Raw genomic sequence first — 72089 nt, forward strand, 5'->3', positions numbered from 1 at the left:
GCTTGTTTCCAATTACAATCTGAATGTGCCATATTCGCGTCGAATTTAACATTTGTGATCGGATTTCGAACAGAACATATTCGCTTATCACTACTAGAGATCATGGGGGAGTTACTTACAACTTCAGTGAGATCATTTGTTTCTCATTCCTTTACCCAACATGAAGTGGGCTTACAAATGTGTTCATTTATTTTGGAAACTTTTGGCAGTATTAAAAAACTTACGGGAAATGCCAGAATTAGTTTAGAGGCACATCGAGGGTAATGTACAGGGGTGAAGCTATAAGGGTTCACAGGTACCACAAGTAACTTTTTTAGAATGAAAGAAGGTTATGCAAGCTGAGCTTTTATGCACATTCTAACAACAGACAAATTTCAGAACCCCAACTGACAACCTAATAATCAAGGGGGGGTCTCTCTGCTTCCATTTGCATCAGTTAAGCTATGGATCCATTTTGGACATGAATTTCATTAGTCTGTCCCTAAAAATGTAACAGACAAATGGACCAGGGACGTTGTTAGGCTCAGAAAAGATGAGGGGCACAAACCCCAATACATACCACTTAAAAAATATATACCATCACTGATATAAGTGATAGCTCTTTAATCACAGATAATGTAGTAGATGTTACCTGCAGTGCTACGTAATAGCACAGAGAACGCAATAATAACTCTACAGATACAGAACATGTAGATATTAAATGCAGTCCCATGTAACCAGGGGTGGATTAAGAGTAGCAAGGGCCCCGGGCAGTTTAGAAAGCGCGGGCCCCCCACCCCCACACACACCTGATGTATCACATGTCACATAATCCCCTGTGATAGATCATGTGATAGTTCAGGTGAGATTAATTTGGCACAATATTAATTATAATAATTTTTTTAGGCTGTGTGCCCACTATCCCGCTGCAGAAACGCTTAAAAAACGCTTGGTAGAAGGTCTGCCATATTCCCCAATGATAATCCGCATGTGCTGTGCACATGCTGCGGAAATTTCCGCTGCGTATTATCATTGCGGAAAAATCCACAGCACTACCAATTATTTTGCGGAAGCGCTGCGTTTTCGCCGCCATTGACTTGCATTGGAACGCATGGAATCCGCATCACTGCATCTGTACATGCGGATTCCATGCGTTTTAATGTGCGGATGGTACCCGGGTTTGAAGAAGAGGAGACTCTATTCCGGACCCGGGTACCATAGAACCTGTAAAAAAAAGAATAAAATAAAAAATAAATATCATACTTAACGTTCTCATGGCCCCCGGTGTCTTTATCCGATGCGTCCTGGCTTGCCGGCAGCTCACGATGGTCTGAAAAGGGCCTGCCGTGACGCCTTTTAGTCATGTGACGGGTCACGCGACCGCTGACGTTGGCAGGCCATCAGAAGGGAATTATATATTTATATTTTACCATTCTTTTAAGGTCACACTATATAAATCCATGCTGGTTGCATGGATTTATATAGTGTGACCAAGTTGTCAAGCACTTTCCAAGTGACGCTGAAATCACTTAGAAAGCGCTTGTCAACCCGCATGCGGAAATGCATGTGAAGAACGCTTCACTTCCGCTTGTCCCTGGCAGGAAAAAATGCATGTACAATCTGCATGTGTTTTTTCTGCCAGGGAGATGCAGAAACGCTCAAAAAAAATCCGGAGCATTTCTGCATCGTGGGCACATAGCCTTACATTAATTGTATGACTCAATATTGAGCACACATAGCCATCTATACACTTCGGGAGGCCGCACAGCGCCATCTATACACAGCAGGAGGCCGCACGGTGCTATCAATACACAGCAGGAGGCCGCACATAGCCATCTATACACAGCGGGAGGCCACACGTAGCCATCAATACACAGCAGGAGGCCGCACGTAGCCATCTATACACAGCAGGAGGCCGCACGTAGCCATCTATACACAGCAGGAGGCCGCACGTAGCCATCTATACACAGCAGGAGGCCACACGTAGCCATCTATGCACAGCAGGAGGCCGCACGTAGCCATCTATACACAGCAGGAGACCACACGGTGCCATCTATATACAGCGAGTGGCCACACGTAGCCATCTATATACAGCGGGAGGTCGCACGTAGCCATCTATACACAGCGGGAGGCCGCACGGCGCCATCTACACACAGCAGGAGGCCACATGTAGCCATCTATACACAGAGGGAGACCGCACGTAGCCATCTATACACAGCGGGAGGCCGCACATAGCCATCTATATACAGCGGGAGGCCGCACGTAGCCATCTATACACAGCGAGAGGCCGCATGTAGTCATCTATACACAGCGAGAGGCCGCATGTAGCCATCTATACACAGCGGGAGGCCACACGTAGCCATCTATACACAGCAGGAGGCCACACGTATCCATCTATATACAGCGGGAGGCCGCACGTAGCAATCTATATACAGCAGGATGCCGCATGTAGCCATCTACACACAGCGGGAGGCCACACGGTGCCATCTATACACAGCGGGAGGCCGCACGTAGCCATCTATACACAGCGGGAGGCCGCACGTAGCCATCTATACACAGCAGGAGGCCGCACGGCGCCATCTGCACACAGCAGGAGGCCACATGTAGCCATCTATACACAGAGGGAGACCGCACGTAGCCATCTATACACAGCGAGAGGCCGCATGTAGCCATCTATACACAGCGGGAGGCCACACGTAGCCATCTATACACAGCAGGAGGCCGCACGTATCCATCTATATACAGCGGGAGGCCGCACGTAGCAATCTATATACAGCAGGATGCCGCATGTAGCCATCTACACACAGCGGGAGGCTGCACGGTGCCATCTATACACAGCGGGAGGCCACACGTAGCCTTCTATACACAGCAGGAGGCCGTACGGCGCCATCTACACACAGCGGGAGGCCGCACGGCGCCCCCCCAGAGACAGTGGGAGGCCGCACACAGTCATGCACACACAAACATATACAGACATATACACACACGCATAAACACATTTGAAACACAAAAATACATATAAACAGACATCACACAGTGATATCTGCCTGCACACACACACACACTCACTCACACTCACACACACACACACACTCACTCAATCACACATACACACACACACTCTCACACATACACACTCTCTCACACACACACACTCTCTCACACACACACTCTCTCACACACACTCTATCACACAGACACACACAGGCACACACACACTCACCATCCCCCGGCTTGGCTCCAGTCCTCCTGCTCCTCTCCGGCGCAGCACTGCAGGCCCTGCGCGCACTCCGTGACGTCACAGCTAGGAGACAGGGCCGCGTCTCCTAGCAGTGACGCAGCCGGGCCAGCACAGGGAAGTTAAAAGCTGCAGTGCTGGCCCGGCCGGAGAAGAAGCAGCGTCCGTGCGCCGCTGCTGGGGGAGCGGTCCGGGGGCCCCCCCGCCACTGTCTGCCAGTATGTGCCGCACATATAATGAGGGCAATCTGGCCATAGACACCCTGGTGTCCCGGGCCCCCTGGAGGCCCGAGGCCCCGGGCGGTAGCCCAGATTGCCCTCATTATAATCCGCCTATGCATGTAACACTACAGATAACACGGTAATAATTCTCTATGGCTTCAACTATCACAATTTTTTTTATCGAATATGGCATGCTGGACACACACACACAACACTACTGCCTTCCGCACAGGGTACCATACGACTGGTAGGAAGTATGCAGTGGACCTTATTCATTTCTTACACTGCTCTGCTACAATAAAAGCTGAGCACTGTTTGCTTTGGGCAAAAAAGACAGTTGTACTTAAAGAGATTTTTCCACAAACAAAGTACATTTTAATCAACAGATCTTGGAATAAAAATAAGTTCCACAATTGGACATGTTAGGAAAATGTTCCTGTGCTGAGATAATTTTATAAATGTGCCCCTGCTGTGTACTTTGTAATGGCTGTGTCTCACCGTGCAGGAACATGGTTTGAACATACCACAGCTTCTGTATCAAAGTCAAGGACACAATATATTATGTTACTGTACATTATATATCGTGAAGGGGTTATACATAAACAAATGTCAACAAGCCTCAATCAACTTAAAGCGGTGTTCTCAAGTTGTCTCTTGAGCAACTCACAGCTCTGCAGTCTCCTTATTTCCTGTTTTCTGGCAGGGCAGACTCTCCTCCTTGGGTGACAGTTAAAGCTCAGCACAAGTTCTGCTGTAACATATGCAATTATGAATGGTTTGTTTTGGAACCTACACTGCTATCACATAGAGTTAATAAGGCATTTCAATATGCAAACAGCTCGGGATGGCTAGAGCCCAGAGCCATGATTAGGAGACATGCTCTTAAAGCGGCCGATGCTGGGGGCTGGTAATTTCGCAAGGTACATAACAGCAGCTTGTCAGGAGTTGAGAGGGAGGTCACCAACTAACTGCTGTATAGAAATCAATAGTCTGGAGAGAGGTGACTTTGTTCAGTGTTAACTTCTCTCCTGGAATGTAACTACCGGCACTCTTGGCCAGGGTGTGCTCAAGCATTAGTTCCATGGAAAGCAGCTGCCGACTATGAGAGATAAAAGCTGTCATTGCAAGAGTGACAGCAGATAGAAAAAGCAAGTCAATTTAATACATTTTCTTATTTTCATGTTGTCTAACTGATTAAAGAAATGTAATAACTTGAGATTACCCCTTTAAGCAACATTATAAAGAAGAGTAGGCTAAAATTCCTGCAGAATGATGTGAGAGACTGATAAAGCGGTTCTGCTCCTCCCCCTGCCAGGGACTTTTGCAGTGACTCATGCAGGGAAAAGAGACATCCTTTTTCTACATAAAGCTTAGAAGGATTCAGCTAGTTTGCTTTTAATCATGTGATGTCATAGACCTAAGGGATAAGAAAATAATTAACTGGGCAGAAGGGCAAAATGAGCAATTGTAAGTACACAGTGCAATATAATATGGTGATTGCAATATATTAAGTGGATACAAATTTTGATGGGAAGAGTGCTTCTTTAAGAATAACCAGAACTTCCCACATAATAGGGAGCAGTTACAAAAGGCACCTGTCACTTATGAATATCTGGTAAATAAACAAAAAAGACAGCCTCACCGTGTCCTCTTAGTATAGCTCAATCCGTTTTGCATTGCTGTGGGTCTCCAACCAATAGCCGTGACTTAAGGCTTCACATAAGAAAAATAAATTTGGTGAGTCCCAAGAATAATTAAAATCCTCAATTTATTAGAAAATAATTAAAAGATCATACAGGTTGGGGATACATCTCAACGCGTTTCTGGCAAAAGCCCTTATTCGCTGAGATACAGATTCCTTATGATACATGGTATAAAAGCAAATGGCAACCAACCATTGATCAATAAACACATATGTTAGCAATCAATCACATTTGAGAATAATCAGCATAATCACAAGGCTAAATCCAAGAAAGCCAGAGAAAAAGAAAGAAAAAAAAACAAAAAAAAAAACGACATTCAATTCTCTGAGATCTAATATAGATAAAGGGTATCATTCCTATAGTTCATGCCATTGGGGTATTTTGTATCCAGTTTAATAATCCAAAATAACTCTCTTAGGAGGAGTTTTTTCCTCCAATCCCCTCCTCTAATAGGAATGTCCACTTTTTCTAACCCATAGAAAGAAAAATTATTCAATTCCCCTTTATGTCTCTCTACAAAATGTTTGCAAGCTCCTGAATAGGATGCATTTTTATTTTTGATGTTGGTAACATGTTCTGCCATCCTTTTCTTTAATTTGCGTATTGTGCAGCCAATGTATTTAATTTTACATTCTTTGCAAAATATGCAATACACAACATAGTTAGTATTGCAATTAATAAATCTTTTTATATCATTGGCTGCATCAATTTTTTGAGTTTGCAATGTATATTGGCATATCGTACATTTGGAACATGCACATTTAAAAAAACCTTTACAACTGAGCCAGATTTTTTTATCACTTTTTTGTGGCATGTATAGACCTGGGGAAAGAGTAGCACCTAATGATCTCCCTTTTCTCGGCACACAAACTAATCCATTTTCCAGGATTTTGTTTAACACTAGGACTACTGGACTTGTGACCCCGTCTAGAACTACTGAAAGGAGTCATTTTGACTCCTTGCTTGTTTTCGTTTATTTTTAGAGTTTCATTTGTGGTTATTTATTAATAATTATATTTTTTGTAATGTATTATTATTGTGAGATCCAACAGTAATGCTTTTGATTGTTTTTTTTCTGCTTTTCTTATTTTTCTACAGAAAATAACAATAATTATAATAGACGTTTTTCAAACATTTTTTTTTATTCAAGTGCACACATATAAACAACAACTGAAGAACAAAAAGCAGAGAAAATGTAGGTGGAGGAGCATAAAAATGAAAATATGGCGCAGAATTCACCTTCTAAACATTTGGTGTTTCGCATTTTAGGCATTGCCTTTGATTTATGGCAGTACATTGCCCACACAAAGACTTACCACAAGTCTTACAATTTCCGACAGATCTATTTTTCTTGCACTTTTCTTTGATCTGGCAAAATTTTGTTTGAACCATCACTTCTGAGCATGTAGAAACTTGGGACGTGGAACCCTTTTCCCTATCTGTGACATAAGGACCACTCAACTCTCTCACAAGCGTTTGCAAAAATGCCTTGCGTGACATTTTTTGGTGGGTAATCTCCTTGAATATTATCCATGCATTTATACCCGCAAAGTCTAAGGCATTTTCAAATGCATGAACAGGCCATCTCCTTGTGCATGTTCGTGTGGTATATTTTCGTGCCATCTGATCCACTACATCTACTCCATATTTTGTTTCATTGTAAAACTTTACCGTTTCTGGAGTTTTTTTAGCGGAATCAGACGCAACAACAACATCTGGATGGACGGAACTCAAAATGACAACATTTTTGTTGGGCTTTCCTTGATATACTGTAAGTGTAAAATTGTCTTCATTTCTAAACACTTTAGTGTTGTACAATTCCTCTTTCATGGATTTTATTTCTTTAGGCACTTCTCGCCTTATCTTGTTCAGTGTTCCCACGATGGTTGTTCCTTTGCTTTTTAGCTGTTTAGCTAATTTTACTGAAGTAAAATAATTATCGGTTGTAACATTGCGACCTTTTTTCAAAAACGGGTCCAATAACTTCATTACCACATGGTCAGCTAAACGGTCCTCAGCATGGCGTGTGTCATCTTTGCCTAGATAAGGGAAGCCATTTGCCAGATATTTGCTCCTCTTATCAACAGCTAGCCAATATTTGTGGCCATATTTATCTGGTTTGGAAGGCATGTACTGCGTGAATGGACACCTAGTTTTGCTTTGGAAAAGTTGCTCATCCACCGTTATGTATGGGCCAGGTTTGTAACACGCAATACAATTTTCAATAAACCTGTCCCACACAGTAGAAAATAGAGCAAACTTGTCCGTTTGCAGTCTCTCCGATCGAGTAGATTTCTCATCAAATCTGAGAAACCTCATAATTTCAACAAAGCGGTCCCTAGACATTGTCGCTTTGCAAAACGGTATTCCCCAGTCATTACACCAAATACTGCTAATCGAGTGACGGTTCGTGCCAGATATTCCACGAGCATAGAATATCGCAATGAATGCATCTAGCTCCTCATCAGATAGAGTAAACTGTAAATTATTGTTCCTGCATGCTTCTGCAAGCGTACAGTTCTTTATATGTGTCAATATATATGAATCAAAAAATAAACGCCATGCGCTCAAAGGACTATCGATAATGATATTTCTTCTGGCGTATCCTGTAGGGCCAGGTGCTTCTCGAAGAATATTTTGGCTGTCACGCCTACCAGGCAAGTGTTCTCCAGTTTCAACAGGTTTCCATTGAATACCATCCGCTGAAACTAGTATTCCTTCAGATTCGCCTTCTCTGGTGTTTGTTGTTGCATTACCTTCACCGCCATCGTTATCTGTTGTTCTTTCATTTCTGGGACGTTTTGCTGATTTTTTCTGTCCACGACCAGGAGGATGGTCACGAGGCAACATAACTGCATGAGCCCGATCCCCAGTTGATGTGCTTGGAATATCTGTAAAAAAGTTGATGAATATTTAGAATTTTTGTTTTGTAAGGGTCCGTGCACACTGGCTGGATTAGCGGCGGAATATCCGACCGGATATTCTCACCACAATCCGGCCCGTACCTGCCCGCTCAGGTACAGAGCAGAGTTTCATACCTGAAGCTCCGCTCCGAACCCCGGGCTGGAGCCGCTGTCTGGGACGGAGCCGTGCTCGCGCGTAAGCAAGCGCTGCTCTGTCCCTGACAGCGGCTCCAGCCCGGGGTTCGGAGCGGAGCTTCAGGCATGAGCGGGCAGGTACGGCCTGTATTGCGGCAAGAATATCCAGATGGCTATTCAGCCAGAATTCTGCTAGTGTGCACAGGCCCTAACTCAGTGTGTGGAAGAACAAATAAATACACATAACTACTTACCTTCTGGATTTGTTCCTTCTGAGTCTTCAGATTCACTTGATATGTTCTGAGGAATGAAATCTTCATCACTGTCAGAATCAAATACATATTCCTGCAATTCGGATTCCGATTCATCCTCCGGTATGGATTGCAAAGTAGCCAGAATATCCTGAGGCTTTATCAAACGTCTTCTCTCCATATTCCTCACAAATTCCATAATTCTATATAGTTCCCTGCTGAAAAATAGAAATGAAATGAAAACTAAAAGAAATAATAACTGTTCTGCCACCTTCAAAAGTAGGTGGGCTGAATCAGTTGACAGACAGCTAAATTATTTCATAACAATTCATACCTGTATGAGTCTTCAGAGCTCGTATGTCTGCGTCTGTTCTCTTTGTCTCTTCAGCTGAACTGAAAGTAAAGTTACTATCCAGAATACTGTCTCCTGCTAGGACCTTAGAAAAACACCACCCTTCATTAGCATAAGATAAGAGCCTAGAGTAAACAAGCTATTTTGTTCAGCATTACACAGTAATACAAGCAGGTAAAACACAAGGAAATGTGAAAAGTTGACATGTAAATTGAACTACATCTATATGAACATCAGGGTAAATAAGACAGAGTGAAAAAATTATGCACAAAACTTTATAGCAACATTTAGTGACAAAAGGACCTCAAAATATAGTAGGGAGTCAAAATGACTCCCTTCAGTAGTTCTTGGTAAATTTTGAAAAAAACGTGCAAATTTTTCACCAAAATTATTTATTCTCACAAAATCTTTTTTCACATCATATTTGAGGAAAAGTCACCGAGTTTCAAGCCGGAATTCTGAAAAATGTAGTCACAGAAGAGAAATAAAAAACGAAAGAAGTCAAAATGACTCCATCAGTAGTTCTAGTGTTAAATCTCGATCCTGAAATAATATAGGGACATATCTGTTTACAATATTTTTTATTTCCTGAAATTGGCAGCTATACGGGGTACTGAAGATGGTTTTTTTGTCCATATTGTTTGGTTTTTTTGTTATTAGTTTCTGGCTGTTATTAATACCATCATCTCTGTTATTTAAATGAGTGTTTCTTGCAATAACTTTTTTTAATGCTGAATCAATATGTTTTTTCTTATACCCCCTTTCCATTAATCTAGATGTTGCTACCTTTGCTTGTTCATTAAATAGTGTGATATCAGAGCTATTCCTATAAATTCTATTTAATTCCCCATAGGGGATTGAATTCACAGTATGGGCGGGGTGGCAGCTGTCTGCTCTAAGTGTAGTGTTCCCACTGACAGGTTTTCTATAGTTGCGATAATTAACCCTTTGTTGTTTTACATCCCCCATGAGATGCAAATCCAAAAAGCTAATTTTATCCTACGGTTCAGTATAAGTAAATTTTAGATTTACATCATTAGCATTGATATAAGATAAAAAGTATGGAATTTTTTCCACTTCTCCTACCCATATTAACAAAACATCGTCCAAATATCTAACATATAGTTCAATGTCATTTTTGAAAGGATTTGTATCTGTAAAAATAGTACTTTCTTCCCACCATGATACAAAAAGTATGGCTAAGGATGGGGAGAAACATGAGCCCATTGGGCAACCTTTGATTTGGAAATAATATTCTTCATTGAACATAAAAAAATTATGCTCCAGAAGATATTCAATACTCCGAATAATCATTTCTTTTGTTTCATCCGTATAGCCACTATATTTTTGTAGATGGTGGAACACAGCAGTTAATGCCAGATTATGTGGAATAGATGAAAACAAATTTACCACATCACAAGACAGAAATGTAGTTATTTCAGACCATTTTACATTTTTCATATAATCAATCACTGATGACGTGTCTTTTAAATAACCCGGTGTTCTGGGAATTAATGGCTGTAGATAAAATTCTACCCACCGACTTAAATTTTCGTTCAAAGAAGAAATACTCGATATGATGGGGCGTAAAGGTGTAGGAAATTCTAGTTTGTGGGTTTTAGGGAGCCCATGAAAAATTGGTGTCATCGGATTATCAGGTATTATATTATAACTCATTTTTTCAGTAAACACCCCCATTTTAACTCCATCTTCAACCAATTTACTCAAGATTTTCCTGCATGATTCTGTAGGATTAAATTGTATCCTTTTATACGTCTCATTATCATCCAGGATATCATAAACACATTTTTCATAGAGTTTCTTATCCATAACAACAATACAGCCTGCTTTGTCAGATTTTTTAATCACCAGGTCATCTCTCTTTGATAAGCTGGTGATTGCTTTTTTCTCATCTATGGTTAAATTATTTTTTTTATTTGATACACTCTGTTTAATTTTTTGAGAAAGTTCTATCAAATCTCTTTCAATTAAAGACTGAAAAGTTTAAATGCATTCAGCCTTAGAATCTTTTGGATAGAAAGATGGATTCAAAATATGAAAATCCTTAGTATCAACATGTATAAGATCAACATCACCTGATTCACCTTTTAAATCCTCCAAAGCAAGCCGTGCACATTGTTCATCAAACGTCAATTGTGCAAGGGTTTCACAATTATCCTCCTCCTTATACAATTCCCCAGGGACATTGAGATCATTATAAAAATGCTTTTTTACTGTCAATAATCTGGCTGGTTTATTTATATCTAGAATAGTTTGAAATAAATCAAAATCCTGATTTGGAACAAAATTTGTCCCTTTACTTAAGATACTGATCTCATGTTCAGAGAGAATTGTAGGGGTAAGCACGATAACACTGGACCATAGGTTGTCTACTTTTTCTTGCCCCTCGTATTGAAACTTGGAGGATCTGGATTTCCTCCTCCTCCTCCTCCTCGGCCGCTTCTCCTGTCGTTTTTTGAAGCAGGATTACTACAGTCTCCTCCTGTTCCATCTTCTGAGCTCTCTGCATATACATCTGAAAAACCTTCCTCAGATGAAAAAGTTATATTTCTGGATGGAGTTTTGTCATCTGGATTATTCTTCAGGATAGATTTTAAGTCAGTTTTATCCCTCAGTTTTTTTGGATATTGGGAAACAGACCTTATGTTCCTTTTCCACTCATAAACTTTATCATGTTTGTAATCCAAACAGTCTCTTTGGAACTTTTTCTTTTTTATTGTCATGATGTTATTTTCAATTTTGTCCAAATTTTCCTTCATTTTATGATGTAACAATTCATACTCCTGAGTTTTATTAAAACTCATAAGTGAGGATTTTATCTGTGCAATGTCCAAATTAATTTGTTGTAATTTTTTCTCTTCCTCTGAGATAATCAACTTCATGAGGTCATTTGAGCATTGTGATAAAATGTCATTCCATTGTGTAAGAAACATATCAGAGAAAATATAAGTGGGTACCTTTTTGATTCTGAGTCCTCTTGGTATCATCAATTTTTCCACATACGTGCTCAAGGTATTGCGATCCCACCATGTTCTCAACTCTTGATGAGAGATTTTTTCCAGCTTATGCATTAACTCTTTCAGGCTCGGGTCGGTGTTCCTTTCTGAATCACCAAATACTTCTTGTAGTTTATCCTGCCGTGACTCCATAGAGGAGGAGATGATAATCCTTCTCAGCAGTTTAGAATGGTAGAATGAGAAAAATAGTGGATTTGCTTGTCAAAATATAATAAATCCAAACGGAATTCTTCAATCCATTGCATAATCTATGCCAGGTACACGGGGCAAAATCGGTCAAACCATAAGGTAAATAAACAAAAAAGACAGCCTCACCGTGTCCTCTTAGTATAGCTCAATCCGTTTTGCAATGCTGTGGGTCTCCAACCAATAGCTGTGACTTAAGGCTTCACATAACAAAAATAAATTTGGTGAGTCCCAAGAATAATTAAAATCCTCAATTTATTAGAACATAATTAAAAGATCATACAGGCTGGGGATACATCTCAACGCGTTTCTGGCAAAAGCCCTTATTCACTGAGATACAGATTCCTTATGATACATGGTATAAAAACAAATGGTAACCAACCACTGATCAATAAACACATATGTTAGCAATTAATCACATTTGAGAATAATCAGCATAATCACAAGGCTAAATCCAAGAAAGCCAGAGAAAAAGAAAGAGAGAAAAAAAAAAAAAAACGACATTCAATTCTCTGAGATCTAATATAGATAAAGGGTATCATTCCTATAGTTCATGCCATTGGGGTATTTTGTATCCAGTTTAATAATCCAAAATAACTCTCTTAGGAGGAATTTATTTTTCTTATGAATATCTGCCCTGCGTTACACAGAGAACCCACTGATTTGAATGGAGCTGACTAATACTTCATTTCTCTTTTTGTTGCTGTACGGCACCTGAACTCTTAAAGGGAATCTGTCAACAAGTTTTTGCTAAGTAATGTGACAGCATCATCATGTAGGGAGAAAGATGTCACGGGTGTATCAGAAGTGACAGACAGTCGCCCTGCAGTTGGTTGCAGGAGATCTCTTCATTTGGCATTACAGACACCTTCTTAGAGGCTGTCTCTCTAGGACCCAGTTATTACCTTTCTCTTTCTAATTAAAACCCTGGCCTGGGTGTATAAATACCTGCTTTCTGCTAGAGGGAGGTGCAATCACCCCTTGTGAAGGCTCGGAGCAAGTGCATTACTTCTTCCTCTCTGGAGCTATGAGGACGGGTGTTCATCTCTCTGAAGTCGACTAAAAGCTAAGCTATTTTTCCTTGTTTGTTACCCCTTGTTGTCTTTAGTTGTCAGTGGGGATCGACTAGCGCTCATCCCCCTCCCTTCCCTAGCCAAGGCCAAATACCAGGGAAAGACAGGGCGAGGTTCATGTGCGGCGATTGATGAAGAACCAATATAGGGACGTTGCTGTGACCACCTGCCTGTCCAGTGACTCCTGCTCGCTCACCTGGGAGTGCTCATCAGCTGCCTGTCTACTAGCCTACCTGGAGGCTCTGCCGTCACGTGCTGTGACCACCCGCCTGTCCAGAGACTTCTGCCCGCTCACCTGGGAGCGCTCATCTGCCGCCTGTCTGTTGGTCTTCCTGGAGGCTCCGCCGTCACATGCTGTGACCACCCGTTCATCCAGAGACTCTCGCCTGCTCACCTGGGAGCTCACGTCTATCATCAGCCGCCACAGGTCGTACCAACCCTTTACCTAGAGACTGCCCCGGTCACTTGCCGTGACCATCTGCCCGTTCATCCAGAGACTGCCCCGGTCACTTGCCGTGACCATCTGCCCGTTCATCCAGAGACTGCCCCGGTCACTTGCCGTGACCTCCAGCCCGTTCACTCAGAGACTGTCCCGGTCACCTGCTGTGACCATCAGCCCGTTCATCCAGAGACTGTCCCGGTCACTTGCCGTGACCTCCAGCCTGTTCACTCAGAGACTGTCCCGGTCACCTGCTGTGACCTCCTGCCCGTCTTCCCTGGTCGCCACCCGCTCCCTTACAAGGACTGCCACCTTGTATAGTAGCTCAGAGGTTCCGCCTCCCAGACCCGTTACAGTTTTGCTCGGGCCATGGAACCCGGTGGCACCCAAGCTCCCTCGCTCTCGGACCTGTGTCATGAACTGTCCCGTCAAAGGTCCCAACAGGAGTCCATCCTGGGTCACCTGCGGAATGTCAATACTCGCCTGGACACTCTGACTGCTCCACCAGCAACCTCCGCCAGTGCCATGTCTCGCAGTCCGGCAGCTCCGCTGCCCACTAATACCATGGCATCCTACCCCGGCTTTCTGCACCTCCTCGCTTCGGAGGCGACTCCGCCCAGGCTCGGGGCTTCATAAATCAGTGCACCCTGCATTTTGAACTATTGTCCTACCAGTTTAACTCCGACCGGGCCAAGATTGCATTCATCATGTCCCATCTCACCGGGGAGGCCCTGGCCTGGCTAAATCCTCTATGGGAGAGAGGAGACCCCCTGGTGTCCAACTTGCCTGCTTTTCTCACGGCTTTCCGGAAAGTCTTCGACGAACCCGGACGGAAGACCTCATCCGCATCATCACTGCTACGCCTCCGTCAGGGAAGTCTCACCGTGGGCCAATATGCCATACGGTTCCGTACCCTTGCCTCGGAGCTGGCCTGGGATAACGACGCTCTGGTATCCGTCTTCTGGGAGGGTCTGTCCGGCCGTATTAAAGATGAACTTGCCGGTCGGGACATTCCTACCACTCTCGATGACCTAATAACTCTTGCCACCCGGATTGACCTACGGTTCCAGGAGCATGCCAAAGAAGTCACCCGTGAGAGGAGGTTACCACGTCTAGCTCCTACTTTTCAGAAACCCGTCACTCCCTCCGTCTCTACCCAGGTACACTCTCCTGAGCCTATGCAGGTCGACCAGACCAAGATGGTCAAAACCCGTCAGGACTTACGCCGTGCCGAGGGGAGCTGCTTCTACTGTGGCAGTAAGGAGCACTGGATCCGTGCCTGCCCGGAGAGGTCGGGAAACGCCTGTGTCTAGGTTCGCTCAGAGAGGTCGACCTAGACAAGAATAAATCCTCTCCATCTCTGCTGTTGTCAGTCTCAATCGTCTGCGGGGAGAACCGTTATTTCGAACTAGCCCAACTTGACTCTGGAGCAGCCGGAAATCTCATTTCACAGTCCCTGGTAGAGAAATACCGCATCCCCACCAAACCTCTGGCTGTACCCTTGTCTGTTGCTGCCGTGGATGGGGGTCTCTTACCACGCCCCATCCAACTCATCACCGAATCCATTACTCTGCAGGTGGGAATGCTGCATTCTGAGAGTATCTCCTTTCATGTTCTGCCTGGACTCTCTCACGCCCTCTTGCTAGGCCTACCTTGGCTCCAGAGACATGCACCCGTGCTTGACTGGCAGACCGGAGAAGTCCTTCGCTGGGGACAGGACTGCCATAAGACCTGTCTGGTTCCCGTCCATCCCGTCCGTTCTTCTCCTACCCCAGCTAATCTACCCGGACTTCCGATTCCTTATTGGTCTTATGCTGATGTCTTTAATAAAAAGGAAGCAGAGACACTACCCCCTCATAGACCATACGACTGCCCTATCGACCTGTTACCTGGTACTACTCCTTCCCGTGGGCGTATTTATCCATTATCCGCTGCTGAGACCCGGTCGATGTCTGAATATATTGAGGAGAATCTGGCCAGGGGATTCATCCGGAAATCTACCTCCCCGGCGGGAGCAGGCTTCTTTTTCGTCAAAAAGAAGGACGGCTCTCTCCGTCCCTGTATAGACTATAGAGGCCTTAACCAGATCACGGTGAAGAATAAGTACCCCCTTCCGCTCATTCCGGAGTTATTTGATCGTCTGAGGGGGGCTAGAATCTTCACCAAACTGGACCTCCGTGGGGCGTACAACCTGGTTCGTATCCGTCAGGGGGATGAATGGAAGACGGCATTCAACACCCGGGACGGCCACTATGAATATCTGGTAATGCCCTTTGGTCTCTGTAACGCTCCTGCCGTCTTTCAAGAGTTGGTTAACGACATCTTCCGGGACCTTCTCTACTCCTGCGTAGTGGTGTACCTGGACGACATCTTGGTCTTCTCTCCGGATCTCCAGACTCACCGGAGGGACGTTCGTCAGGTCCTGCTCAGGCTCAGGCAGAATCACCTCTTCGCTAAATACGAGAAGTGCCTCTTTGAGCAGACCTCGCTTCCGTTTTTGGGCTACATTATTTCTCAGACCGGCCTACGAATGGATCCAGAGAAACTGTCTGCCATCGAGAAATGGCCTCGACCGGAGGGGTTGAAGGCCATTCAGCGATTCCTGGGCTTCGCCAACTACTACCGCCTCTTCATACCACACTTCTCTTCCCGGACTGCCCCAATTTCCGCGCTCACCCGTAAGGGTACTAATCCCAAAGAGTGTCCGCCCGAAGCAGAGGAGGCCTTTCTTTCCCTAAAACAGGCCTTCTCTTCCGCCCTGGTGCTGCATCGCCCGGACGGCAACAAGCAGTTCTTCCTGGAAGTTGACGCCTCCTCCTCTGGAGCCGGAGCGGTACTTACTCAAAAATCATCTTCCGGGAGAATGGTAACTTGTGGCTTCTTCTCCAAACTCTTCTCCTCTTCTGAGCGCAACTATTCCATAGGAGACCGAGAGTTATTGGCCATCAAGCTGGCATTGGAGGAGTGGCGTTACCTACTCGAGGGGGCTCTCCACCTGGTAATAATTTACACTGACCACAAGAACTTGGCTTACCTCCAGCATGCCCAGAGACTTAACCCGCGCCAAGCCCGGTGGTCCTTGTTTTTTGCTCGCTTTGATTTTGTTCTTCATTTTCGCCCGGCTGACAAAAACGTCAAAGCAGATGCCTTGTCCCGATCCTTTCTGGTGTCCGATCTCGAGGAAGAACCTAAACATATCATCGATCCCGCCAGAGTAATGCAGGTGGCTCCCGTGAGTCTAAATCGTCTCCCTCCCGGTAAGACGTTCGTATCAGTACCTGATCGGGAGAAGATCCTACACTGGGGTCACTCGTCTAAACTAGCTGGCCACGCCGGTCAGAAAAAGACCCTCCAGCTTATTGCCCGGCACTACTGGTGGCCTACCCTGCACAAGGACGTAATAGACTTTGTTTCTGCCTGTGTGTCCTGCGCCCGCAACAAAGTCCCGAGACATCTGCCAGCCGGTCACCTTCTTCCGCTTCCTGTGCCTGCTACCCCCTGGCAGCATATTGCTATGGACTTCATAACTGATCTCCCCGTCTCTGCCGGTTGTACGGTCATTTGGGTGGTCGCTGACCGCTTTTCCAAGATGGCTCACTTTATTCCCCTGCCAGGCCTCCCGTCTGCACCCGAGCTGGCTAAAGACTTTATCCGCCACATCTTCCGTCTTCATGGCCTGCCCCTCCACATCGTGTCGGATCGTGGGGTACAGTTCACCTCACGTTTCTGGAGAGCCATTTGTAAACTGCTAGATGTCACCCTGGACTTCTCTTCCGCTTACCACCCACAGTCCAATGGTCAAGTGGAGCGGATCAATCAGAACCTGACCAGTTACCTCCGGCACTTCGTTAATGCCCACCATTCAGACTGGGTGGATCTCCTACCTTGGGCCGAGTTCTCCTATAACAATCACGAGTGCGAATCCTCCTCCAAATCCCCGTTTTTTGTAGTCTTCGGTCAGCATCCTCGGATTCCTTTTCCTGTCTCCACCTCTGTGGACAACCCGGCTGTGGAATCTCTCGTTAGCAAATTTTCCTCCATTTGGGAGAGTACCCGATCCGCACTCCTTCAGTCGTCCGAACGGATGAAAAGACACGCTGACAAAAAACGCCTGGATCCTCCACAATTTCGTCCTGGAGATAAAGTCTGGCTCTCATCTAAATATGTCCGACTCAAGATACCTTCTTACAAGTTAGGGCCTCGGTTCATCGGTCCTCTGGAGGTCATTAGTCAGATCAACCCGGTGGCCTATAAATTGAAACTCCCGGCCAACTTACGGATCCCTAACTCCTTCCATGTATCTCTCCTCGAACCTGTGGTACTTAACTCTTTTTCCAAGTCTACAGGTACGCCTCCTGCTCCGGTTTCTGCTGAGGACGAGTTTGAGGTAGAGAACATTCTTGCCACCAAAAGGGTAAGAGGAAAGACCTTTTTTCTAGTAGATTGGAAGGGGTTTGGTCCTGAGGAGAGAACGTGGGAGCCCCGGGAGAACATCCATGCCCCTCTTATCCTAGCTAAATTTCTGTCTGGCCTAAAAAAGGGGGGGCCTAAAGGGGGGGGTACTGTAGCGCCGGCGTCCCTGCCCTCTGCTAGGCAGGGACGCTGTTCCCCTCACCTCTCTGCTCCGTGCCCGGCGTCCTCCTCCCGCTCTGCTGGCAGCGCGCGCTCCTTCCCGGCCATTGTGCTTAGGGTGCGCGCGCGCGCTCTCCCTCCCTCTTAAAGGGGCCGCGCGCGCGCCGTCCTAAGGAGTCCCCGGCCAATGGCCGGAGGACTTCACCATATATAAGGCACCTCCTCCAAAATGGAGGTGCCCGAGCAATGTTGTTGCACTGTTCACTACTCTGCTTCAGCCCTCAGGTCCCGTTGCCAGTTACCTGCCAGTTACCTGCCAGTTACCTGCCAGATTCCTGCCTGATTATCTGCTACCTGCCTGCTAGTCTGAGGTCCGACGGTCTGCCTTACTTCTCCTGTCAGTCTGTCTAAGGACCAGCCTGCCCGCTCACCTGGGAGCGCACATCAGCCACCTGCCTGCTTGCCCGAGGTCCGACGGTCTGCCTTCCAACTCCCGTCAGTCTGTCTATGGACCAGCTTGCCCGCTCACCTGGGAGCACACACCTGCTACCTGCCTGCTAGTCTACCTGGAGGCTCCGCCGTCACGTGCTGTGACCACCTGCCTGTCCAGTGACTCCTGCTCGCTCACCTGGGAGCGCTCATCAGCTGCCTGTCTACTAGCCTACCTGGAGGCTCTGCCGTCACGTGCTGTGACCACCCGTCTGTCCAGAGACTTCTGCCCGCTCACCTGGGAGCGCTCATCTGCCGCCTGTCTGTTGGTCTTCCTGGAGGCTCCGCCGTCACATGCTGTGACCACCCGTTCATCCAGAGACTCTCGCCTGCTCACCTGGGAGCTCACGTCTATCATCAGCCGTCGTACCAACCCTTTACCTAGAGACTGCCCCGGTCACTTGCCGTGACCATCTGCCCGTTCATCCAGAGACTGCCCCGGTCACTTGCCGTGACCTCCAGCCCGTTCACTCAGAGACTGTCCCGGTCACCTGCTGTGACCATCAGCCCGTTCATCCAGAGACTGTCCCGGTCACTTGCCGTGTCCTCCAGCCCGTTCACTCAGAGACTGTCCCGGTCACCTGCTGTGACCTCCTGCCCGTCTTCCCTGGTCGCCACCCGCTCCCTTACAAGGACTGCCCCCTTGTATAGTAGCTCAGAGGTTCCGCCTCCCAGACCCGTTACATAGACAACCAAGAAGAGGTTGGAATGGACATCTCTACATGGACACAAGCCCCATTTGGATTAATATATAGACTCCTACCGACATTAGGTAAAATCCACTATCCTAGACACAAACAGGAGACAACCATCCAACATCAATGGCCAGGAGAAAAGGGCCATATCTCTGCAGAATTCAGTTCTAGGGCCTTAGTAGGACAAAATGAGAGCCCTCTAGAAAGTACAGCAAGTTCCACTGTGTTGGCTTTAAAAGTGAGAGATTGATGACACAGTTAGATGCTTTTGTGTCTGGAATGGAGTATTTGTCCAAGTTGTCAGGTTTTGGCTTTGTTTTGCAACTGTATCGAGTCCTGAATTGAGGCGCAGTCTATGTACTTTCTTTTCCTTGTTATAAATCCGAAGGATCCGTCGTTTGTAGTAGTAATGTTGTACATTTTGCTCTGTGCTTTCTGTAAGTTCATTCCACAGTGTTTCAAATTCTCTTTGGACTTTACTCTTAATGCAGTAGAAGACATGCAAAATATGGTTTCTTAGTCTCTCAAAAGTCCTGTGACACAAGACTTTGTCATTTTATATCATTTGTCAAATTTACTTTCAGCTGCATGTCATCTAATGTAGTGTACTTAATTATATGTACCAACTGTCTCACCAAGGGTCTGTAAGTGGGTGAGACAGGGGAAAAGCTTAGAAAAAGGATGAATTCTCATCACCATGCAATAAAAGAAAAGAGAATAGATCTACTTGTGGTCAAACATTTTTGTAGCCCTGATCACAGCATCATGGACATGAAATTGCTGGTACTGAAAGGTAACTTCCTATTCCAAAGAGATAGAAGACTCTGGAAGTACAAACGTATGATGCCTTTTGACACTCGCAGAGTAGGAATGAATGTGTCCCATTGACTTATGTCTTACTACATCAATTAAGGATTGTGCTCCTCAAACCATTTGGGGGCATCACAACCCTTGGACCTGACCTCAATCAGAGAACAATAAGACTTTCACACTCCTTATCTCTGACCTGCTCCAATATTTACTGCCACAACTGTGTTTCCTCTTCCCATATTGATAGTTCTGCTTGCCGTCACTTGTCTTATTTACTGCATTATCCCTGTGTCCTGTTGTATATAAATGTGTGACTCTTCAGATTTATACTTTGCCTGATGAAAAGACCTGAGTAGTCTCCAAAGCTTGAATACTTATTACCATCTTTTCAGTTAGCCATTGAAATATATCAACCCCTGAGGACTCTCAAATTTTGTCTATCTACTGGCTAACACAGTGCGAAAATATATTTTTCCTGTATCATTTAAGGCACATTTACACCCACTGATAATCCTACAGATTCTAACGTTAACGACTCGTCGTGAATGATAATTATGTAATGTGAATGGGTTCAGGAACTGAACGATACGCCTAAAAATGCTCGTTCATCATTCGAAAATTGTGTAATGTAAATGGAGATTATGGGTTCGCTCATCGATGAGACCGATATAAAGGAAGAGAGGAAATTCAAATCCTAAATAAGTCCGGCTTTCAGCGATCATTGGACCGTGTTCCCAGGCAATTGTTCAGTAGCAGTTGGAGCATTCGAACAAGGACATATTTGTGTCATATTGTTCACTGTTATTATTGCAAAAAGTGTGAAATTATAGAAGAATTTTTCCTAACTCGACTACATTTTGTTTGTGCAGAATCAAAGGAAATGTTTGTACAATTCTTTATGAATTTATGTATTCTCTTATGGGATATGAATGTTGAAGACCTCTACATTTTCGATTATCTGTCTGTGTGAGCACAGTGCACGATGTTTGATGTTACAAGGTATTCAACCCCTTTTTTTTATGATTCCCGTCCTGTATAAATACTTGTCTGAGATCGTTTGCTCATTGTGAGATACGGTCACATCATTCATCGTTTAAATGATTAAGCTAACCTTTACTGTCCAGTCTTTCCATAGACTACAGCTTATAGCTGAAGAACCAGCAGGGGGACACTCCACGCTCTGTATCCTGTAAAGGGCGGCCTGCCTTACAAGTAAGGATTGTATGACAAGGAAGCAAAAAAACTGAGCATGACATGTAACCGCCAATAAGAAGACTTGTTGTAAACATCTGATAATGAGGAGACCTGCTCAACACATGCATAATTCTTAGAGCAATATCATAGAAATATCATGTTCCACCTGTGACAGTAAGTGATCTATCTGTAACTTGATGCACGTACTTTGACATCACATGACAATTACGCTGCCAAAAATGTGCTCAAGCAGGTGAATCTGGCCCAGCAAGCAATTTTTTTCTTTTTCTTTCAAGGATTTTTTTTTTAAACTCTTAAGAATTATCCATTTTTTCATTTTTTTTTAATTAAATCTAAACGATTGACTGGTGGACTTGGTTCTCTTTTATTCCATAGGATAACAATGATCTACTAATTGTGGACCTTGAATCACAGACCAAATGATATTTACAGACAGCAGCTAATTAATCACACTGTCAACCGAAGCATTCAGCGTAACATACTTCTGCTATGGTCTCTGAGATCTTATCATACTCTGTGTCACCTGGCTTTAGAAAAAAGAACAGAAAACTTTCCATTCTGAATGGTATGTGTACAAAATGTCCTTACACATTCTACACAAGCTTTACATTACAGCTTGGAGATCCATGACTTTTACTGCCCTTTTTAAACAGATAGAGATCAGAGATTTAAAATAACCAAGGTGCTCCATACAGTATTTCACTTCGGGCAATGCACTTGTATGTTTTCGCTAAGGAAAATTTATATGTACTGCCCTGGAAGGTCACTAGTTCACATGGCTCATTGGCTGCTCTTAAAGTAGCTCTACAATGGTATACTTTTGACACATCATACAAAGAGAGCAATCACTGGAGAAGGACATCATGGTCGGAAGAATAGAAGGAACAAGGCAAAGATTAACACCAGCAACCTGATGGCTTCATACTATCAAGATAACGGTGGAGAAGACCCTGGTGGACCTACACACGTGGTCAAAATTGTTGGTACCCCTCGTTTAATGAAAGAAAAATGCACAATAGTCACAGAAATAACTTGAATCTGACAAAAGTAATAATAAATTAAAAATCTTTGAAAATGAACAAATGAAAGTCAGACATTGCTTTTCATCCCTGCTTCCACAGAATTAAAAAAAAAATTAAATTCATGAAATAGGCCTGGACAGAAATGATGGTACTCTTAACTTAATATTTTGTTGAACAACCTTTTGAGGCAATCACTGCAATTAAACGATTTCTGTAACTGTCAATGAGACTTCTGCACCTCTCGACAGGTATTTTGGCCCACTCCTCATGAGCAAACTGCTCAAGTTGTCTCGTGTTTGAAGGTTGCCTTTTCCAGACGGCATGTTTCAGCTCTTTCCAAAGATGCTCAATAGGATTTAGGTCAGGGCTCATAGAAGGCCACTTCAGAATAGTCCAATGTTTTCCTCTTAGCCATTCTTGGGTGTTTTTAGCTGTGTGTTTTGGGTCATTATCCTGTTGCAAGACCCATGACCTGCGACTGAGACCAAACTTTCTAAGGCTGTGTGCCCACTATGCGTTTTTTAAGCATCTCCGCTGCAGAAACGCTTAAAAAACACATGGTAGAAGGTCTGCCATGTTCCCCAATGATAATCCGCATGTGCTGTGTACATGCTGTGGAAATTTCCGCTGCGGATTATCATTGCGGAAAAATCCACAGCACTACCAATTATTTTGCGTAATCGCGGCGTTTGACTTGCATTGAGTCCCATAATATCCGCATCACTGCATCTGTACATGCGGATATTAAGCGATTCAATGTGCGGATGCTACCTGGGTCTGGAGAAGAGGAGACTCTCCTACAGACCCGGGTACCATAGTACCTGTAAAAAAATAAGAATTAAAATAAAAAATATACATTATACTTACCTTCTGATGGCCCCCGGTCTCCATAGCCATCCGTTCTGGCTTGCCGGCAGCTCGCAATGGTCTAAATGGACCTGCCATGGCGTAATTTAGTCATGTGACGGGTCACGCGACCACTGACGTCAGCGGTCGGTCGACCCATCACATGGCTAAATGACGTCATGGCAGGTCCTTTTACACAACCGCGAGACACCGGGAAGACCGGACACATCGGATACGGAGACCGGGGGCCATCAGAAGGTAAGTATAATATTTATTTTTTATTTTTTACCATTCTTTTACAGTCACATTATATAAATCCATGCCGGTTGCAAGCACTTTCCAAGTGATGCTAAAATCGCTTGGAAAGCGCTTGACAACCCACATGCGAAATCGCATGATCAAAACGCTTCAATTACGCTTGTCCCTGTCAGGAAAAACGCATGTAAAATCCACATGCGTTTTTTCTGACAGGGAGATGCAGAAACACTCAGGAAAAATCCAGAGCATTTCTGCATCGTGGGCACTTAGCCTAACACAGGGCAGCATATTTCTCTCTAGAATCCCTTGATAGTCTTGAGATCTCATTGCGCCCTGCACAGATTCAAGACACCCTGGGCCAGATGCAGCAAAGCAGTCCCAGAACATAGCAGAGCCTCCATGTTTCACAGTAGGGACAGTGTTCTTTTCTTGATATGCTTCATTTTTCCGTCTGTGAACATAGAGCTGATGGGCCTTGCCAAAAATTTCCATTTTTGTCTCATCTGTCCATAGGACATTCTCCCAGAAGCTTTGTGGCTTGTCAATACGTAGTTTGGCAAATTCCAGTCTGGCTTTTTTATGATTTTTTTTCACCACTGGTGTTTTCCTTGGTCATCTCCCATGAAGTCAACTTTGGATCAAACAAAGACGGATGGTGCGATCTGACACTGATGTTCCTTGAGCTTGAAGTTCACCTTTAATCTCTTTAGAAGTTATCATAGGCTCTTTTGTTGTCATTCATATTATCCGTCTCTTTAATTTGTCATCAATATTCCTCCTGCGGCCATGTCCAGAGAGGTTGGCTACAGTCCCATGGATCTTAAATTTCTGAATAATATGTGAAACTGTAGTTACAGGAACATCGAGCTGCTTGGAGATGGTCTTATAACCTTTACCTTTAACATGCTTGTCTATAATTTTCTTTCTAATCTCCTGAGACAACTCTTTCCTTTGCTTCCTCTGGACCATGTTGACTGTGGTACAAACCATGTCACCAAACAGCACAGTGAGTATCTGTAGCCCTATATACAGGCCCACTGACTGATTACAAGATTGTAGACACCTGTGTTGCTAATTAGTGGACACAACCTGATTTAACATGTCCCTTTTGTTACATTATTTTCAGGGGTACCATCATTTATGTTCAGGCCTATTTCATGAGTTTATTTTTTTTTTAAATTCTGTGGAAGCAGGGTTGAAAAGCAATGACTGACTTTCATTTGTTTATTTTCATAGATTTTTAATTTATTATTACTTTTGTCAGATTCAAGTTATTTCTGTGATCATTGTGTTTTTTTTTTTCATTAAACAAGGGGTAACAACAATTTTGACCACGTGTATTTAGGCTTGCACAATATCGATCTTCCTACAGGTCGATCATCCAACAAGTCGCCATGGCTTGATATCAAGCCGAAGGCTGTTAAAAAAAACATTGGAAAACAGAGGCGGAAATTTCTAAAAGGTGAAACTATCTGACATATGACTCAACTGCCGAGTAATTTTGGTTCCCGGTAGTTCTCTAGGACACAGACAAAAGAAAGCTCCTGTGCAAGAATAGTATATGACCCTCTTTATATATGTGATAAAAGCTGCTGGCTGCTTTGGAGGTGGTAGTGGACCCCCTTACCTATTGGACCCCCTGTGAGGCTGCACCAGTTTCACCAACGATATGTCTGCCATTGGTGTAACCAATGCTGTCACATTTGAAACTATGTTTTTAGTACATTTCTAATTTGCTAATTTTTCAAGGAGGAAATGTTCTTTTTCCCTTCAGTAGAAATTGTCTCCTATTTTAGCATTAAACACATGAAAATAAGAAACTTTGTAATATATCTTATCAGAGAAATTTTCTTCTTTCACCTCCTGGACTAATCTTTCACTTTAATTAATGGATAAAATAATGCATTCAATAAGGAGAGATTTTCCCTTTACTGAGATAAGAAATTACAGTTGGTGCTTTTAAAATTCTATGGAGAAGGAGTAGCTAGAGAAGACACAGACATTCTGCTGCAAGTTCCCCTGAAACAACAGTTACAGTTAATTGAGGTGAAGGGTGCATTGCTGGAAAAGGGAAAAAAAACAAAAACAAAAAAAAAAACTCTTTAAATCTCTTAGTTTGCGAGTGTGAACGAGCTGCGTGTGTCCGGAGCGTAAGTGCGAACGAAAGTAAGTGTGTGACTTGTTTTTCAGTGACTTTGTATTCAGGGAGTTTGGAAGGGAGGACTTTGGACTGAATTGCTGACTGTATTTCATTAATTTCTTTACTTTACTTTTTACTTAACATTCTGTATATTGCAATCCCCATTAGGAAATGAGCTTCATCATTGACAATGCTATCCAGTGTACATCTTGCCACATGTATGTATTCCTTGAACAGCCGGTCGAGGTTGCTTACTGCTGCGCGAGATGTGTGCACGTTGTGCGTTTGGAAGCCCAGATACTGGATCTAAATCAGCAGCTGGCAATACTGAGATCCATTGACAACATGGAAAGGAGTCTGCTGCTCACTGAGCAGCAGCTCACTGGGGTAGATGTGGGGGAGGGTGGTAGTCGGGAGCTGCAGGACAGTGAGGTCGCTAGTTGGGTGACAGTTAGAAGGGGTGGTAGAGGGAAGAGTGCCAGGGAGGCTAGTCCTGATCTGGCACACCCCAATAAGTTTGCAAAGTTGGCAGATGAGGGGAGTGACGGTACAGGGGTAGCACTACTGCAGCAAGGCATGTCCCCTGAAAGCCGGAGGAGTGTCAGCTCCAGTAAAGAGGGAAATAGGAGAGTAGGGCAGGCCAGGCAGGTGCTGGTAGTGGGGGACTCAATTACTAGAGGAACAGATAGGGCAATCTGTCACAAAGACAGGGATCGTCGAACAGTGTGCTGCCTACCTGGCGCTCGAGTCCGGCACATCGCTGATCGGGTTGACAGATTACTGGGAGGGGCTGGTGAGGACCCAGCGGTCATGGTGCACATTGGCACAAATGACAAAGTTAGAGGTAGGTGGAAGGTCCTTACAGATGATTTCAGGGAATTAGGCAGCAAGCTGAAAGCAAGGACCTCCAAGGTGGTATTCTCTGAAATACTACCGGTACCACGTGCCACGCCAGAGAGGCAACGGGAGAATAGGGAGATAAATAAGTGGCTCAAGAACTGGTGTAGGAAGGAGCGATTTGGGTTCCTGGAGAACTGGGCCGACTTCTCAGTTGGCTACAGACTCTACGCTAGGGACCGGCTGCACCTTAATGGGGAGGGTGCAGCTGTGCTGGGGGAGAAAATGGCTAGAAGGTCGGAGGAGTGTTTAAACTAGGGATTGGGGGGGAGGGTATTCATTTTATAGGTGGGGAAGATAGGGCAGATAGTGACCTGGGCACAAATAAAGAAATTGGGGGTGGGGTTAGAACAGTCAATAAAGTAAGAAGGAACAGAGGTACAGAGAGATACATAAAATGCATGTACACTAATGCCAGAAGCCTCACCAACAAAATGGAGGAATTAAAATTAATTTTGTTGGAAAATAATTATGACATGGTAGGGATATCTGAGACGTGGCTGGTGGAGAGCCATGACTGGGCAGTTAATTTACAGGGCTATAGTCTGTTCAGAAATGACGGAACAAACAAGCGAGGGGGGTGTGTGTGTTTATATGTAAAATCATCCTTAAAACCTGTCTTGCGGGAGGATATATGTGAATCTAATGAAAATGTAGAGTCCCTGTGGGTGGAGATAAGGGGAGGGGGAAAAAATAATAAATTACTGATAGGAGTTTGTTATAAGTCTCCAAAAATAATGAAAGTAGCGGATAATATCCTCGTAAAGCAAATAGATGAAGCAGCGACTCAAGGAGAAGTCATTATTATGGGAGACTTCAACTACCCTGAAATACATTGGGGGACAGAAACATGTAGTTCAAGCAAAGGAAATAGGTTTTTGACTACTATGAGTGACAATTTCCTTTCACAACTGGTTCAGGACCCAACAAGAAGGGGGGCACTGCTAGACCTAATATTAACCAATAGGCCAGACCGCATATCAAACATACGAGTTGGGGGTCACTTGGGTAATAATGATCACAAAATAATACGTTTTCATGTAACCTTTAATAAGATGTGTAGTAGAGGGGTTACAAGGACACTAAACTTCAGGAAGGCAAATTTCCAACGGTTAAGAGATGATCGTAGTGCAATAAACTGGGACGATATCCTGAGACATAAAACTACACAAAGCAAATGGGAGACATTTATTAACATCCTGAATAGGACCTGTGTACAATATATACCCTATGGGAATAAACATGCTAGAAATAGGAGGAAACCACTATGGCTAAATAGAGCTGTAAGGGGCGCAATAAGTGACAAAAAGAAAGCATTTAGAGAACTAAAGCAAGTAGGTAGTGATGAGGCATTAAATAAATATAGAAAATTAAATAAATTATGTAAAAACCAAATCAAGGCAGCAAAGATTGAGGCAGAGAAAATCATTGCCAGAGAAAGTAAAAATAACCCCCAAAATATTCTTTAACTACATAAATAGTAAAAAACTAAAAAATGATAGTGTTGGCCCCCTTAAAAATAGTCTGGGTGAAATGGTGGATGAGGATGAGGAAAAATCCAATATGCAGTATTTACACAAGAAAATCGCATGACAGAAAACATGATTAGTGATTACAAAAATTCTCCAGTAAATGTCACTTGCTTAACCCAGCAGGAAGTACGGCGGCGTCTAAAAATCACTAAAGTTGACAAATCCCCGGGCCCGGATGGGATACACCCGCGAGTACTGCAGGAATTAAGTAACGTCATAGATAGACCATTATTTTTAATCTTTAAAGATTCCATAATAACAGGGTCTGTACCACAGGACTGGTGTATAGCAAATGTGGTGCCAATATTCAAAAAGGGGACAAAAACTGAACTTGGAAATTATAGGCCGGAAAGCTTAACCTCTACTGTGGGTAAAATCCTGGAGGGTTTCCTAAGAAATGCTATACTAGAGTATCTGAAGAAGAATAACCTCATGACCCAATATCAACATGGGTTTACGAGGGACCGTTCCTGTCAAACTAATCTGATCAATTTTTATGAGGAGGCAAGTTCTGGTCTGGACCAAGGAAATGCAGTGGATGTTGTGTATATGGACTTTTCAAAAGCATTTGATACGGTTCCACACAAAAGTTTGATACATAAAATGAGAACAATGCGGAGAGGGGAAAATATATGTATGTGGGTTAAGAATTGGCTCAGTGATTGGAAACAAAGGGTGGTTATTAATGGAAAACACTCAGACTGGGTCTCAGTTAACAGTGGGGTACCACAGAGGTCAGTATTGGGCCCCCTTCTTTTTAACATATTTATTAATGACCTTGTAGGGGGCATACAGAGTAATATTTCAATATTTGCAGATGACAGTAAACTCTGCAGGGTAATCAATACAGAGGAGGACAATTTTATATTACAGGAGGATCTATGTAAACTAGAAGCTTGGGCTGATAAATGGCAAATGAGCTTTAATGGTGATAAATGTAAGGTAATGCACTTGGGCAGAGGAAATAAAATGTATAATTATATGGTTAATTATAAAACACTGGGCAAAACTGTAACTGAAAAAGACCTGGGTGTATTGGTGGACGACAAGCTCACGTTTAGTGGCCAGTGTCAGGCAGCTGCTGCAAAGGCAAATAAAATAATGGGATGCATTAAAAGAGGCATAGATGCTCATGAGGAGAACATAATTTTTCCTCTATACAAGTCATTAGTGCGACCACACTTAGAATACTGTGTACAGTTCTGGTCTCCGGCGTATAAGAAAGACATAGCTGAACTAGAGCGGGTGCAGAGAAGAGCGACCAAGGTTATTAGAGGACTGGGGGATCTGCAATACCAAGACAGGTTATTACACTTGGGGATATTTACTGTGGAAAAAAGAAGGCTTAGGGGTGATCTTATTACTATGTACAAGTATATGTGGGGACAGTACAAAGACCTTTCTACTGATCTTTTTACTCTGAGGCCTGAGACGGGGACAAGGGGGCATCTTCTACGTCTGGAGGAAAGAAGGTTTAAACATAATCACAGACTGGGATTCTTTACTGTAAGAGCAGTGAGACTATGGAACTCTCTGCCGCATGATGTTGTAATGAGTGATTCACTGTTAAAATTTAAGAAGGGTCTGGATGCCTTTCTTGAAAAGTATAACATTACAGGTTATATATACTAGATTCCTTGATAGGGCGTTGATCCAGGGAACTAGTCTGATTGTCGTATGGAGTCGGGAAGGAATTTTTTTCCCCAATGTGGAGCTTAGTGTTTGCCACATGGGTTTTTTTTGCCTTCCTCTGGATCAACAAGTTAGGCTATGGGTTGGACTAGATGGACTTAGTCTTCCTTCAACCTTAAAAACTATGTTACTATGTTACAGTTCTCCATAGAACTTTATGAGTACCAACTGTCACAGGAGACGGATTTGAACAGTGGATTGAGAATTTTGAGAATCAGGAGAAAGAAGCTAATTTTTCTAATATGATATAAAACAAAGATTCCTAGTTTCATGTGTACTATTGACATATTAAAAGAACCAAAACAGCGGTTACCCTTTAATTCTGTGTCAAACAGCTTGGAAGCTCAAGTATCGTAACAAGGATGGACACAGACAGAGGAGCGTCCCTGTGCAAGAATAATATATGGGTCCTTTGCAGTCCAATAATGTGTCTGTGATGGTGGTTGTTGCTTTGGAGGTGGTAATGGGCCCCCTCACCCCTCGGGCCCCTGTGCGGCTGCACAGGTTGTACCAAATGGTGTGTGCACACTGTTGTCAAACAAGTCTTCCCACATGGAAGCCAAAATTCCTATTGGAAGGAAATGGGAGCTATAAAAATTCCCCATACACAAAACCTGTGTTTTCTTTAATATGGATTTTTCACGGTGAGTCTTAAGTAAAAAATGTGCTCCCCCCAGCTCAGCATTTATTAATAAAGGCATAACAAATGAGTCTGAGATTCAAATGTACTCCTATATAGACCTCAATAATAGCACCAGACCACGTCCTTATTACCATTCAAGATACACATAATACTGCCATAGAGTTCATAAATACTGACATAGAGTGTACAAATACCACCATACAGTTCTTAAATACTGACAGAGTGTACAAAAACCGCCATACAGTTCATAAATACTGACATAGAATGTACAAATACCGCCATACAGTTCATAAATACTGACATAGAATGTACAAATACCACCATAAAGTTCATAAATACTGACATAGAGTGTACAAATACCACCATAGAGTTCATAAATACTGACATAGAGTGTACAAATACCACCATACAGTTCTTAAATACTGACATAGAGTGTACAAATACCACCATAAAGTTCATAAATACTGACATAGAATGTACAAAAACCGCCATACAGTTCACAAATACTGACATAGTGTACAAATACCACCATACAGTTCATAAATACTGACATAGAATGTACAAAAACCGCCATACAGTTCATAAATACTGACATAGAGTGTACAAATACCACCATACAGTTCATAAATACTGACATAGAATGTACAAAAACCGCCATACAGTTCACAAATACTGACATAGTGTACAAATACCACCATACAGTTCATAAATACTGACATAGAATGTACAAAAACCGCCATACAGTTCATAAATACTGACATAGAGTGTACAAATACCACCATACAGTTCACAAATACTGACATAGTGTACAAATATCGCCATACAGTTCATAAATACTGACATAAAGTGTACAAATACCACCATACAGTTCATAAATACTGATGACACGCCCCCTGGGCCGCGGGGTACTCGATGCCGGGCCGGTCGTTGCTTGGGGAAATGTCACAGTGGCGGTGACCCGGTCCGTGACCCAGGGTGGTCAATCAAAAGGGGATATTTACAGGGGAATTAATAAAGTTTTTATATAGAGTTTGTGACGCCACCTGTGGTATGCGGCTAAAGGGAGCCGCCGCTGCGGAGCAGTCCTCTGGAGCTGATGTTAGTGCAGCAGGGATGGTGTGGCTCTCCACAGGTAGAGCTTAGCTCCAGGGCAGTGTAGATGTTATAGGTTGTGCTGGGCGTTGTAGTGTAGGGGTGATGGCGCAGATATTAATCACAGAGACAGTGTGGTGCAGTCTTCTGAGTTTACTCACAGTTGATAAGGTTCTCAGGTTACAGGTTCCGGACTACAACCTCCCACATTGTGCTGCGTTCACCAGGCAGGGGTTCAGCAATCCCTCAGGTAGTTCAAGAGTGCCTGACAGGACCCCTTTCTATGTGCCTTCCTCAGTCGTCTTCCTGCGCTGGCTCTTGCCCTACTGCCCTGCACCTCGCAATCAGTGTCCCAATCCGGTAGCCTCAGGTCTTGTCGGGCGATCTGCAGTCCCCTGGACCCTCTGTGGCCACCTTCTCTGCGATATAATTGCGGTTGCGGCCACTGCACCTTGCAAGTACAGCAGCCTCCGGTTCCTAGCTGAGCCTTGTAGTTCTCCACTAGTTTAGGGGCCGGTCCCCTCTGCAGCTCGATCCCTCCACCGCCTGGCAGATTCGGGCATACGGGTGGCCTCCAGCACTTCCCGTACCCCTGGGATCCCTTCTGTTCCTGGAGCCTTTCTCCTGCTCGCTCTCCTCTCTTCTCTCCTTCTCCTGGGCCTCTCACTAGGCCCGCCTCCAGAGCAGAGCTCCTGCAGAGCCTCTGCTCCACACACTTTCCGCCTCTGACTGAACACACTCTCTAAGATGGCTCCCCTTTTAATACAGCTTCCTTTACAAGTGCTCCCCTGAACTACCTCCTCCACCCACACCCACTACATGGCTCCCCCTCACTTGGTTCCCCTCCACTCCTGCCAGGGACCAGGGACTGTGCTCTCCCGTAGGAGCAAACTCACCCTGCCCTACTGAAGTGGACGTGTTGGATGCAGGTGTTAGGGTCCCGGGCAGCACTCCATTCTTACCTGAGAGTGGGATACCACACCTCTGGGTGAGATGCAGTACCTCTGTGGTGACTGAACCCTCAGGGGCACCACACTGACATAGAGTGTACAAATATCACCATAGAGTTCATAAATACTGACATAGAGTGTACAAATACCACCATACAGTTCATAAATACTGACATAGAGTGTACAAAATCCACCATTGTGTGTATGAATACCATCACACAATGCACAAATAATATTGGCATATAATACATAATATTGCCGTACAATTTATGCATAATCCCACAAATCAGTACCTAATAATGGGTTATACAGGGACGATAACACAACATGAAATCAACTCCCCTTGAGAAAGCTAATGATTTAAAATAACGAAACGTGCGTAGGGGACTCTATATTTTCTGTGGTAACAGACTTAGCTGACTTTAGCAACGGGTAAGGTGGCTTATTCCCTAATTTTTATTGCAATTACATGATTTAAAAGTATGGTTATTTTTCCATTGTGGCCCACTGTGTCATTATATTGGGGAATTCCACTTAAGCTTAGTGGCATGTGACTTTACGCTTGGATACATGTAATTTCACCAGCATTTGTTATCTGTCTGTCTGACTTTTTTTGAACAAATTCCTTTCTATTTATTAAATGGATTTTTGTAATCGATAAAAATGTATATCTTTACCTTAAAACTCCAATTGGCTCTCCTCTTTATATAAATATTTAAAGGCCTTGTGTGGTATTTTCATGTTGATGGCTTATACTTAGGATAGGTTATCAGTACCAAATCAGTGCGGGTGCAATACCATCACCCCCACCGATCAGTTGTTCCTGGTGCCGATGGCAGCTGGATGTGATCGGTTTCAGAACAGAACAACACAGGTCCATCACCTGCATAGTGGCCGCTGCAGGGTACAGCAGATCCACCATTATTCATAAGGGGTGGATTTGCAGTACCTGGCCACGGTCACTATACCGATGATGGAGCTGTGCAGCTCTGTAATGAATCACATCCAGCTTCTGCCGGCACCAGGAACAGCTGATCGGCGGAGTACCGAGTGTCCCACCCCTACCGATCTGGTAATGATGTCGTATTCTAAGTCCGAGTGTCCAACCCCCCCGATCTGGTAATGATGTCGTATTCTAAGTCCGAGTGTCCCACCCCCACCGATCTGGTAATGATGTCGTATTCTAAGTCCGAGTGTCCTACCCCCACCGATCTGGTAATGATGACGTATTCTAAGTATAGGACATGAATATCAAAGTACCACACAACCCCTTTAATGATTTTTATGTTAGCATTTGTACAAACCTGCATCATTCTGTTTCTGATTAATCCATTTTTACAATTTGTACAAAGTAAAATATAAAGGGCTGAGCACTTCATCCAAACCCACATTGTAAAATGTGTTATTAAATTTATTATGCAGAGAATAAGGACACTAGGTGTATTCTTTACATTTTCTATACATATGTGCCACACCTGCTGCCTTTAGATTTTTTGTGTGTTGTTAAAGGGGGCATTCCTATTCATTAGACAGGTGATAACTGTTAGATCATTGAGGATCCGACCACTGGGACCCCAGTCCTCACCGATTGTCAGAATGGGAGGCCCATGTCTCCCATCATCCCAGCCTCAATACTGCACTTAAAGGGGTTTTCCTACCAACAAAAGTTAATTTTAATCAATAGGTCTTGGAATGATAATAACTTCCACAATTGGATGTGTGTAAATAAAATGTTCCTGTGCTGAGATAATCTTATAAATGTGTCCCTGCTGTGTACTGTGTAATGGCTGTGTCTGACCGTGCAGGAACATGGTCTGATCATACCACATCTCCTGGCCAGGGGAGGAAGCAAAATAGTATACAGACATTACAGTACGGGATCACAGCTGATTCTTTCTTTGAAGTAAAACATTGCTTAAAAACAGGCAGTGAAATGTTTTACCTCATAAAAAGAATCAGCTGTGACCCCCTGCTGTAATGTCTGTATACTCTTTTGCTCTATCCCCTGACCAGGAGCAGTGGTATGATCAGACCATGTTCCGTACACAGTCAGACACAGTAATTACACAGGGCAACATTTATAAGATTATCTCAGCACAGGAACATTTTATTTAAACACATCCAATTGTGGAAATTATTATTATTATTCCATGATCTATTGATTAAAATGAACTTTTGTTTGTGAGAAAACCCCTTTATGCATGAGTCTGCTCAATTCAAACTCCCGTTTTGGCAATCAAAGGGGGTTCCAGTTCCAGCAGTCTGACCGGCACCAATCTACTGGTTAATAGAGATGAGCGTTGTTCTACTCGAACTGTTCGCCAATCTCAAATTCGAGCTGTTTTGGGCGGTGTTCGAGCCGTTCGGCGAACACGAACAATTTGAGAAAAATTCGGCTGTTCGAGGTTATGTTCGATAACTGTTCGTGCACCAAAATCAAAACTGGATTTTTTCTCAGTAATGATGAAAATTAATGTTAATACGCAGTTTGAGTGTACAGCGGGGTGGGGGGAGGGGCAGGGGATGGATCTCTGCAGGAACAATGAAGATCTCCATTTTTTTTTTCTCTTTCCCGCATTTACAGTGGGGAGGTGCAATCTGTCAGCCTATCAGCAGCGCACACACGGAGCGAAGTGCTTTTTTTCACACAAGCAAGGGCATGTGTCATTGGCAGTGTATGTCACATGTCCTTGCCCTATAAGACCAAGCCATTTTCCCCGTCGCCACCATTTTCTCACTGCTGCAGCTGCGTGTTAGACGGCACCGCTGTTGCTGTGTGCGCTATACCTTGTTAATTTCAAGCCAATTTTCGCACAAATCTACAGATAGCTTGGGAGTAGGGAATAGTTGTGATTGCAGTCCTTTTAAGGACTAGGTTACAGCATTTCCTACGACTTTTATCAGGCAGGTCTGTGCTCTTAAATAGATAGATTGTGGGAGTAAAGACTAATTGTAATTGGAGTCCTTTTCAGGACTAGGTTACATCAGTTCCTATCAGTTTTTGCCAGGCAGGTCTGTGCCAGTGCTGTGCAAGTTTTTTTCACAGCATTTGGCTGAATCTAGCAAAGCTAATCCTTTTTGGCCTATTGCAGAGTGTGTTAGTCAGTGGAGTAGCCTATCTGTGTTGCAAGATATACCACCTGTGTATAGAATACCAATTTTTTTACTGCACCTAGTGAAGTAAAATCTTTTGGGCATAGCATCATTCTATTAGTCCATCTATACTGACCTCCATCAGGTTGCAAATTGAATATAATTTTTTTCTGCATCTAGCTCTGAAAAAATATTGGGCTTCTAGCTGTGTGTGGGACTTGTTGTATTAGTCCATCTATACTGACCTCCATCAGGTTGCAAACTGCATATATTTTTTTCTTCATCTACCTCTGAAAAAATATTGGGCTTCTAGCTGTGTGTGGGACTTGTTCTATTAATCCATCTATACAGACCTCCATCAGGTTGCAAACTGAATATATTTTTTTCTGCATCTACCTCTGAAAAAATATTGGGCTTCTAGCTGTGTGTGGGACTTGTTCTATTAATCTATCTATACAGACCTCCATCAGGTTGCAAACTGAATATATTTTTTTCTGCATCTACCTCTGAAAAAATATTGGGCTTCTAGCTGTGTGTGGGACTTGTTGTATTAGTCCATCTATACTGACCTCCATCAGGTTGCAAACTGAATATATTTTTTTCTGCATCTACCTCTGAAAAAATATTGGGCTTCTAGCTGTGTGTGGGACTTGTTCTATTAATCCATCTATACAGACCTCCATCAGGTTGCAAACTGAATATATTTTTTTCTGCATCTACCTCTTAAAAAATATTGGGCTTCTAGCTGTGTGTGGGACTTGTTGTATTAGTCCATCTATACTGACCTCCATCAGGTTGCAAACTGAATATATTTTTTTCTGAATTTACCTCTGAAAAAATATTGGGCTTCTAGCTGTGTGTGGGACTTGTTGTATTAGTCCATCTATACTGACCTCCATCAGGTTGCAAACTGAATATATTTTTTTCTGCATCTACCTCTGAAAAAATATTGGGCTTCTAGCTGTGTGTGGGACTTGTTGTATTAGTCCATCTATACAGACCTCCATCAGGTTGCAAACTGAATATATTTTTTTCTGCATCTACCTCTGAAAAAATATTGGGCTTCTAGCTGTGTGTGGGACTTGTTGTATTAGTCCATCTATACTGACCTCCATCAGGTTGCAAACTGAATATATTTTTTTCTGCATCTACCTCTGAAAAAATATTGGGCTTCTAGCTGTGTGTGGGACTTGTTCTATTAATCCATCTATACAGACCTCCATCAGGTTGCAAACTGAATATATTTTTTTCTGCATCTACCTCTGAAAAAATATTGGGCTTCTAGCTGTGTGTGGGACTTGTTCTATTAATCCATCTATACAGACCTCCATCAGGTTGCAAACTGAATATATTTGTTTCTGCATCTAGCTCTGAAAAAATATTTGGCCTTCTAGCAGTGTGTGGGACTTTCTCTATTAGTCCATCTATACTGACCTCCATCAGGTTGCAAATTGAATATAATTTTTTTCTGCATCTAACCCAGCCAATAGTTTTGGCCTAATACCACAGTTTGGCCACTCAGCTCTGCTCGGTTCCCATCCATTGTTTTTTTGTGCAAACAACTCCAGAGTTGTTAATTAGTTAACCACCAAAATGAGTGGAAAAAGGCCTGCTGCTGGTGGAAAGGGGAATAGGTGTGTTGGGAAGGGGAAAAAAGGTTGTGTCCGTGGGGTAGGTGTTAAAGCAACAGTAACATCTGCAGAAGAAAGACCATCTTCCAGCCAAACTACTACTTCTTACGGCCACGCCAATTGCTACAAATTCCAGATGAGGCACAAAAACAGCAGGTGCTTCAACGGATATCAAGTGCTCCTTTAAGTGGGCTCTCCTCCACATCAACTTCAACATCACAAATACTCCAGTCCTCAAAGGTGTCACCCCAATCGCACTTGCTTCCTCACAGCTCCCAAATCTCCAGCTGCCCGTCTGAGTATGAGGTAGAACAGATGGTTGAGTCTGCAGAGCTGTTTACTCATACTATAGCCTGGGAATCAGAGGTCGACTCCAGCGCTTCTGTGAATCCAGACGAGGAAATGATCTGCACTTATGCCCAGAATCTTTATGAGTCGGATCCAGGACCAGACGCAGAAGGTTCTGACCATAATGTAGACCCTCATTCCCAAACTGTAACTCCTGTTGGTGGAGACAATGAGGAAGACGATGATAAGACTCAAATACCTGATTGGAGCGACAACTTTAGTTTTTTGTCAGGGCAGGAACAGGTTGGCTCTGAGGACGACGGGTGTGATAACGCACAGGGTGATGATGATGAGGTTGGAGATCCCACTTACTGTCAACCCACAGTCAGCCAAGAGATGAGGTCAGCAGAGGAGGTGGAGGAAGATGCTAGTGACGACGAGGTCAGGTTGCGCCTTCCTGGACAGAGACGTAGTACTGGTGGCACGTCAACAACTGCATCCTCAAACACAACTCTGCCTCTCACCACAAGTCGTGGTGGCTCTTCAGGTCGCATGGGTGCTAAGCCTTGCATAGCCTGGGCATTTTTTCAGATCGATAAAGATGACCCAACTCGTGTTATCTGTAACATTTGTCAGCAAAAGCTAAGTAGAGGCCAAAAAATACATAGTTTGAGTACTTCATGCATGAACCGGCACATGGACATGAAGCATAAGTTGCAGTGGGAAGCTCAGTGTGCTACAATGCGGCCTAGCCGGCCGGGCCAACCACCGTCTGCCATATCTTGTGCATCCGCGGCCTCTTCATCCTCTGTGACTGGGGGGACAGCAGTCACACCTGTTTTGGGGCGCAGACCTGCCACCTCTTTACCCGCAACAGCCAGCGTGATTGGCAGGTCATCATTTTCTTTGGAGGTGGTAACACCAGCTTGTGTTGAGCGCTGTCCGACATCGATAGCACCACCTTTGGATCAAGGCAACCTAACATGTCCACCTGCATCTTCCTCACAGACCGGCAGTTTGCCGGGGACACCCTTATCAACCCCGTCTAAGCACAATAGCCAGCCCTCGGTCCCTCAGATGTGGACAAGTAAAAGACCATTTCCTCCTAGCCATGAGAAAGCTAAGAGGTTGAATTTCACCATCTGCAAGTTCTTGGCTACAGAAATGCTGCCTTTCCGCCTGGTGGACACAGAGGATTTTCGAGACCTTATGTCCGTCGCAGTGCCCCAGTACCAGATGCCCAGTCGGCACTACTTCTCAAAGAAAGGTGTGCCTGCGCTCCACCAGCATGTCGCACACAACATCACCGCTTCTTTGAGAAACTCTGTGTGTGACAGGGTGCATTTCACCACAGACACTTGGACGAGTAGGCATGGACAGGGGCGTTACATGTCGCTGACTGGGCACTGGGTAACTATGGTGACAGCAGGACAAGGGGCTGCTGTCCAAGTCTTGCCGTCCCCACGAGTTGTGCGTCAATCCTCTTTATGTCAAAGTTCCTCCACTGCTTCTGCCTCCTCAACCTCCTCTCGGTCTTCCACCTGCACCCAAAGCCTGTCTGGTCATGCCACAAGCTTTCTAACTGCGTAGAAGGGATCCTGCACACCTCCTTACTATGCTGGCAGTAGGGCTCAACATCATCAGGCGGTTTTTACATTGAAATGTCTGGGAAATGTGAGTCACACAGCTGAGGAGTTGTGGTCAGCTCTGGAGAACCAATTTCATGAATGGTTGTCTCCACTGGACCTGAAACCAGGGAAGGCCGTGTGCGACAATGCTGCAAACCTGGGTGCGGCCCTTCGCCGGGGCAATGTCACACACGTGCCTTGTATGGCTCACGTGTTGAACCTGGTTGTCCAGCAATTTTTAGCCCACTATCCCAGACTAGATGGCCTTCTGCAGAGGGCACGGTCGCTGTGTGCTCACTTTCGCCGTTCGCATCCCGCAGCTCAGCGACTTACATCTCTACAGAAGTCGTTGGGCCTGCCACTTCACCGGCTAAAATGCGATGTGCCTACCCGGTGGAATTCAACTCTGCACATGTTGCAGCGACTGTGGCAGCACCGACAAGCCCTGGTGCAATACGTTCTGACGTATAGCCTGGGCCAACGAGATCCAGAGGTGGGGCAAATCACGCTGGAGGAATGGTCTCAGATCAGGGACCTATGCACCCTTTTGCACAGTTTTGAAATGGCGACGAAGATGTTTAGTGCTGACGATGCCATTATCAGCATGACTATTCCGGTGATTTACATGCTGGAGCACATGTTAAACAGAATTCGGAGTCAGGTGGTGGCACAAGAGGAGGTGGAGGAAGTAGAGGAGGAGGAGTTGTATGCGGAAGGGCTAACATCTGCAAGGTCCAGACGGTCGGCAGCACCAAGGCGGCAGGCATGTGAGGGTGGGGGAGATGGTTTTACCAGGGCGCATGGTAGCAGCCAAACTAGTGAGGAAGGTGCAGGAGCCCAGGAAGAAGTGGAGGACGAACTGATGGAAGACTCATCAGATGAGGGAGACCTTGATCACATTTCTGTTGTGCGAGGTTGGGGGGAGAGGACAGAGGAAGGAAGCATGATTGTTACCTCGCCACCAACACAACAGGGACTTGGTGCTCCTGGATGCGCAACACACATGAGTGCCTTCTTGCTGCACTACCTGCAACATGACCCTCGAATTGTGAGAATTAGAAATAATCCTGACTACTGGGTTGCCACACTGTTAGATCCCCGGTACAAAAGTAAATTTGCAGAAATTATTCCTGCCATAGAAAGGGATGCACGCATGCAGGAGTATCAGCAGAGACTGTTGCAGAATCTTACATGTGCTTTTCCACAAAATACCAGTGGTGCACGTAGTGAATCTCACAGTTCCAACTTGCCAACCGTGGGACCGTCAAGTGTTCAGCACTCAAACTGTAACAGAACCACAGTATCTGCTGGTAACATCAATTTTGCGGAATCATTTCACCACTTTTTTAGCCCATCCTTTGCAAGGCCACAGGAGACAAGAAGTCTGACACATAGTCAACGCCTAGAGACGATGGTACAGGAGTATCTCCAAGTAAACATTGAAGCCACGACTGTGTCACTGGACCCTTGCTCTTTTTGGGCTTCCAATCTGGATAAATGGCCGGAGCTAGCCACTTACGCCTTGGAGATCTTGTCATGCCCCGCAGCCAGCGTTCTGTCTGAACGTGTGTTCAGCGCTGCTGGTGGTGTGCTGACAGATAAGCGCACGCGGCTCTCCACTGATAATGTAGACAGACTCACGTTCATAAAGATGAACAAATCATGGATCCGAAACGACTTTTCTACCCCTGTGTCATCCTGGGGAGAGTAAAAGCTTGATGATTGGTTAAAATCACCCTAACAACCGTTTTAAGCTTTCAAATTACTAATCATGTTTATCTGTATCTTGGCTGGAAAATAATTTGGGCTTTGTAGCAGTGTGCAGCACTGATTCTATTAGGCCATCTATAATAAGCTCCACCAGATTTAAAATTACTAATCATGTTTATCTGTATCTTGACTGGAAAATAATTTGGGCTTTGTAGCAGTGTGCAGCACTGATCCTATTAGGCCATCTATACTAAAGCTTCACCAGATTTAAAATTAATAATAATTTTTAGCTGCATCTAGCCCGGAAAATAATTTTGGGGCTCCGAGATGCGCAAGACACATAAGTGCCTTCTTGCTGCACTACCTGCAGCATGACCCTCATATTGTCAGAATTCGAAGTAATCATGACTACTGGGTTGCCACACTCTTAGATCCCCCAAACTTTTCGATCAACCTTTTCATTTTAATAAAGACCAAAAAAATGGTCATTTTTGAAATTATAAGCATTAGCAGGTTGTTAGAAACTGAAATCAAACAGTTTTCAACTCAAAACTTTATTGTAGGTGATGTTACATTTTCACATAGGACCCCTTGTTCGAAAGGAGCTTCTGAACTCTCTCGTCCATTGAATTTGTCAGGTTTTGGATGGTTTCTGCTTCAACTGTTTTGCATGAGGACAGAATACCCTCCCAGAGCTGTTGCTTAGATGTGAACTGCCTCCCGCCATCATAGACACTCCTTTTAATGATGCTCCAAAGGTACTGAATGGGGTAGAGGTCAGGGGAGCATGGGGGTCACACCATAAGTTTGTCCCCTTTTATGCCCATATCAGCCAGAGATGCAGATGTTTTATGTGCAGCATGAGATGGTGCATTATCATGCAGAAAAATGATCTTGCTGTGAAATACACGGTTCTTCTTCTTGAACCATGGCAGGAAGTGCTGTTTGAGAAAATCCACATACATTATGGAGTTCATCTTTAGCGCCTTCAGGGATCCTAAAGGGGCCGACAATCTCTCTCCCATGATTCCAGCCCAAAACATTACTCCACCTCCTCCTTGTTGGCGCTGTAGCCGTGTTTGCGTGGGGTGTCCATCAACCAGCCATCCTCCACTCCATCCATCTGGACCATCGAGCGCTGCACGGCACTCATCCGTGAACAAAACAGTTTTGAAATCAGTCTTCATGTAATGTTTGGCCCACTGGAGCCGTTTCTGCTTGTGTGAAGTGGATAGAGGAGGTCGACAGGATGGCGTATGCACAGCTGCAAACCTCTGAAGGACCCTGCATCTTGTTGTTCGGGGGACGTTGGAGGCACAAGCAGCTTCAAAAACTTGTCTGCTGCTATGACAAGGCCTTTTTGCCGCTGCTCTTTCAACCTGACGTAATTGCCTGTAGGAAAGAGTCCTCAATTTGCCCTTATCAGCACGCACACGTGTGTACTGTGAATCAGCTACATACTTCTTGATTGCCAAGACACTTCATCCTGATCATCGCACAATGTTGATTGTAGTCATGCCTTGACCTAAACACTCCACAATTTGTTGCTTCTCAGCAGCCGACACATCCTTTTTCTTTCCCATTTTGGCAGAAAATGTAGGCTGCTTAATAATGTGAGACAGCCTTCTTAAGTAGTCTTGCCTTTCATTGGACACACCTGCCAAACTAATTAGCACAGGTGTCTGCAATTGCTTACAGTGATATAAAGAGCCCTGACACACATCACCATCAATGAGTTTAACTGACAAACAAACAAATTCTTCCCTTATCACTCCTAAACACTTTTTGCATAATAATTTGGAACACAGTGTACATGTGCTTTTCCACAAAACACCAGTGGTTCACGTAGTGAATCTTACAGTTCTAACTTGCCAACCGTGGTCTGTATGGAGTTGTTCAATAAAGGGCCCAAAATTAAGATAACATAGATGGGAGAGGTCTCTATGAATAGGAATTCCTAAGTATTTGATACCCTGTGAGGGCCAGGCAAAGGGAAAGTTGGACTGGATGGAATCCTATATGGATTTGGGGAGGGAGACATCGAGGGCCTCAGACTTCACTGTATTGATTTTAAAATTTGACCATGTAACAAAGTGATCTATTTCAGCCATAACAGCATGGATGGATATATGTGATTGAGTGATATATATTAGGACATCATCAGCAAATAGAGAGCACTTGTACTCGGTGCCTCCCACCTCAATCCACCTAATATTGGGGTTATGGCGAATTGATGAGAGCAGGTGCTCCGTCACTAGGATGTATAAGAGAGGGGACAGAGAACATCCCTGCCTTGTCCCATTGGTGATTGTGAAAGGTGATGAAAATGTTCTGACGCGCCCCCTGGGCCTTGGGACACCCGGAGCCGGACCCTTTTTGGTGGATGCTGGTGGTTGTAGTCTCCGTGGCGGCAACCCGGTTCCGTGGCTCAGGGCAGTCAAACCAGTGGCGGAACTATTTATGTGGTTTTGATGTTTAAATGTCCGACTACGCCACCCGTGGATTGCGGTCAGAGTGAACCGCCGCTCCAGGGCAGACCGCTGAGGCTGGTGTTGTGGGTGCAGCAGAGCGTAGCATAACTCCCCACGGGAGGAGTATAGCCTCAGGGCAGTGTATGCGGAGGATGGGGGTGATGGTGCAGGGCAGCAGCAGTAATGACACGGAGTCAGTGATTCAGTCCAGGGCCTTTACTCACAGTTCTTATTATCCAGACCACGTCTGCAGGTAACGGCTGCCCACGTCGTACTGTGCTCACCAGGTGAGGGGCTCAGACAACTCCCAGATAACTTTGGAGTGCTTCACAGGACCCCCTTTGTGTGTCCTTTGTCTGGCCTTTCTTACCAACCCTTCTGTCCGGCTGCCTCGGGCCTCCTCTTGGTAAACTTGGCGCCAGTTTCCCTGACCCTATGTGGTGCCTTCCTAGTGGGTGTAGCGAGGGGCTGCGCCACATAAAATGTCACAGCCTCCTGTTTCTAGCTGAGGGTCGTTTCCTGCCTCCACTAGTTTCGGGGACCGGTCTCCCCCTTTGGCCTGACCCCTCCACGCAGGTGGATTCGGGCGTGCGGTGGCGACTCGCCAGTCCGCACCCCTGAGATCCCTTCGTTCCTCGTTCCTGGAGCCTTCTCCGCTCCTCTTCCTTCCTTCTCCCTCTTCCAGGCCTGGGCCTCTGTTACTAGGCCCGCCTCCGGAGCAGAGCTCATGCAGAGCCCCTGCTCCCTGCCACTTCTGCTCAGACTTCTCTGCACTGAACTAAGATGGTGCCCACCTTTTATACTCCCTTCTCAATGCACCCAGGAACTGCTTCCTCCCTGCTCCTGCACTACAGGGTTCCCCTTCCTCAGTGTTCCCTCCCCCCACTCCAGCCAGGGACAAGGACTGTCGTGCCCATCTCAGGGGCATATTGGTCGCCCTGCCCCATGGCAATGTGGTGTAATGCATGCAGGTGTCGGGTCCTGATCCACACTACATCCTTACCTGAGATTGAGATATCACACCTCTGGGTGAGGTGCAATACCTCTGTAGCAACCGAGCCCTCAGGGTGCTACAGTTCCATTTATCTTCAGCCTAGGTGACGTATTGCGATACAGGGCCGTGATTTTGGCTATAAAAGGGTCCCCTAGACCCCTACCCCAAGCTTTTTAAGAGAATCATATATGGCGTGCCAGGAAACTCTATGGAATGCTTTCTCAGCATCCAACGAGAGTATCTAATTACAAATTTTTAACTGCATCTAGCCCAGGAAATACTTTGTGCCTAGTAGCAGGGTCTGCTAGTCAGCGGATTATCCCGGCTGTTAAGCAAGCTACACCACCTGTAGTTTGGACACTTCATTTTTTCAAAGGAAATGCTTCGGGACCACGGGATACTCAGTGAAGAGCATCAGGAGGCACCCCAAGGCATAGGGGCTCGGACTGGCAGTAGGATGCTTTGCGGTGGACAGCCGAGCTCGATCCTTATAAAAGCTTTTTAACTGCAGCAGCTTTAGTGGACGCTACTGGAGCTGGAATTACGCGGCTGCTGGCATGAGACTTGCCCTCCAATAGATCCTTGTAAATGGATTTAAAGTGTATTTATTCAAATTAGAGAGACAATTTAAATTAAAAAGCTTAGAGCTGCCTCCACCACAGGGGGGCTCGCTCGACCCACCAGCGGACAGGCACCAGTGTTGGGAGAGGGGGGCTGGCCGTCAGGGTTCACCGCGGCTCTGGCACAAACCCGGCGACACGGAGGTGGCACGGGCAGGAGCGGACTGAACGTGTCGGCTTCTCACTTTTTGAATTTTAGAAGGGCATGACATGCCTATATCTGTGTCTCCCCCTCCTTTTACTCCTCCACCTCTTTTCTTTTCGCATGACTATATGTACTTGTCACTTTTCCATGTGTTAGTTGTGTCTTCTGAGCAGTTTGTCAGCTTTTGGACACCTTTGAAGGTGTTTTCTATGTGTTTCTATGTGTTTTTGTTTGCCTGCCATTGGTTTTAACGGTGTTCGAAGGTGTTCGACGAACAGTTCGACGAACAGTTCGGCGAACACACGGGTGTTCGACGAACCGAACCGAACTCGAACACTACGGGGGTGGCTCAACACTACTGGTTAACACCTATGGAAAACCCATTTATCCCCTTTACCCCCAAGGGTGGTTTGCACGTTAATGACCAGGCCAATTTTTACAATTCTGACCACTGTCACTTTATGAAGTAATAACTCTGAAATGCTTCAACGGATCCCACTAATTCTGAGATTTTTTTTTCATGACATATTGCACTTCATGATAGTGGTAAAATTTCTTTAATATGACTTGCGGTTATTTGTGAAAAAATCGGAAATTTGGCGAAAATTTTGAACATTACTCAATTTTCAAACTTTGAATTTTCATGCCCTTAAATCAGAGAGATATGTCACACAAAATCGTTAATAAATAACATTTCCCACATGTCTACTTTACATCAGCACAATTTTGGAACCAAATTTTTTTTTTTGTTAGGAAGTTATAAGGGTTAAAAGTTGACCAGCGGTTTCTAATTTTTCCAACAAAATTTACAAAACCATTTTTTTAGGGACTACATCACATTTGAAGTGACTTTGAGGGGCCTTTATGACAGAAAATACCCAAAAGTGACACCATTCTAAAAACTGCACCCCTCAAGGTGCTCAAAACCACATTCAAGAAGTTTATTAACCCTTCAAGTGCTTCACAGGAATTTTTGGAATGTGGAAAAAAATTATACATTTTTTCACAAAAATGTTACTTTAGACCCCATTTTTTGTATTTTCGCAAGTGTAACAGGAAAAAATGGACCCCAAAATTTGTTGTGCAATTTCTCCTGAGCACACCAATACCCCATATGTGGAGGCAAACCACTGTTTGGGTTCACGGCAGGGCTCAGAAGGGAAGAAGCGCCATTTGACTTTTTGAATGTAAAATTTGCTTGAATAATTAGTGGACACCATGTTGCGTTTGGAGAGCCCCTGATGTGCCTAAACAGTGGAAACCCTCAACAAGTGACACCATTTTGAAAACTAGACCCCTCAGGGAACTTATCTAGATGTGTGGTGAGCACCTTGAACCCCCAGTTGCTTCACAGAAGTTTATAACATGGAGCCGTAAAAATAAAATTTTCTAATTTTTCCCACAAAAATGTTTTTCAGCCCCAAATTTTGCATTTTCATAAGGGTAACAAGAGAAATTGCACCATATCATTTGTTGTGAAATTTCTCCTGAGTAAGCTGATACCCCATATGTGGAAGAAAACCACTGTTTGGGTGCACAGCAGGGTTTGGAAGAGAAGGAGTGCCATTTGACTTTTTGAATGTAAAATTTGCTTGAATAATTAGCAGACGCCTTGTTGCGTTTGGAGAGCCCCTGATGTGCCTAAACAGTGGAAACCTCCCAAAAGTGACACCATTTTGGAAACTAGACCCCTCAGGGAACTTATCTAGATGTGTGGCAAGCACCTTGAACCCCCAGGTGCTTCACAGAAGTTAATAACATGGAGCCATGAAAATAAAAAAATCTAACTTTTTCCACAAAAATTATGTTTTAGCTCCAAATTTTTTATCTTCACAATGGTAAGAGGAGAAAATTGACCCCAAAAACGTTTGTGCAATTTCTCCTGAGTATGGCGATACCTCAAATGTGGGGAAAATATACTGTTTGGGCACATGGCAGGGTTCAGAAGGGAAGGAGCACTGTGTGACTTTTTGAATGCAAAATTGGCTGGAATTGAGAGCGGATGCCATGTCGGGTTTGGAGAGCCAATGAGCCGCCTAAGCAGTGGAAACCCCCACAAGTGACCCCATTTTGGAAACTAGACCCCTCAAGGATTTTATCAAGGGGTATAGTGAACATTTTGAATCCAGAGGTACGACTCAAAAATTGATAACATTAGGTCATCATATTGAATAAGTTGTCATTAGTATTGAGCGCAAGTGCTCGCTACTTGAGTTTGCATCGGGTACGCGGGTATGCACCATGTATCATGGGTGCTCGAATAACATGCTCGAGTCGCCACCCCGAATGTTTCACAGTTGTTAGACACCCCAAAAAAGCACATGCATGGCAGGCAATCCCCGCAAGATTTTTTGGCCGCGAAGCATATGGAAGGGAGACTTGAGCTTGTCACTCGAGCACCCGTGGTACTCGATTCATACCCCAGTACTCGATGCAAACTCAAGTAGCGAGCACTTGCGCTCAACACTAGTCGCCATATCGCCATAATTTTTTTTTTCTTTAATTTTGAAAAAATTCCAACCCCAACACAACCCTAACCCTAGCACAACCCTAACCCTAGCACAACCCTAACTTTTGCACAACCCTAACCCTAGCACAACCCTAACCCTAATACAACCTTAACCCTAGCACAACACTAACACAACCCTAACCCTAGCACAACCCTAACCCTAACCCTAGCACAACCCTAACCCTAGAGTTTATTTTTTGTGCCGTTTCTCATGCAGTATAAGTGATTAGATGACTTTATTCTTCGGGTCAGTGTGATTACAGCGATGCCAGATTCATACTAAAAGACGCTTTTTTTTGCAAAGACTAGTTTTTGCATCGCCATATTTTGAGAGCTATAATTTTTGCATATTTTGATACCAAATATGTGTACTTTCATTGTTTTCTGTTTGTTTGTTTTTTCAAAATAATATTTATTCATGAGTAGAATATATTTTTATTTTTTGGGGATTATTTTTTTCATTTTTTTTTACAATTTTTTTTCTTTTAGTTTTTTTCCCTTTCTGACACTTTTGGAACTTTTATACTTTGTCCCACTTTGGGACTTTCACTTTTTTTAGTCTGATCGCCTGTATAGCATGGGAATGCAGCAGCATCCCTGTGCTATACAGCCTGTCAGCGCTGAAAAGGAAGAAGTTACTTTGATTGCGCACTGCGCAGTTCAAAGTAACTTCTTGCTGTCTGGTGACCCGGATGTCGTCATGACAACATCCGGGTCACCATGACAACCATCGGGACCCAGCAGAGACGGCGCTGGACGCCGGTGAGGAGGTAAGTATCGACGCTTACCTCCCCTTGCTCCCGCAATGCTGCGATCGACTTCCATCGCAGCATTTCGGGGGCTAATGTGCTGGGAGCGCTCCTAGCACATAGTACCGTGTGTCAGCTATGACAATCAGCTGACACCCGGCGGGCTCTGTGCGGGCGAAATCGCCAGGGCGCACTGATACGTATCTGGCCCATAAGGCCCAGGGCACAGATACGTATTAGTACGCCCCATGTCAGAAAGGGTTTAAAGGGGTTTTCCCATGAACAAAAGACATGCGATCTCTTGCTGTAATGTCTATATACTCTCCCCCCTCCCCTGCCCAGGAGATGTGGTATGATCAGACCATGTCCCTGTACGGTCAGACACAGCCATTACACAGTACACGGCAGGGGCACATTTATAAGATTATCTCAGCACAGGAACATTTTATTTAAACACATTCAGTTGTGGAAATTATGATTATTACAAGATCTATTGATTAAAATAAACTTTTGTTCATGGGAAAACCCCTTTAAGGATTTAGTAAATTTTGCATGCAAATATATATGATCAAAATAGTGCAGCAAAGTGCTTGATTGCTGTGAATATGCTGCATAATTTACAAACGAGAACAATAAAATATCATAATGGATACAATCCATCAGCTCTTCATTAGTCATCAACTATAGATTAGGAAAGAACTGCATGACGTGACGGTAGATTACACAGCACTAAGCAGAATCCTGCCTGACCTGTGAGCGAGGGCTCCTGTCAATCAGCCTGTACTGGAAACACACAATGCTCCGACGTTAATGTGACCTGAGCATGGAAAATTACCAGAAGCTTTGTGTATAGGTCTAACTTCTGTTTTTGAAGGTTTGTGTCATGTAAGGACGAATACTGTGTGCTTTTCTACATTAGGACAAATAGATTATTAAATTCTTCAATAAAATACAGCAAATGTCAACAACTTCCTAGCAGACCATTACTGACCAGTAAAAACACAAATTTTCTGTGTTCTCATTATGTGATACCTCTACCCCAATTTGCAAGGGCGAAGCCTGTGTGTACGCGAATGTGTATGGGCTCATTGCTCTCCAATAGCTCATCATAGACCACCCCATTATATCTACTGGACAATCGATCCATCATTTTGCACTATGTAATTCTCAGTTCTTTACATCTAATATAATATATAGGCAGTTCCTTTTAGTGGGCAATGGACCCCCTTACCTATTGGGTCTTTATGCAGCTGCACAAGTTTTATATATGGTATTTCAATTCTCAATAGGTACATGCCATGACGTAGATATGGGATTATCTTCTATTACTTAAAGCTGCATTTATTAATATGCAGCACATTATATTATCTCAGCTTTGGGGTGTTCCTTGAAATATTTTTTTCAATTGTAGATGATTTATAAATATTTTTTTGTCAGGTATAACATACTCCCATGAAATCAAGCTAATGTTCGAAAGGAAAGAGCAGCTGGATAAAAGTGTCTTCTGGGCGCAAGCGACATTCCAGGTCATATTTGAGCCTTGTGTCCTACCCGAGTTTTGCTACGTCATGCCTTTTGTAGGGGTCTTATCACTGAAGTAGGAGATGGTAGATTTAACTCCAGCTTCATGGAGTTAAAACCATAAATTGTATTCCTTAACTTTAAACTTCTGCTTTTAAACCAAATGATTTCCTTTTAAGAAGCACACCAACGCGTTTCTGGTGCATGTAGCAACTGTATTCATGACCATGAATACAGTTGCTACATGCAAAAGAAACGCATCAGTGTGCTTCTTACAAGGAAATCATTCGGATTTATAACATCATTTTAAAATGAAGGAATAAAATTTATGGTTTCAATTCCGTGAAGCTGGATCTGCCGCCTCCTCCTTACATGTTTCCTGTCTTCAGGCTGTGTTGGTGAGCTGGCTACTCCCTTATTACCGTACTTTAGTTTTACCACTGAACCCCAAACCTTACTCCTTGTCCACTCACTTTATAGGAGCACAAGTAAGGCTCTAATTTTCCATTATAGAATTACAGCTTATTTTCAGTTTGTATATCTAATATCAGCTGATTTCTAGTATACTGTAAATCATTGATTTTCTATACATTATACCCTATTAAACTGTATTAATTATCAAAGAAGCACGAGTCTGACAAGACAGGCAATGTATTCAGTGTAGCTACTGTTGACGCTCAATAGAGGTCGTTTCCTAGAAGAGTTTCTGACGAGAACCTACTTTACTGTAGAGACCTGAAATAAAGCCAGACTGTGTACAGTGTATTAAGTTACAGCCATTATAAGCAGAGGGAATTTCCCTATGGGAGCCCAGACAAATTCGTCACTAGCATATATTATGTGGATGGCAGTATAAAATGCAATTATCAATGGTCATGCTCATGACTGCATGAATCCACTCATTGTTAGTGAGTCTGCTTGACTGGAAAGCCAGGATAACCTTTGGATTGAGTTTAGAACTCAACCTCATTGTGGAGAGGCAGTCGAACAGCTGTCAAGGCTTTTTTCCAGAAGATGCCAGACGTAAGCTAAAAATCCAGAAGCATTTGGCAAAATGTAAAGTGTTGTGGTGTAAAAACTGTGAGTTGGCTTCAAGGTAGAGATGGGAGAATTGAATTTGTAGTCTGTGACCACTGCATGGGAGGCCAGCGAATCTTCATACTTTTCGGCATTCCCAGTTCTTCTTTTGATTAGCCGGGCTGGCGCGATGTCGTTTGTTAGCACAGCTAATGAAAAGAAGAGCAGGAATGGCAGGAGGTAAGGAGATTCGTAGGCCTCCCTTTCAAAGATTACTGACCAGGCCTAAGGACTGGAGTCCTGTGAATTGATTCCCCTAAAAGAATATATACTGGCCCTTTACATGCAGGTGTTAGGGGAAGGTTACCAAAAAAGAGGAGCATGCACCCAGTTGTCTAATTCAACAGGTTTACCACTTCACTAAATGGGAGTGGCTCTATTTAGTTAAGGGACAGCAAAACTTTCACACTTCTTATCTATTATTATGCAATGCCTCTGCTCTTTTTGTATATCTATAATATAACCAGGGATGTGTCCTTCTGTTCGAAGCCTCTATAGACTGTGCCTGCGCAGTGAGGCCCCAGACAGAAAAGAGGAGAAAATGAGATAGCAGTATGCGTAGGCACTGAACGCTTACCGCGATCTCCGGTGCCATAAGCATATACCAGCCAGGGAGGAGTGTGGCGACTCTGTTCGGGCCGGAGTGGCATCGGAATAGGCGCCTGTGCATAGTGTGATATCCGGCGCCATTTTAGTGAAGACACATTTGCAGTGTGTCTTCAAAAAAAGGCGCTGGACATCGCAGCATGAGGGGTAGGAGTGAGTAGGAGTGTTTTTTTAATTTAATTTATGGATGGGGGAACATATAGCAGGATGGGAGGGACATATACCAGGAATGAGGAGCATATGCCAGGATGGGGGCACAAATACCAGGATGGGGGAACATATAAAAGAATAGGGGGCACAAATACTAGGATGGGGGAGCATATACCAAGATGGGGGCACAAATACCAGAATGGGGGAGCATATACCAGGATGGGGGAGCCAATACCAGGATGGGGGTGCATATATCAGTATGGGGGAGCATATACCAGGATGGGGGCACAAATACCAGGATGGGGGAGCATATATCAGGATAAGGGAGCATATACCAGGATGGGGGAGCATAAACAAAGATAGGGGAGCATATACCAGGATGGGGGAGCATATACCAGGATGGGGGCACAAATACCAGGATGGGAGAGCATATACCAGAATGGGGAAGCATATATCAGGATAAGGGAGCATATACCAGGATGGGGGAGCATATACCAGGATGGGGGAGTATAAACCAGGATGAAGGCGCATATACCAGGATGTGGAAGAATATACCTGGATGGGGGCACAAATATCATCATGGGGGAGCAGGATGGGGGAGCATATACCAGGATTGGGGAGAATATACCAGAATGGGGGCACAAATATCAGGATGGGAGACCAGTAGGGGGAGCATATACCAGCATGGGGGAGAATATACCAGGATGGGGGACCAGAATTGGGGAGCACAGAGCAGGATGGGGGAGCATATACCAGGATGGGGGACCAGGATGGGGGAGCATATACCAGGATGATGTACCAGGATTGGGGGCAAAAATACCAGGATGGGGAGCATATACCAGGATGGGGGAGCATATACCAGGATGGGGGAGCACATAGCAGGATGGGGGAGCATATACCAGGATGGGGGACCAGGATGGAGGAGCATATACCAGGATGGTGTACCAGGATTGGGGGCAAACATACCAGGATGGGGAGCATATACCAGAATGTGGGCACAAATACCAGGATGGGGGAGAATATATCAGGAAGAGGGCACAAATATCAGGATGGGGGCACAAATACCAGGATGGGGGAGCATATACCAGGATGGGGGTGCATATGTCAGTATGGGGTAGCATATACCAGGATGGGGGCACAAATACCAGGATGGAGGAGCATATACCAGGATGGGGGAGCATATACAGGATAGGGGAGCATAAACCAGGATATGGGACCATATACCAGGATGGGGAGCACATACCAGGATGAGGGAACATATACCAGGATGGGGGCACAAATACCAGGATGGGGGAGCATATACCAGGATGGGGGCACAAATATCAGGATGGGGGACCAGAATTGAGGAGCATATAGCAGGATGGGGGAGCATATACCAGGATGGGGGACCAGGATGGGGGAGCATATACCAGGATGGTGTACCAGGATTGCGGAGCATATACCAGGATGGGGAGCATATACCAGGATGTGGGAACAGGATGGGGGAGCATATACCAGGATGGGGGAGCATGGACCAGGATGGAGGAGCATATACCAGGATGGGGGCACAAATACCAGGATGGGGGAGCATATACCAGGATGAGGGCAAAAATACCAGGATGGGGGCACAAATACCAGGATGGGGAAGCATATACCAGGATGGGGAAGCCGATACCAGGATGGGGGTGCATATATCAGTATGGGGGAGCATATACCAGGATGGGGGCACAAATACCAGGATGGAGGAGCATATACCAGGATGGGGGAGTATATACAGGATAGAGGAGCATAAACCAGGATGGGGTAGCACATACCAGGATGAGGGAACATATACCAAGATGGAAGCACAAATACCAGGATGGGGAGAATATACCAGGATGAGGGCACAAATGCCAGGATGGGGGCACCAATACCAGGATGGGGGAGCATATACCAGGATGGGGAAGCCGATACCAGGATGGGGGTGCATATATCAGTATGGGGGAGCATATACCAGGATGGGGGCACAAATACCAGGATGGAGGAGCATATACCAGGATGGGGGAGTATATACAGGATAGAGGAGCATAAACCAGGATGGGGTAGCACATACCAGGATGAGGGAACATATACCAAGATGGAAGCACAAATACCAGGATGGGGAGAATATACCAGGATGAGGGCACAAATGCCAGGATGGGGGCACAAATACCAGGATGGAGGAGCATATACTAGGATGGGGAGCATATACAGGATAGGGGAGCATAAACCAGGATGGGGGACCATATAACAGGATGGAGGAGCACATACCAGGATGAGGGAACATATACCAGGATGGGGGCACAAATACCAGGATGGGGGGAGCATATATCAGGATGGGGGACCAGAATTGGGGAGCATATAGCAGGATGGGGGAGCATATACCAGGATGGGGGACCAGTATGGGGGAGCATATACCAGGATGGTGTACCAGGATGGGGGAGCATATACCAGGATGGGGGAGAATAAACCAGGATGGAGGCACAAATATCAGGATGGGAGACCAGTATGGGGGAGCATATACCAGCATGGGGGACCAGGATGGGGGAGAATATACCAGGATGGGGGACCAGAATTGGGGAGCACATAGCAGGATGGGGGAGCATATACCAGGATGGGGGACCAGGATGGGGAGAATATACCAGGATGGTGTACCAGGATTGGGGAGCATATACCAGGATGGGGAGCATATACCAGGATGGGGGAGCATGGACCAGGATGGAGGAGCATATACCAGGATGGGGGTACAAATACCAGGATGGGGGAGAATATACCAGGATGAGGGCACAAATACCAGGATGGGGGAGCATATACCAGGATGGGGGAGCTGATACCAGGATGGGGGTGCATATATCAGTATGGGGGAGCATATACCAGGATGTGGGCACAAATACCAGGATGGGGAGCATATACCAGGAGGGGGGCACAAATATCATGATGGGGGACCAGAATTGGGGAGCATATAGCAGGATGGGGGAGCATATACCAGGATGGGGGACCAGGATGGGAGAGCATATACCAGGATGGTGTACCAGGATTGGGGAGCATATACCAGGATGGGGAGCATATACCAGGATGGTGTACCAGGATTGGGGAGCATATACCAGGATGGGGAGCATATACCAGGATGGGAGACCAGGATGCGGGAGAATATACCAGGATGGGGGAGCATATACCAGGATGGGGGAGCATGGACCAGGATTGAGGAGCATATACCAGGATGGGGACACAAATACTAGAATGGGGGAGAATATACAGGATGGGGGAGCATATACAGGATAGAGGAGCATAAACCAGGATGGGGGACCATATACCAGGATGGGGGGCACATACCCGGATGAGGGAACATATGCCAGGATGAGGGCACAAATACCAGGATGGGGGAGAATATACCAGGATGAGGGCACAAATACCAGGATGGGGGAGCATATACCAGGATGGGGGAGCCGATACCAGGATGGGGGTGCATATATCAGTATGGGGGAGCATATACCAGGATGGGGGCACAAATACCAGGATGGAGGAGCATATACCAGGATGTGGGAGCATATACAGGATAGGGGAGCATAAACTAGGATGGGGGACCATATACCAGGATGGGGGAGCACATACTAGGATGAGGGAACATATACCAGCATGGGGGCACAAATACCAGGATGGGGTAGCATATACTAGGATGGGGGCACAAATATCAGGATGGGGGACCAGAATTGGGGAGCATATAGCAGGATGGGGGAGCATATACTAGGATGGTGTACCAGGATTGGGGAGCATATACCAGGATGGGGGAGCATATACCAGGATGGGGGAGCATGGACCAGGATGGAGGAGCATATACCAGGATGGGGGCACAAATACCAGGATGGGGGAGCATATACCAGAATGGGGACACAAATACCAGGATGGGGGAGAATATACCAGGATGAGGGCACAAATACCAGGATGGGGGCATAAATATCAGGATGGGGAAGCATATACCAGGATGGGGGTGCATATATCAGTATGTGGGAGCATATACCAGGATGGGGGCACAAATACCAGGATGGAGGAGCATATACCAGGATGGGGGAGAATATACCAGGATGAGGGCACAAATACCAGGATGGGGGCACAAATACCAGGATGGGGTAGCATATACCAGGATGGGGAAACCAGGATGGGGGAGCATGGACCAGGATGGCTACTGCTGACACTCAATAGAGGTCGTTTCCTAGAAGAGTTTCTGACGAGAACCTACTTTACTGTAGAGACCTGAAATAAAGCCAGACTGTGTACAGTGTATTAAGTTACAGCCATGATAAGCAGAGGGAATTTCCCTATGGGAGCCCGGACAAATTTGTCACTAGCATATATCATATGGATGGCAGTATAAAATTATCAATGGTCATGCTCGTGACTGCATGAATCCACTCATTGTTAGTGAGGCTGCTTGACTGGGAAGCCAAGATAACCTTTGGATACCATGATGGGGGAGCATATACCATGATGGGGGAGCATATAATAAGATGGGGCTGCAAATATCAGTATGGGGAAGCATATAACAGGATGGGGGAACAAATACCTGGATGGAGGAGCATATACCAGGATCAGGGAGCATATACAGGATAGGGGAGCATAAACCAGGATGGGGGACCAATTCCAGGATGGGGGAGCACATACCAGGATGAGGGAACATATACCAGGATGAGGGCACAAATACCAGGATGGGGGAGCATAAACCAGGATGGGGGAGCATATACCAGGATGGGGAAGCATATATCTGGATGGGGGCACAAATATCAGGATGGGGGAGTATATACTAGGATGGGGGAGCCTATGCCAGGATGAGGGAGCATATACCAGGATGGGGGTGTAAGGGGGAAGACCGGGGTGAAAGTACTTTCAGAGCAAGGGATCCAGAACTGTCAGGGCCATGCCTCTGGTTGCAGGGGGAAGACAGACTGCGAGCACAGGAGTCAGGTGACTGGGAAGGTGGGGGCATGTCCAGAGTGAGAGCTGGGAGGTCAGGTGACTGGGAGACTGGTGGCGTGGGTAGAGAGAGGAAGAGACGAGGACGTTTGCACGGGAAAGCGGAGCTGTGTCCTGCTCAGCAGAGCAGTGTGAGAGGGTCCAGGCTCCTGGCACCAGGACTGGGAGCAAGAGCCGAGTGCAGTGGACCGGAGGAGTCAAGCCGACTAGAGAAGAGACGCAGGATCGGTGGAGCCGTGCACGTGAGGTGCCGTGTTATGGACTAGGGGCTCAGCGGGTAAAACCGGAGACCGTCCGCTGCCATCAGAAGACAGAGCATTGTTTGGCGGGGAAGCCTGAAGAAATCAACACCGGCCTCAGCTGGCAACTGCCTTGTGGAGGAAAAGAGTCAGCTAAGTGTAAAAACTGTCGTTTACAACCGGTTCGACTCTGCTATATCTAGTTAAACTGTGAACTGTCAGTTAAAGACTTTTACCTGCCACTTTCCTTGTCTTCCCCCATATTTTCCCCTGTTACTCCCTGCGTTATCATTAACCTCCCCTGTTTATTAACCCTGTATTGGCTGCTCTGTGTTTCTGTGTCGCTGCATCTAAAGTACCCTTGTTACAGGGGCACAAATATCAGGATGGGGGACCAAGATGGGGGAGCATATACCAGAAAGGGGGAGCATATAACAGGATAAGGGAGCATATACCAGGATGGGGGACCATATACCAGGATGGGGGAGCATGGACCAGGATGGGGATGCATGGACCAGGATGGAGGACCAGAAGTGGGGAAAATATATCAAGATAGGGGAGCAGGATTGGGGAGCATATACTAGGATAAGGGACCATATACCAATATAGGGAAAATATATATTCTTGTACCGTGTTAGCCAGTAGATAGAAAAATATTTAGATTTGAGAGTCCTCAGTGGTTGATATCTTTTCAGCTAGCCATTAAAATGTATCAACCACTGAGGACTCTCAAATCTAAATATTTTTCATATACCAATAAAAATGCTTGCCACCTGGGCATAGAATGGGTTCCATAGCTAGTATATATATATACTTGGACAGAGACAACATTTTTCGAATTTTGGTTCTAGACATTACCACAATGAATTTTAAACAAAACAATTCAGATGCAGTTGAAGTTCAGACTTTCAGCTTTCATTTGAGGGTATCCACATTAAAATTGGATGAAGGGTTTAGGAGTTTCAGCTCCTTAACACGTGACACCCTGTTTTTAAAGAGAACTGATCACTTTTAGAGCATTGAAATTTAAAAAATGGGATAATATAGCCAATTTTCTATCCTGTGCCTGACAGGCGCAATGCCCCTAAACTAGTTATGAAACATATTGCCCCTGACGGAGGGTTCTTCGTGGTAATGTCTAGAACCAAAATTAGAAAAATGTTGTCTCTGTCCAAATATATATGGACCTAACTGTATATATATATATATATATATATATATATATATATATATATATATATATATATATATATACAGTGGGTATGGAATGTATTCAGTACCCTTTAAATTTTTCACTCTGTGTTTCATTGCAGCTGTTTGGTAAATTCTAAAAAGTTCATTTTTTTCTCATTAAAGTACACTCTGCACCCCATCTTGACTGAAAAAACAGAAATGTAGAAATTTTTGCAAATTTATTTAAAAAGAAAAACTGAAATATCACATGGTCATAAGTATTCAGACCCTTTGCTCAGATACTCATATTTAAGTTACATGCTGTCCATTTCCTTGTGATCCTCCTTGAGGTGGTTCTACTCCTTCATTGGAATCCAGCTGTGTTTAATTAAACTGATATGACTTGATTTGGAAAGGCACACACCTGTCTATATAATACTTCACAGCTCACAGTGCATGTCAGACCAAATGAGAATCATGAGCTCAAAGGAACTGCCCAAGGAGCTCAGAGACAGAATTGTGGCAAGGCACAGATCTGGCCGAGGTTCCAAAAGAATTTCTGCATTACTCAAGGTTCCTAAGAGCACAGTGGCCTCCATTATCCTTAAATGGAAGAAGTTTGGGATCACCAGAAGTCTTCCTAGAACTGGCCGTCCAGCTAAACTGAGCAATCACGGGAGAAGAGCCTTGGTGAGAGAGGTAAAGAAGAACCCCAAAATCACTGTGGCTGAACTCCAGAGATGCAGTAGGGAGATGAGAGAAAGTTCCACAAATTCAACTATCACTGCAGCCCTCCACAATAAGGGCCTTAATGACACAGTGGCCCGACGGAAGCCTCTCCTCAGTGCAAGACATATGGAAGCCGGCATAGAGTTTGCTCAAAAACACAAGACTATGAAATAAGATTCTCTGGTCTGATGAGATGAAGATAGAACTTTTTGGTGATAATTCTAAGCAGTATGTGTGGAGAAAACCAGGCACTGCTCATCACCTGCCCAATACAATCCCAACAGTGAAACTTGGTGGTGGCAGCATCATGCTATGGGGGTGTTTTTCAGCTGCAGGGACAGGATGACTGGTTGCAATTGAAGGAAACATTAATGCGGCCAAGTACAGAGATATCCTGGATGAAAACCTCTTCCAGGGTGCTCTGGACCTCAGACTTGGCCGAAGGTTCACCTTCCAACAAGACAATGACCCTAAGCACACAGCTAAAATAACAAAGGAGTGGTTTCAGAACAACTCTGTGACCATTCTTGACTGGCCCAGCCAGAGTGCTGACCTGAACCTAATTGAGCATCTCTGGAGAGACTTGAAAATGGCTGCCCACCAACATTCACCATCCAACCTGACGAAACTGGAGAGGATCTGCAAGGAAGAATGGCGGAGGATCCCCAAATCCAGTTGTGAAAGACTCATGACTGTACTAGCTCAAAAGGGTGCTTCTACTCAATACTGAGCAAAGGATCTGAATACTTATGACCATGTGATATTTCAGTTTTTCTTATTTAATAAATTTGCAAAAATTTCTACATTTCGTTTTTTTTCAGTCAATATGGGGTGCAGAGTGTACTTTAATGAGAAAAAAATGAACTTTTTAGAATTTACAAAATGGTTGCAATGAAACAAAGAGTGAAAAATGTAAAGGGGTCTGAATACTTTCCATATCCACCGTATATATATATATATATATATATATGTTGAAATAAGTATTGAACACTTCACCAATTTTCTAAGTAACTATATTTCAAGGTGCTATTGACATGAAATTCTCACTAGGTGTCCACACAGGCAAATAAATCAAACCATAGATATCCATAAATGAAGTTATGTGTAATAATGAGAAATGACACAGGCAAAAGTATTGAGCACACTTACTGAAATTTAATATTTTGAACAAAAACCTTTGTTTGCGATAATAGCCTCAAGATGCCCCCTGTATGGAGAAGCTAATCCCATGCATTGCTCAGGTGTGAAATTGGCCCATTCTTCCCATTTTCTTTCTCGGAAACCAATGGAGTGTTTTCTTGGCTGTGTGTTTGGGGTCATTGTCTTACTGAAATGTCCACCATCGTTTCATCTTCGTCATCCTGGTAGATGGCTGCAGATTTTTATCAAGAATGTCTTGGTACATTTCAAAACTTAAAGATACTTGATGAAGACATATCACAGGTCGAAAGGTTGTATGATGGAGGAATAAACTTCAACTTTTGAAATGCATCACCCTGGACTGGATGCTATTTTTTTGCCGCTATGCTGTTAATCCTCCAAGTGGGTTCCTTGGAACTTTGAATGAGCATCCATCTTAGTGAGTGCTGTCAGCCTTCCTTCTTTTTTGTGGATGTCTTCGTACATTTGTCCATTCATCCTTCCTTTAATTATATGAAGTTTGGCAGTGTCGTATGCTGAATAACAGCCCCACACCATGATATTCCCACCTCCAAATTTCACTGTTCCTATGGTGTGTTCAGGGTGATATGCAGTGCCTTTTGGCCTCCAAACATGGTGTGTATTATGGGATCCAAAAAATTCATAGAATCATAGAATCATAGAATGGTAGAGTTGGAAGGGACCTCCTGGGTCATCTGGTCCAACCCCCTGCTCAAATCAGGATTCACTAAATCATCTCAGACAGATGTCTGTCCAGCCTCTGTTTGAAGACGTCCATTGAAGGGGAACTCACCACCTCTCGTGGCAGCCTGTTCCACTCATTAATCACCCTAACTGTCAAAAAGTTTTTTCTAATATCTAATCTGTGTCTCCTCCCATTCAGTTTCATCCCATTGCTTCTAGTCTTTCCTTGTGCAAATGAGAATAAAGATGATCCTTCTACAATGTGACAGCCCTTGACATATTTGTAGACAGCTATTAAGTCTCCTCTCAGTCTTCTTTTTTGCAAGCTAAACATTCCCAAATCCTGCAACCGTTCCTCATAGGACATGGTTTGCAGACCAGTCACCATTCTGGTCGCTCTTCTCTGAACTTGCTCCAGTTTGTCTATGTCTTTTTTAAAATGTGGTGCCCAAAACTGTACACAGTATTCCAGATGAGGTCTGACCAAAGAGGAGTAAAGACCGATAATGACTTCACGTGATCTAGACTGTATGCTTCTGTTAATACATCCCAGAATTGTATTTGCCTTTTTTGCTGCTGCATCACACTGTTGACTCATGTTCAGTCTATGATCTATTAGTATACCTAAGTCTTTTTCACATGTACTGTTGCTTAGCTCTATTCCTCCCATTCTGTATATGCTTTTTTCATTTTTATTGCCCAGATGTAGTACTTTGCATTTTTCCCTGTTAAAAACCATTCTGTTGGTTGCTGCCCACTGCTCCAGTTTATTTAGGTCTTTTTGAATCCTCTCTCTCTCTTCTCTAGTATTAGCTATCCCTCCTAGCTTTGTGTCATCAGCAAATTTAATCAGTTTACCCTCAATTCCTTCATCTAAATCATTGATAAAGATGTTGAACAATACAGGTCCCAGGACGGAGCCCTGTGGTAAACCACTTGAGACATTCATCCAGCTGGATGTGAAGCCATTTACAACCACCCTTTGAGTCCGATCACTAAGCCAGTTATGAACCCACCTAACAGTTGCCTTGTCCATTCCATACTTGGTCATTTTTTCAATAAGGATGGTGTGAGATACTTTGTCAAATGCTTTGCTGAAGTCAAGATATACTATATCTACAGCATTTCCCTGATCCACCCAGTCAGTGATTCTGTCATAGAAGGAAATTAAGTTAGTCTGACATGACTTGTTAGCTACAAACCCATGCTGACTCTGGTTAATCACTTCATTCTTATCCATGTACTTACATACATGTTGTTTAATAATTTGTTCAAATATCTTTCCTGGTATAGAAGTCAGACTCACCGGCCTATAGTTCCCTGGGTCCACCTTCTTCCCCTTTTTGAAGATAGGAACAACATTTGCTCTTCTCCAGTCTTCTGGGACTTCTCCTGTTCTCCAAGAATTTTCAAAGATTATGGAGAGTGGTTCTAAAATTTCTTCTACGATCTTCTTCAGTACTCTGGGGTGTAATTCATCTGGACCTGGAGACTTGAACTCATTTATGTTAGCTAAATATTCCCTCACAATCTTTCTGTTTACAGATAACTTGGATTCCTCTATTCCTTTAAAAGGACAGTGAAGATCAATTTTGGTCTCATTTGACCAGCTACATTCTCCTAGTATTTCACAGGTTTGTCTAAATATAGTTGAGCAAACTTTAAATGCGCTTTTTGTTCAGCAAAGGAGTCTTGCGTGATGAGCGTGCATACAGGCCATGGAGGTTGGTGGGTGCATTACTTATAGTTTTCTTTGAAAGAATTGTATCTGCTGATTCCAGGTTTTTCTGTAGCTCTCCACAGGTGGTCCTTGACTCTTAAACAACCCTTCTGATAATTCTTTTCATTCCTCTGTCTGAAATCTTGTGGGGAGCACCTGGTCATGGCCAGTTTATGGTGAAATGATGTTCTTTCCACCTTTGGATTATGACCCCAACAGTACTCACTCGAACCTTCAGTAGTTTGGAAATTCTCCTTTAACTAATGCCATCAGTATGTTTTACAGCAATAAGGTTACAAAGGTCTTGAGGCAGCTCTGCTGTTTCTTGTGTTGCACCTTGGTAATGATAATACACAAAAAATGCTGCTCACAAAAGTCAGCATAGGGTAAGCACAACTATTATCAAATTGCACCTTGGAAATGAGACACCTTCTTATAGGCCATCACTTGAGCCAGCTGATATTATTTTTCACTAAGTGGCAGGATTGCTTTCTAATTACTGATAGATTTCAGCTGGTGTCATGACTTTCCATGGCTTTTTGCACCTCCCTTTCTTCATGTGTTCAATACTTTTTCCCTGTGTTGTTTCTCAATATTACACAAAACTAAATTTATGCACATCTATAGTTTGATTTCTTTGCCTGTGCTGATTGGGTGGGTTGTTACTGACATCTGGTTAGAATTTCATGTCAATAGCACGTTTAGAAATATATTTCATTAGAAAATTGGTCACGTGTTCAATACTTATTTCACCAGCTATATATATATATATATATATATATATATATATATATATATATATATATATACAGTGAAGGAAATAATTATTTGATCCCTTGCTGTTTTTGTAAGTTTGCCCACTGACAAAGACATGAACAGTCTATAATTTTAAGGGTAAGTTAATTTTAACATTGAGCGATAGAATATCCAAAAAAAAAAATCAAGAAAATCACATTGTATAAATGAGATAAATGTATTTGCATTTTGCAATGAGAAATAAGTATTTGATTCCTCTGGCAAACAACACTTAATACTTGGTGGCAAAACCTTTGTTGGCAAGCACAGCAGTCAGAAGTTTTTTGTAGTTGATGATGAGGGTTGCGCACATGTCAGGAGGAATTTTGGTCCATTCCTCTTTGCAGATCATCTCTAAATCATTCAGATTTTGAGGCTGTCACTTTGCAACTCGGAGCTTCAACTCCATCCATAAGCTTTCTATGGGATTAAGGTCTGGAGACCTGGTTAGTCCACTCCATGACCTTAATGTGCTTCTTTTTGAGCAACTCATTTGTTGCCTTGGCTGTATGTTTTGGGTTATTGTCTTGCTGGTAGACCCAGCCATGACTCATTTTTAATATCCTGGCGGAGGGAAGGAGGTTGTCACTCAGGATTTTACGGTACATGGCTCCATCCATTCTCCCATTGATGTGGTGAAGTAGTCCTGTGCCCTTAGCAGAGAAACACCCCCAAAACATGTTTCAACCTCCATGTTTGACAGTAGGGACGGTGTTCTTTTGGTCATAGGCAGCATTTCTCTTCCTCCAGACACGGCGAGTTGAGTTAATGACAAAGAGCTAAATTTTTGTCTCATCTGACCACAGCACCTTCTCCCAATAACTCACAGAATCATCCAGGTGTTCATTGGAAAACTTCAGATGGGCCTGTGACTCGCCCCCCAGGGCCGTGGGGTACTCGGCAGCTGGGCCTTATGGCTGCTTTTGGGGGAGATCACGGTGGCTGGCCCGGTCCGTGACCCAGGGCGGTCAGTGCAAAAAGGGGATATTTATAGGGGATTTGTCGTGACGCCACCTGTGGTGTCTGATGAGGATCACCAGCACTGCGACAGTCTTCTGAGGCAGGTGTTAGGGCGGCTTGAGATGGAACGGCTCCCCACAGGTGGAGCAGGCCTCAAGGCAGTGAAAATGATGCAGGTTGCGCTGGGCGTTGTGGTGCAGGGGAAGTGATGGTGCAGCAGAAGTAATGGACAGAAACAGGTGCTTTGCTTCATTACCTTTACTGGTGCTGTTGTTAGGTACGGTTCAGGATACTCCAGGTGAAGGGCGCACTTTTGGTATAGGGCCTCCTGATCCGTGTCTGTTCCTGGCCAGCCTGCAACTGAGCCTCGACTATGTGTCCTGCTTTTACTTCACCTGTTGCTCTGAAGTAGGACCTCTTGTTGGTAACCACTTTCCCTGGACGTAGGGGCCTTCATGGTTCCTGGTCCTGTAGGTGTCTAGCTTCAGATTTGCCAGGGACTTGTAGTCCTCCTGGGATTCCGGTTATCCCTACTGGGTGTAAAGGGTCCCTGTAGGCTCGGACCCGGTATGTATAACGGGGTGAGCTTACTATGCTTCTCTGCCCCCTTAGCTCCACTCTCCTTTTCTCCTCGCCATCGACCACACTCGGGGTCCTCACTACTCGGCAGCTGGCGTGCTGCGTCTTCACCGCTCTCTGAGCGTCGGCACGCTCTCAGCTCACAGACTCACTTCTGTCTGAGCTAACAACTAACTCCAACTAACTGAGCTGCTTAGCTCCACCCTCCCTACATATGTCCCTAACGGGCTCCCTCTGCTGGTCTGAGGTGGTAGGGTGGAGGTGTGTGAATGTGTGAGGGCCTCTTGTGGAGAAGTCCATCCATGCACCCTTCTGAGTTCTGTGGCACCAATGCGCAGCAGGGCGCCACACCTGCACATGTGCCTTCTTGAGCAGGGGGACCTTGTGGGCACTGCTGGATTTTAAACCTTTAAGTTGTAATGTGTTACCAATGGTTTTCTTGGTGACTGTGGTCCCAGCTGCCTTGAGATCATTCACAAGTTCCCCCAGTGTAGTTTTAGGCTGATCTCACACCTTCCTCATGATCAAGGATACCCCACGAGGTGAGATTTTGCATGGTGCCCCAGATCCAGGTCGATTGACAGTCATTTTGTATTTTTTCCATTTTCTTACTATTGCACCAACAGTTGTCTCCTTCTCACCTAGCATCTTACTTATGTTTTTTTAGCCCATTCCAGCTTTGTGCAGGTTTATGATCTTGTCCCTGATATCCTTAGAAAGCTCTTTAGTCTTGCCCATGTTGTAGAGGTTAGAGTCTGACTGATTAATTGAGTCCGTGGACAGGAGTCTTTTATACTATACTATACTATACTATGTAAGACAGCTGTCTTTAATGCATGTAACGAGTTGATTAGGAGCGTCTAACTGGTCTGTAGGAGCCAAAACTCATAATGTTTTGTAGGGGATCAGATACTTATTTTTCAATGCAAAATGCAAATGAATTTATCTAATTTATACAATGTGATTTTCTTGATTTTTTGGGGGGATATTCTATCTATCAATGTTAAAATGAACCTACCCTTAAAATTATAGACTGTTCATGTTTTTGTCAGTGGGTAAACTTACAAAAACAGCAAGGGATCAAATAATTATTTATTTCACTGTATATGTACAGTGTATATATATATATATATATATATATATATATATATATATATACACTGCTCAAAAAAATAAAGGGAACATTTAAACAACACAATGTAACTCCAAGTCAATAACACTTCTGTGAAATCTACCTGTCCAGTTATGAAGCAACACTGGTTGTGAATCAATTTCTCCTGTTGTTGTGCAAATGGAACAGACAACTGGTAGAAATGATAGACAATTAGCAAGATACCCCCTATAAAGGAGTAGTTCTAGTTCTGCAGGTGGTGACCACAGACCATTTCTCTGTTCTGTTTCTCATCCTTTTTGGCTGTTGTTTTGGTCACTTTTTCATTTTGCCATTGCTCTCACCCCTAGAGGTACAGGAGCATGAGGCAGTGTCTACAGTACAACCCACAGAAGTTGCTAAGGTAGTGCAGTTCATTGAGGATGGCACATCAATGCGAGCTGTGGCAAGAAGGGTAGCTGTGTCCGTCAGCACAGTGTCCAGAGCATGGAGCAGATACCAGGGGATGTGGAGGGAGCCACAGGAGAGCAACAACCCAGCAGCAGGACCGTTACCTCCTGCTTTGTGCAAGGAGGAACAGGAGGAGCACTGCCTGAGCCCTGCAAAATGACCTCCAGCAGGCCACAAATGTGCATGTGTCTGACCAAACGGTTAGAAACCGACTCCATGAGGGTGGTATGAGGGCCCGACGTCCACATATGGGGGTTGTGCTCACAGCCCAACACCGTGCAGGACACTTGGCATTTGCCACAGAACACCAGGATTGGCAAAGTCTCCACTGGCGCCCTGTGCTCTTCACAGATGAAAGCAGGTTCAAACTGAGCTCATGTGACAGACATGACAGAGTCTGGAGACGCCGTGGAGAGTAATCTGCTGCCTGCAACATCCTTCAGCATGACCGGTTTGGCAGTGGGTCAGTAATGGTGTGGGGTGGCATTTCTTTGGAGGGCCGCACAGCCCTCCATGTGCTCGCCAGAGGTAGCCTGACTGCCATTAGGTACCGAGATGAGATCCTCAGACCCCTTGTGAGACCATATGCTGGTGTGGTTGGCCCTAGGTTTCTCCTAATGCAGGACAATGCCAGACCTCATGTGGCTGGAGTGTGTCAGCAGTTCCTGCAAGATGAAGGCATTGAAGCTATGGACTGGCCCGCCCGTTCCCCAGACCTGAATCTGATTGAGCACATCTGGGACATCATGTCTCGCTCCATCCACCAACGTCACGTTGCACCACAGACTGTCCAGGAGTTGGCGGATGCTTTAGTCCAGGTCTGGGAGGAGATCCCACAGCAGACCATCTGCAACCTCATCAGGAGCATGCCCAGGCGTTGTAGGGAGGTCATACAGGCACGTGGAGGCCACACACAATACTGAGCCTCATTTTGACTTGTTTTAAGGACATTACATCAAAGTTGGATCAGCCTGTAGTATGTTTTTCCACTTTAATTTTGGGGGTGACTCCAAATCCAGGCCTCCATTGGTTAATAAATTTGATTTCCATTTATGATTTTTGTGTGATTTTGTTGTCAGCACATTCAACTTTGTACAGAACAAAGTATTCAATGAGAATATTTCATTCATTCAGATCTAGGATGTGTTATTTGAGTGTTCCCTTTATTTTTTTGAGCAGTATATATATATATATATATATATATATATATATATATATATATATATATATATGCATATGCAGTCTATATATATATAAATATATATATATATAAACATATATATATATATATATATATAAACATACAAAAGGAGCAGAGACATTGCATAATAATAGATAAGAAGTGTGAAAGTTTGGCTGTCCCTTAACTGATGTAAGATCGGAGACTTGATGCCATCGCTGTTTCTAGACCAGATTCCTCAGATGTTGTAGTAAGTCATAAATCCTTGTGACAGATTTCCTCCTGTATGGAGTGCATGAAAGTCTGTCATAAATTTGGATTCCCAGACCCTTCTGCCTCTTTGAGATTCGAAGTGGCCTTTTAATATGACAACTTTCATATGATTTATGTTGTGTCCTTGATCACGAAAATGTTTAGCCACAGGTAGATGGGTCTTTTTTCTGTAATCGTGTAGCAATAAGACCTCATTCTTGCTATCAATGTCTGTCCTATTTCTCCAACATTGAGACCCCCAGTAAGTTACTAAGGCCCGGATTCATCAAGACTCCAAGTTGCACTACAAAATTTGCAACTTTTCAAAGCAATTGATGCCAGAATTATATCAAAATGGCTTTGAGGAATTAGGGCCTTAGTACACATAATCAGATATACTACGCTGGATGCAGAACAGGAATCTTAAAGCCCGGGGCACACATAGAAATCATGGGGCCCAATAGCAGAAGTACTAATTAGGCCCATCCACAAAAAATAGTAATATTTGGTAGGATCATGGAAGAGCATAGCTCACAACTTTACAGGCCTTGCAAAGTAGTTTTGCTTCTATTGGAGCCTGTAAATGTTCCCACACACAAAGATATCCCTTTCATGCCCCCCATAAAGTATGATGCCAGCAAAAGTGCCCCCCAAACACAGTACGATACACCCACAATGAATTCCTCCACAGTATCCTCCACACACACAGTATGATGACCCTATAGTAACCCCCTACTGCAAAGTATTACACCACAACAGTGACCTCAACTCAGTATGATGTCCCCATAGTGACTCCGACACATTATGACAGCCACCTCAGTCCTCCACACATAGTATGAAGACCCCGACAAAGCACTCCACACAGTATGATGGCCTCCACATAGCCCTCCAAACAGTATAATTGGCCCCACTTAACCCTACAAACATTATAATGGCCCCCACATAGCCCTCCAAACAGTAAAATGGCCCCCACATAGCCCTCCAAACAGTATAATTGGCTCCCACATAGCCCTCCAAACAGTATAATTGACCCTCACATAGGCCTCCAAACAGTATAATGGCCCCTCACCCAGCTCTCCAAACAGTATAGTGACCACCACATAGCCCTCCAAACTGTAGATTGACCTCAAAACAGCCCACCAAACAGTATAATGGTTCCCACACAGTATGGTTGCCCCCCCCCCACATAGCCCTCCAAATAGTATGATTGCCCCCCACATAACCCTCTGAATAGTATAATGGCCACCACATGGCCCTCCAAACAGTATAATGGCCCACACAACGTACTAATTGATTTAAAAAAAAAAAATCACATATGCTCATTATCCTGCTGCTTCGGTCTCTGCAGTGTGTAGTCTTAAGTTCTGCACAGTGGGCGCGATGTGGTGATGTCATTGCAACAGCAGTGCAGAGTTCAGATGCACATGAAGAATGATAGAGGCGGGAGCTGACGGCTCACTGTTCCATCATTGTTCTCAACTGTATCTGTGACGCGCCCCCTGGGCCGCGTGGGGAACCCGGAACCGGGCCCTTTTTGTGGACGCTGGGGGTTGTAGTCACCGTGGCGGTGACCTGGTCCCGTGGCTCAGGGTGGTCAAACCAGTGGCAGTCTATTTATGGGGTTTTTATGGTTTAATGTCCGACTACGCCACCCGTGGATTGCGGTCAGTGCGAACCGCTTCTGCAAGGCAGACCGCTGGGGCTGATGGTGTATGCAGCTGAGGTCGTGTAACTCCCCATGGGAGGAGTGCAGCCCCAGGGCAGTGTAGTAGATGGTGGGGGTGATGGTGCGCGGGCGTCCCAGCACTAGTAGTGCTGTATGCGGTGAGAAAGCACAGAGACAAGGTATTGCAGTTCAAGTTCTTTACTCACAGTTCTCATCCAGGTCACTTATGCGCAGGTAGGACCGCCCGAGCCGTGCTGCATCCACCAGGCAGGGGGCCCGGTCAACCCCCAGGTAATTCCGGAGTGTGGCACAGGACTCCCTTCTATCCTTTCGTCAGCCGTGCCCCACCAGTGACACTACTTCTGTCCAGCTGCCTCGGGCCTTCTCTTGGGAGGCTGGGTGTCCACTTCCCTGACCCTATGTGGTGTGCCTTTCTAGTAGGTGTAGTGAGGGGTCGCACCAATAAATGATCACGACCGCCGGTCCTTGGCTGAGGATTAGTCGCCTCCACGAACTTGGGATCCGATACCCTGTTCTGCCAACCCGGCACCCGCAATCTCCTGGGTCCTTAGGGTTCCTTCTGATTTCGTGTCTCTGGGCCTCTCTTGGTGTTCTGTTCCTTCTTACTTTCCTTTCTGTTCCTTTCTGTTTCCGTTCCTCTCCTCTGGCTCTGGCCTCCACTCCAGGCCTGCCTCGTGGAGCTGGGCCCAGACTGAGCCACAGCTCCCTGTCAGCCCTCTCTGGCTGAACTCCTCCTCTTCTCCAACTCTCTGCACTGACCCAGAACTAAGATGGTGCCCACCTTATATACCTCCCTCTAGTGTATGAGCCCAGGTGACTTGCAACCAATGGGCTCCTACCTATGCCCAGAAACCGTCACCTCCTGCTCCTACATCACTGGGTTTTCCTCCCCACTCCCCACTCCAGCCAGGGACAGATTCTGTCGTGCCTGCATTACTGTACTAATGGGAGCACCGTTGAGCTGTCCCCCGGAAATGGGGTGTGTGTGATGCATGCACCTAACCGAGCCCTGGTCCACACACCATCCTAACCCGGGAGTGGGATATCACACCTCTGGTTGAGGTGCAATACCTCTGTAGCGACCGAACCCTCGGGGCGCTACATTCCCCCCTGGTAAACTACAGCATGTCCTTGGGCTGGAAAAGATCAAAGACAATTCAGAAACATACAAAATTTTTAGAATGCATTCGCATATAAGACAATAACCATTTAGCCCATCCCTTTATGGGAGGCACTTTTCTCCTTTAACGTTACTGGTACATTTTTCTCTTTTAACAAATATTGCAAGACTTTCTTCACACATATAAAATACCATAAAACTCTTTTAGCAGCATATACAACTTTTCAGTATAAAACATTCTTAAGTAAAACATATTCTTGGGTACTGGCCGCCGTGCAACTTGCGACCAGGTGTCCTTTCTTCTTAAAGGTGCAACAGTCCAGTAAATTTGTCTTGAGGTAGACGTTGCAGTCTTTTTATAAAACCAGTAGGGGGCGCTTTAGGAAGCGCAACTATTTACAGGGTGGCCGCTCTCAGTCCTCGGCCAGTTAGGGAGGGGGGGACGATTGTTCTCAGTCCCCTGCCAGATTAGGGAAAAGGGATGGCTGTTCACAGTCCACAGCCAGATTAGGGAACTAGGGGGGGGGTAACTTTCACACAGTCAACATCAGTTCTTATACCCTGACGGGTAACTATTTACATTTGTGCGCTGCCACTTTTCAGTAGCGGTGTCCTCCTTGCGCACCTTCTTCCGGGTAGTCCTCAGGCCCGTCCTGGCCCTCTGGGTACTCGGGGTCCGAGTAGTACTGCTCCTCCTCTCCTACCACTCTATGGACGTGGAGGGCGTACAGTCCTTTTGCACCCTTGTGCCAGGTGTAGGTGACCACGTCGCCAGGATATAAATCTCGTCCGTGATGTCCCTCTGGCAGGTGGCTCTCGACGTCCCTGCGGGTCACAAAGACGTCGTCGGTGGTTTCAGGGTCCTTGATGAAGCCCCAGCCGCGATCCATCTGAAACTTCACCACGGTCCCGGTGACTCTGGGACCGCTGGCAGCTCAGGGTTTCTGTCGGGCTCTTCTTTTCTGCTCCGCACTCCGTGTTTGGAGCCGCTCCTCCCTGACACGTCGCTCCCGCCACTCCCTCTCAAATGTCGCCAGCTGTTAGCGGCAGGACTCCAGTCGACGGGCTGCGTCCGCCCGGGTTTCCTGGGTGAACCCCATCAGGTTTTCTCCAGTGGGGTCCCACTCAAACTGGGTGTCCTCTAGCGGGGGATAGCTTATCTCTCTGGGCTCCGGAGCTGGTATCAGGGGTTTGCGCGGGGGCTGGTCTCTCCATTGGCGGCTGCTGATCAGGTTGGCCGGCCATACCAGGGGCAGTCCGTCCGGGCCGGTGTGCTGGGCGAATAGATCCGCGCCCAGGGACAGTATGGAAGGGGGCCCCGGTGGGGGAGCAGCGCCTGAGGGCACTCGGCCTTGCGACCAGGCCGGTGGTCGCCTGCTGGTCGTGCCCGGGAGTGGCACCGTTAAGGAAGGGGGCGCTCGTGAGGCAGTGATGCCCGGGTGCACTAGGCCTTGCGACCCGGCCTGTGACGTCTCTCTCTTTATTGCGCCCGGGGTTAAAGGGCACGGCGCGGGGCGGGGCGCGACAGCAGTGCTTGCAGCCTGAGGCCTAGCTGGTAGCGGCGGAGGCGTGGCGACAGGTGCGATTCCCGGGGCTTCGGGCCTTGCAACGGGAGGCTGAGGTATGCTCGCGGTTTCAGGGCTGGGGTTGGTGACTTCCCCGTTACCTGCCTCGGTTGTTGCGGTCTCCTCCGTGGCGTCATCCCCAGACTCCGGTCCACC

Source organism: Phyllobates terribilis, unplaced genomic scaffold (genome assembly GCF_046119375.1).
Source record: "Phyllobates terribilis strain yellow unplaced genomic scaffold, ASM4611937v1 Scaffold_1__5_contigs__length_1240528914, whole genome shotgun sequence".
NCBI lineage: Eukaryota > Metazoa > Chordata > Amphibia > Anura > Dendrobatidae > Phyllobates > Phyllobates terribilis.